Here is a 71,354-nt window from a genome sequence, read left to right as displayed (position 1 = left end):
GTCATATTGTAGGTGGGAGGAAGATCCGAACTCTTGAAGCTTTCAATCCAGGTTCATCTGCTCGTGTAAAATTTAGGGGGGCACTTCCTCAGCACAAAGCTGAGTACAGAGCTGTTATCAAGTATTACCCTCTGCAGCTTTCCACCCCACGAACAGCCAAGGAAGGGAACCCTTCACCCTGGTAGACTTCCCTACATGGAAGGTACAAACCACCTGTATCCTTTTTCTCTGACGTGGTAAATCCCAACTTCCTCATCCTTTTTCATCTCATTCCATAAGATTAAAATAATTTTGTTTAGAGGGCCGTATTCTGTTAAGTGATAAAAGGCATCCTGTGCAACAGCGTGACTCTTTCTCTTCCCGTGTGCCATCATGACAGCTCCTGGGCTCAGGGATGCCCTGGCAGGCGGCCCCTGAGTGAAAGCGTTTCTCAGTCTCCCGTATTTTAAAAAGGGGAGGTGATGCTCCACAGAAAGGAATGCGTTGCTGAGGGTGGAATTTCACGTATCCGCAACGGGGGGAGGACGGGAAGAGGAATCCTGTTCTTGAATCTCTCGACTCAGACATTGGGAAGATGACAGGGGCTCCCACAGACTAGACTCCACGATTGCGCACAGGAGGATGGTGCTCCAAGTTGTAAGTCTGGGCTGGGACCCGCATCTCTTACAAGCTCCCAGGCGATGCTGCAAGGACCAGGCCACAGAGAACCGCTGGGCTGGGCGTGTCTTTGTCCAGTGACCTCAGCAGTTGTAGAAGCTTCTAAACCTGGCTTCCCTCATGTCTCACTGTGTCGTCAAGCACCAGACTGGACCCGTGGTGTGCGCTGCGATCCCCACTCCCGCCTCATATTTTCTGTTTATTGTATTTAAAGTAATTAAACGAAATCATTTAAGGGAAAAAAGCTTTTAAGGTGAAAAAGAGACTGCTTTTGGGTTTGTTTCTAAAGAAAATTCCTGGACTTTGAAACCGCCCCTCTAAGACGGGATAGCATCCATACAGTCCTGCTGGGAATCTCGAGCCACCAAGCAACATGTTCTTTTTCGGTTTCCTAATCTTAAAATTCACATTCCCTAAACGGCCACTGAGCTTATCTTGTCTCTCCAGCCACAGCATTATGTCAGGGCTGTTATTTTCTAAGGCAAGAACACAGGGATATTAATGAGCCCAGTGTAAAAGAGGAAAGAGCTGGCAGACGAGAAATGATTTGAAGTTCTAGCACATTTCTGAGCTGAAGATAAGGCAGTTCCAGACTGCCCCGCTGCCACAAAACTACCTCCTGGCCTCGCCCCACAGCTGCTTTTGGGGAATGAGCCAAAAGAAACATTTCCCCTCCAGTAGTGGTCCTCCTTGTCCCTTTCCTCTGGAAAGTTCTGGAGGTTTCTCATGCAATTACAAAACGTGAAAATGAGACGGAAGCTGCTAATAGAGAAGTCAAAATAAAAACGAAAGAAGGTGGAGGCAGGGACTTGGCTCTCTCAAGACAATGCCACCACCATTCTGTAGGGGAAAATCAATGGTCAAAAACAGCTTTTTATCAGACATAGCCAATTAACGTTTGACCAGCCATCCAGCCAGTGGATGGAGTGCCTGTGCTGGATGTAGGGTGGGACGGGTGGAAACTAGAAGGATCAACACAGGCCTTGCCTTCAGGGTCTCACAGTGCACAGGGAGTCACAGTGCACAGGGAGGGGTGGTAGACAGAAGGATGGCCCCACAAAGATGCTACTGTCCTAATTCCCAGAAGCTGTGAAAATGCTACCTTATATGGCATAAAGTACTTTGCAGATATGATTAAGTTAAGGATCTTGAGATGGGGACATTATCTTGGAATTTTGGGGTGAGCCCAATGTCATCACAAGGGTCCTTCTAAGGGAAAGAGGGAAAGAGAAGGAGATGTGAGGGCAGAGGAAAGCAGAGAGAGATGTGAAGACGGTGTGCTTCTGGCTTTGAAGATGGAGGAAAGAGCCATGAGCCAAGGAAAGCGGGTAGCCTCTAGAAGCTGGCAAAAGCAAGCAAACAGATTCCCCCCGGAGCCTTGAGAAGGAACACAATCCTGCTGACACCTTGACTTTGGTCTATAGGACCCATTTCAGATTTCTCCAGAACTGTGAGATAATAAATCTATGTTGTTTCAAGACCTTAAGTTTGTGCTAACTTGGCTACAGCAGCAAAAGGAAAGCAATACAGAGGGAAAGAGAACTAGAGAGAAACGTGGCACAGCCCGAGTCCTCCACGCCCTGACCCTGATCCAGGCCTGGGCACAGTAATCTGTCCCCACCTGCAGCAGAGGGACACTGACCCGGGTATCCACGTGCAGTGTGAGCAGCCCTGCCCAAGGGCTTTCTTCACCCCAAAATGTGTAGTTGGCCCCTTCACTTCCATCTTTGATCACAAATCTTTAGCGACTCGTAGGGCCTTATGCTAACCTGGTAGACTAAATATTGTAGGAATTCTAGTACAGTGTTTTTCAGACTTTTCTCCCACTATGGAAAAGGGGTCTGAGAAACACCTCCTCCTTCAAGAAGCCACTTAGAATTCTCCATCAGGCTGGGCAAATAGGCCATGTACAGCACCAGCAAGGAGGAATTGGGTTAGGGACAGAAAGATTTATTAACAAGGGACACTTTCCAATAATACTACGAATACTACATGCAGACAAGCCCTATATTAAGCATTCAGAACAGAAGACATTGATTTAAAGCCATTCACTGAATGAGCCAAAAATAACTGCCCAAGAGGTTTGGGATAAAGCCAATGAAAGCACAGAGCAAAGCCCACAACGAGTACGTGAAGCCTAGACAGACATTTGCTTCAAAATGGGGAGCTTACAGACCCATTGAAGTTGGTCCTCCTGTCCCACACCCTATTTAGAAGGTAACCAAAAAGGAGTAATGTACGGTCCCCAAGTGCAGGTCAAGAGGAATAAAGAGCTCCCAGCGGCTTGGCGCGGCCACGGTTCAGCCAGATTCCCGATGTGGCAAAGAGATCTCAGACTTCATTTCCTTTGGAGGCTGCAGTGGGAGGTGTGGCAACAGGAAGGAGGACCAGGTGTCATTGAGTTGAACTCTGCCCATCATTCATCCCACAAGTGTACCAGATGCTACATTGGGCAATGGGGATGCCCAGAAGCATGCAGCAGTTCTGTGCACCCCAGAACGCCACCACATGAGGCGGCGAGGGGGGGAGGGGGGGAGGTAGGGAGTGAAGTAGCTGGAAAGATGCAAGTCATTAATTATAATCTAAAATGTGGAAGAATGACTTGAGGCCCCACAAGGACATACTTGGTGAGCAGTTGGTGGTCTGGTCCTGCACGGCAGATGACCTGGCTGGAGTGTGCAGGCTGACAAAACTTTGAGAGCGGGTTGGGGGAGAGAGTGGCTGGTTAAGCTTAAGAGAAGGTTTGAAGGAAATGGGAGAGAAAGAATAGGGATGAAATAGCTCCTACAGGGAAAAGAATCTTGGAGAAAGAACAGAAACGTTTGAAAGGCGATTTCAGGAATAGACGTGATTTGTGATATAACATCCTTCTCCAGCATTCAGTAAAATCAACACTACTCATCCATGCTTCTGGACTCTGGGGGGAATTTGGGGGTGCAAAGACCTCCAAATGTATCATTAACATTCAATTGGGGCTACATATAACAGAAAAATCCAAAGTAAGAGTGTCTTGAATGACATAGACATGTATTCATCTCTCATGGAGAGGAAGTCCATAGGCGGTCCAAGGCTGGTATGACAGGTCCATAATGACAGGATCCAGGCTCCTTCAAGTGTTCTGCTCCCCTATCCAAGCAGTGGCTTCCATACAGAAGAACACCCTCTGTAGGTGGGCAAAAAGGGTGCACCAAATCTTTTAATAAAATTAGGATTCTGTTATTAAGGAAGAGAATGGCCGTTGAGGCCCACGTGAGTGGTCTCTGACACACTTGGTCTGGCCTGAGGGTGGGAGAGGAGTGAAAGCAAGAAGGGCAGCCCAAGAATCCCCACGTGAGTTACTAACGTGACGAAGCTGCAGCGAGGAGACAGGGAGCTCTGCGAGACCAGAAAGGCAAGTGGGGCTGATTCTGGCTGCTGGGCTCTGAGGGGCTTCCCAGGGGCTCACACTGGAATTGAGTCTTGAAACAGAAACGAGAGTCTGCCAGGTGAACGGGGGCTGCATTCCTGCAGAGAAACAACTAAAGAACACAAACTGGACGATGCTGTCCAGACTCGCACCCTCGGGCTCTGACTCCACGTCTGGCCTCGTCCTCCTTGGTAGATTTCCAAAGGCGAAGCCCACGCAGCCGCCTCTGGGCCAGCCCTGCACCATAGTTCTCGGGGTCTCCTTCTCATCACCCTCGTCCTCCCTGCTCCTGCCCGGCGGGGTCCAGCCCACTCGCGGCCCTGCCCTTCTCTTCCCACCTCCTCTCTTCTTCTGAAGAGGGCGTAATTCACACTTTTTCCTCCCAGCCACATCTGGAAAGGCCACCCCCAAATGATTAACAATTCAAACCAGTCTGCTCTGTGGAACCCACGGACCCTTGCTACCAAAAGACTCACTTCCCAAAATCAGTCTCTGTGTGTGTATGAGTTTTTCTTTCCAAGAAACTATTTTCTAGTTCAAGAAAACAAATCTTTGGGCGGGGGGGATTTTTGGGTTTTTTTGGCACGAGGCCCCAAGACAGTATCTCTGTGCCTCTGAACCAGAGCTGCACAGCCCAGAGCCACAAGCCCAGCCCCAAGACAACCATCCCCAGGAGAAGCCTGTCCAGGGAACACGCGTTGACCCTGAGCTAAATGATGTAGAAATGCTGCATCTCTCTCTCTAGTCAGCCCCTTTTATTGTAGTGAAATGCACGTTACATGCATTTACCCTTTGAACCACTTTAACATGTGTGATTCAGCGGCATTAAGTACATTTGACAACGTTGTGTAGCCATCACCACTATGGAGTTCCAGAACTTTTTCATCACCCCAAAACAAAACTCCATACCCATTCAGTAGTCACTCCCCGTTCTCCTCTCGCCCTAACCACTGACCTGCTTTCTGTCTCTATGGATTTGCTGACTCGGACATATCCTACAGGAGGAATCATACAACATGGGGCCTTTTGTGTCTGGCTTCTTTCACTTAGCATAATGTTTCTGAGGTTCTTCCATGTGGTAGCCTGTGCAGAACATCCTTCCTTTTTATGGCTGAATACTATTCCATTGGATGGATGGGCCACTTTGTGTTCATCTATTCATCCATTGATGGACATTTGGGTTGTGTCTGCCTCATAGCTATTATGAATAATGCTTCCATGAACACCTATGAACAAATATTTGTTTGAATACCTGTTTTCAATTCTTTTCAGTATATATTAAGGAGTGGAACTGCTGGGTCCCATGGCAATTCCCTGTTTGGGTCTTTGAGGAACTCTCAAACCGTTTGCCATGGCAGCTGCAGCATTTACGTTCCCACCAGCAGTGTATGATGGTTCCAAGTTTTCTACATCCTAGCCAACACTTGCTATTTTCCTTTCTTTTTATGACAGCCATCTTAATGCGTGTAAAGTGGTATCTCACTGTCATTTCGATTCGTATTTCCTGTTGACTACTGATGTTAAGCGTCTTTTCATGTGCCTATTGGCCATTAGTATTCTAATCAGCAATTTCTAAAAGTTGCTATTTCATCGTATTCAAAGGTCAACTGAAGGAAAATTAAGTTAATCTGTACCACTTGTTTCCTTTTTGTTTTTCTATTTTGTTTTAAAAGATATGAAGTTAAGTCCTCTTTTCTGAGGACATTTTCTCAAATCAAATGCACATTTATCCTAACCATGAAGGAAACATGAGCGAATGACTTCCACTGAGAAAGAATCAATTTTGCAATAACTCTGGACTTCTTATTACACAAACAACTGCCTAAACATTTTCTCCATTTCCAGGAAAGGAATGGGAAGGCCTCCTTCCATCGGCTTGTCTTCCTGGCTGATTCTCTGGAGCGCCTTCCCCTCAAAGAGGGAGCAATCAGGAGACCCACAAAGCTATAATTAGCGAGCACAGTGTTCATCACGCTCTTTCTAGAAATGCCAGTGTCATTTTCTCTCCAGCTGCTTCACGCCATGCATGCTGTCTTTTTCCCAGGGCAGGTAATAAATATACAACTGTAGCTTAAACAATAACTGGGCAAATCGGGAAGATAGACTACCTAGTTTCACAACACACAGACATCTTTCATGCTGCAAGGGGGAGAGAGAAATTGAAAACAAACCGTGGAGAGATTCAGGCAGGTACCTGAGCACTGGTGGACCACTCCTCATCGCTGCGTACATGGGGCGGTATAAACACAACATGCTCTTTTGCTATCTAGGACTGCTTCATTTTCCTTTGAATGGTATGGATGCAATATCAGTAACGAGAACGTTCTTGCACCGGAGATGAAGAGCTTTCTAACTTGGGATCAAATATCATCCTCACGCTCCCACTCAGGACCTAGGGCCATCATGTGAAGTCCAAGCCCCGGACAACACCACTTGCAGGTGCTCAGGGCAAGACCCAGACCAGGGGCCAGGCCATGAGGGAAGGCACCATCTTGGACATGAATCTTCCCACCTCAGAGAGGAGGGCTGACCTCAAACTCTAACCCACAGAATCTGTGAGCATAAAATAGTGATTAGTTTTTATGCCAGTAAGTTAGTTACACAGCAGTAGCAACTATGAGGGAAAACTGACATACTGATAATATGTCACCAAATTTATGAACTTCTTTGGTCTTTGCACTGAAGCCTCCTTTATGTCCTTTCTTAAAAATGATGTCATTTTCTTCATAAAGGGTGTTCACATCTTCTGTTAGATTTATTGCTAGATACTTTATCTTTTGCTGTTTTCGCTATTATAACTAGCATCTCTATCGATTACATTTTCTAACCATCTCTTTCTTCTGGCAAAATGGGTAAATCTCTTATTAATCATAATTATTTCTTGATTCATACTTTTTATTCTTTAATTAATTCTTTTGAGTTTTCCAAATAAATTCTTTTGGTTTTCTGCATATGCAATCATATGATCTGAAAAATAATGACTGTTGTATTTCTTTCTTGCAATGCTTATAACTTTTATTTCTTTTTCTTGTATTACTGCATTGGCTCAGACCTCCACCCAGTACAGTGTGGATTTCTTTCTGCCATAGCATTTGTATTTTACTTGTCTTGCTTTTTATTTGTCTCCTTTCTTCTTCATTTCTATTTTCTATTGGATTCATCAAATTTTCTTTAGTTTCTCTTTTTTTTCCCTCTCCTGGTTGGGAAGTTACGGTTTCTATTTCTATTCTAACATGCAGTGTTAAATAGCAGATTTTTTTCAAAGCCTCTAAACGTTAACTCCTGATTTGTATGCTCCTCTGGGCAGGCTCAACATTCCAGAATATTCTGCCTGGATTTCTCTGAATCAAACTGCTCTGAACAATAAGGCAATGATGAATTATAAGAGTAGTTTCAGCCTTTTCCAATCCAGACGATTCTGGTTTCTGGGGGTTTTCCAAGCAGTACTGCTGGAGAAGACAAACAAGACATAGGGATATATTGTACGTGATTTATTGTCTAACTCTGATTCCACTAAAGTCATTGATCAGCAGCATCTGGCAGCTGCCTCTCCCTTTCCTACTTCATGGTCTCAGTCTTCATTAAAGTGGTGGGGAGGGATTACTCTCTGATGGGTTGCCTCTGGACTTCCAGTTTCAAACGGCCTCCAGCAAAAAGTCCATGGTACGCTCCCCAGTCTTCCACTAAAACCCTGGGGAGTGTGAGCACGAATGTTGCCATTCTCCTTAACTAAACTCAATAATCGCAACTCACATTCACCTTAAGTTGCATCCAGGTGGCCAGAACCTATTTGAATATTTAGTACCCAAATGGAATACTGGAATTCTAATTTTAATAACAGGATGAAGCTCAGCTCTTCTCCCCACAAAGTTTGGTTGACTTGAATTTCCTAATTTTACACCTCTAAATTTTAGTAGCTAAGCTAAATGCCTTTCTCTCCCTTTGCACAGGTTTCTCCATCAAATCTTCCTGTAATTCATTCTTCCTGCTCAAAATTAAATTTAGTTAAAATCACTACTATTTTCTGGAACAAAACCTCTCCCTTAGAATGCCTTCATTCCCAATTCCTTCCCATTTTCCACGTTATTTTGTGTCTATTATTTTAGTTACACCTTGTTTCTAGGTTTCTCCAAATTCATCATTTTTAACAAATTGAGTTTGTATCATCCATTGTTCTTCAGGGATTCCATTCTCTTCTCACGGGATACACACTTTAGTAATTCTTTCAGATAGGGCTTGACCTGGCAAATATCTTAAACTGAACATGTTGTCATCTCACCCTTATTCTTGAATGATAAGGTAACTGAGTATAGAATTCCACACTAACAATTAATTTTCTTTCAACCTTATTTACTGGTATTTATTATTACTGATGAGAAATCTGTCTTCAGTCGAATTGTCAATCTCTGGTAAGGGATGTATTATTTTTCTCTAAAGTTTGTTTTTCTTTATGTTTGATATTCATAGTTTCTTGATGATGAGTCTAAATGTGGAGTTGTTTTTATTTTTCCTGTTCAGGACATTGTGTGCTTCTTCAACTGGAAGACTTACGTCTTTCTTACATTCTCAAAGTTCTCAGCTTTTATTTCTTCAAATAGTTCACCTTCCCCATTCTCTGCATTCCTTCCTTCTGAAGGAACCTGGGTAGGAGCGATCATTTCTGAGCCAGCAGATGTATCTTGTAGACATGTCTGGAAAGTTTTCATTCTGCCTTCTATTCTGCTTAATATCGCTTTCATGTTTTCCTTCTCTTTAGCTCTTTGTGCACTAAGGTGACTTCTTCAGATTTATCTTCCACTTCATTAATGCTCTCTTCAGTGACATCTAGCTTGTTGTGTGCCCATGTACCAAGTTTTTATTATAATAACTATGTTTATTATTCCTAGAATTTCTACTCATTCCTTTCTAAATCCTCCTGCCCTTGTTTCATTGCCTCTCCTCTCTTTTGAGATTTTGAGCATATTTATGTTGACATCTCTTCCAGATTGCTCTGTCATTGGTGCTTCCTGGGAGGTCCTTTATCCCAGTTGCTGCATCTGATTACTGTCATGTGGCAGTTTGTTTCTTCAAATGACACGTGCTATTTGGCTGTGAAATCAACTTCAGTATGAGCCATTTCCAAATGCAGTCCTGGACCTGCCCTGGGATGTGGGGACATCCCTAGGGGCACTCTGGGTTTCACCATTTCTGGACCACATTCACATGTTAATGTCTCAGCTCAGAGTTTCTGCACCTCGTAGGTGGTGTGATTCAGACCCTACACCTGCAAGTGGCCCAGAACTCTGTTGCCTCTTTTTCCATTCATGATCTGGAGTGAGGAACATGCTGCTGAGCCATGCTCCCAGTCAGATGGGCAAAGTCTTCTTGCCCTTGCTCACAGATGAGGCAGCCTTCCCTGGCTCCCCAACAAATGTCAAATCCCAGCCCTGCACTGAGTGTGGGGATGGGCAAAAGAAAGAAGTCACCTGTGGCCTTATCTCCTTCCTCCTTGCAGGTGGAGGCAGAGTTCTGAGAGCCCCACAGGCCTCTAAGTTTCTCTCTGGGTTCTCAGCTATGGCTTTGAATTCCCTTTTTTTGGCACTGGGGAATTTTCAGCCTGGTCTGAATTTCTAACTGTGTTGTTATTTCATCGAGCATTTTTATGTGTTTGGAGCAGGGCCATCATGTGAGGGGGAGGTCTCCCATATCAGCTCCATCCACCATGTCATGTTGACCAGAAGTCTGAGATCATGGGGCAGAATCGGAATTTTCAATTAATAAAATAATCAAGTCCAGCTTGATACAAAAACCCAAGGATGCTGTCCTAGTGCCAGCAGTTCCCTCTTCAAGCCTGAGAACTGCTATGTCCCCTGCCCTGTAAGGAAGGGGCGGTCTCTGCATCTCCTTTGAGTCCAGTGTCCAGCATGGGCTGGGCCAGCCTGAGTGTTCAAACAATTGGCAGCTGCTCTTTGCTTCTGCTTCACAGATGCCTCCTCCAATTCTCATAACTTCCTGAAGTAGGAGTGTTTTAACCCCTCCGTAAAAAGGCAGGGCCTGGGACCCAGTGAGCTTAAGTCACTCGCCCAGATTCCCTCAGCTAGAAAACCACAAAGCTGCTAATTGTACCTGAGGTCTGTCCAGACTCCATGTTTTTGACCACTGCTGCACTCTGGAGCCTTCTAAACGTTTGCTGAACAAATGAGTGTGGAAGAGGAAGGTGAGATTCTGCTTGGCCTCAGTGGTAAAATGAGATTGGTGGACAGAAGATAAATGGAAACTGATTTTGACTCATGAGAAATTTTTTATCAATTAAAACACAGGCCTGCTTGAATGGCGATCTGTTCCCAGGCGGTAGGAGAGTTCAGACATTGACTGGATAACCTGGCAGGGGTATTGCCAGAGGAAATACCAGCAACTAGCCCAGCTGAGCCATTATACTGGACTACTGTAGGTCCTTTCTGACCCCCAGACTCTGGGAGTCTGGGACTCTGGGACTCCAGCAAAAGCTGTTTTCACATCTATTCAGAGCCTGCCATTCACTGGACTATAATGCCTCGTTTGATCTAATTGATGACCCAAATAGCTTTAAGTAGCTCTCAGCGGGTGGCCCATCCATTGTGCTGGGTATCCAGTTCCCGAGCTGCATACACTGATGTGTTTTCTCTGCACGTTGGGCACTGCCTGGCCTGGGAGTCAGGATAAAGGAGACCTTTGGCAGGAGGGCCCCAGACAGTCCCCACGTGACAGTCTCCTGACCTCGCCAGGCAGGAGAGGGGAGAAGAACTGAGAAGGAGAGGAAGAAAGGAGAGAAGGGGGGCCAGGAAGGAGAGAGAGAACCTTTTAAAAGTTTCCAGCAATTGATTTTAATTACCTTCCACCATCATTATGCATGTGCTGACTCAGGGCCTTGGCGGACAGTATTGACGGCCAATTATCCCCCATCTAAGGAGAGCGATTAGCTCCCTGCTCTGGGGACCACAAGGCCAGACCTGCCAGTCACCCAGGGCAAGTGGGGCAAAGCCCAGGCCTGAATGTCCAGCCGTCTCCTTGATGAGTAGGGTTGCTCATTCCAGCTCCAGCAGTTTCTTTCAGCAGCAGTTGACCGGGCCTCCACCGCGCCCCGTCCTGTGCTGGCTTGGTCTCATCTTGGCTTTCCATGGGTGCCTTCACCCGACAGCCCTGCCTTCCCAGGGGCCCTGGCCTCTGTGCCTCCCCCTCCACCCCAGGGGGCCCCGATGCCAGGAACGCTTTCCTGGTCCCCTCTCAGGACCCCGATCTCAGTGCCCCCACCCCAGTGCTGTGGGCGCACCGAACCCCCCAAGAGGCTGGTGAGTGAATAACAGCAAAAAGCAATAACAACAACTAACAGGTGACAGCACCAAAAGGCTTCACTGATCCCTTCCAGGCCTCTTTTGCTGATATCCGTAAAGGACTTTGAAGGAAAAAAAACCCTAATTATTAATAAATATCTGTTGCTGCTGTGGGGACCTGAAATTGGCCACCGCAAGATATGTCTCTTTGGCATCAGGATTATTTGAGGCTGATTGGTTTTGATAAACTGGGACAGGGAAGGAGGAACAGAACTTGCCCTTTGTTAGGACACCTTTACATTTGTAAGGTAAATCTCTATCTGTAAAAGGTGCCTCCCTCTCTGTACCAGGAAGAAGAAAGGCGATGACCTTCTCTCTAGAAACTCTTAATCAATACCAAAGGCAAGGACTTAAAATCTGCATTTTATTGTGCTTCTCTGGTAACCTCCTGTAGCTGACTTCCCTCCCCCTACCAACTTTGGCATTTCTTTAAGGATTAAGCATCTTTCCTTAGGCTAGGAACTGATTGGTGCGCTCACCTGTGACTGCCCAGCTCCAGACAATAGACTTGCCTCCTGCTACGCCCACCGAGATAGCAGACCACTACCTGCTGTGTCCATCAAGCACTGTGCTGACAGGGCAATCTTGTGACTATTGTGGGAGGGACACTTCAATCACATGTGAAACGCCCTCTTTGGGGGCTATATAACCACTCTGTGCACCCACTTCTTCGGTGCCCTTTCTTCCTTCGGGAAGAAAGGCCCCGGGCCATGGTTCCTCATAAAGCTTTGTTTAATTTTCTCTTGCTATTCTGTCTCACGTGAATTTAATTCGTTCTCCGGCCAGACGAACCCCCATCTGGGGAGAGGAAATGCCCTCCTCCCCTACACTGCTATTGTTTTTACTGTAATCCTCCTCCCCCAGAACAGTTGGAAAGTACCTGCTCTGACCCCAGAACCCCCGGGGAAGCCTGCCCTTGGGAGGCCGCCCGGAGGTCCATGAACACCTGCTCCCCACCCGTCCTTTGGGCACAGATGTGCTTTCAACAGGAAGGCGCACCTGTCGCAAGGGAAGGCGGGCAGCCACGCTGTGGTTCTGTCTTAGGAAGTCTCTCCTTCCTGAAACCAGCCCAGGGACTGAAGCTTTGAGGATTAACGTTTTAAAGAGGATATTGCTACCATCTGAATGTTTGTGTCTCCCCAAAGTCCCTAAGTTGAAACCTAACCCCCAAGGTGGTGGTGTTTGGAGGCAGGTCCTCTGGGAGGCAATTAGTCATGAGGGTGGAGCCCCCGCGAATGGGATTCGTGCCCTTATAAAAGAGTTCCCAGAGAGCTCCCTCACCCCTTCCAACATGTACGGACACAGCCAGAAGATGGCCGTCTGTGAACCAGGAAGTGGGTCTTCATCAGACACCGAATCTGCCTGGATCTTGTGCTTCCAGCCACTGGAACTGTGAGAAGTACTCACCTGTTGTTGACAGGCCCCCAGGCTGTGGTTTTGTTCCAGCAGCCCGAGTGGATGAAGATGGATACAAAGTCCTGACAGAATTTCCTCATCTGATCACCACTCCCTCTCCTGTCTGGGGCGTCCTCCAGAGGCCAGTCTGCAGCGACTTAAATACTGAATAGTTCCTCTCCTCGTGGAGCCTGAGATCTCAGCACTGAAACGGGCTTCTCTGCGTCATCCTGACCCAAGTGCCACACAGACTAGAAAGAAGGAACCGGGCGTGAAGTGGACGCACAGGGTTCTGAAGATGGGCATTCTCATCATCCTTCTGTCTTACACCAAAGCGGCGCATCTGATGGGAGGGGAAGGGCAGAACTGTATCTGGACAGAAATCATTTCTGGGCCACTGGTTCTCCTGAAGAAAGAGGCACCGGTCGCTGGAGGAACACCCGGAGGGCCCGGGGATCAGGCTCAGTGTCCCCTTGGCCTTCTCCAGGGCTGGCGTGGGTCCTGGATGGCGGCGGGCACCCACAGAGCCGTGGCCTCCTGGGCCATGGAGCAGCCAGAGCCATGAGGCCACACGCGTGTTGTCTGGCCCACCTCCTCGTTAGAAGGGCTGGGTTGGTGTTGACATTACTGGAAACTGAGGCTCTGAGCCTTGGCAGGCCATCTGGGGCACAGCCCCTGTCAGTGTGCATCTTCCATGCTGTGTGTGCCGTCAAGAGCATTTCAAAGGGTGCAAGCTCACCACTCTGGGGACCGGGGTGTGTGGATGAAAGTGGGTCACGGACTCTCTCCCTTGCAAAATACATGTTTACTTCTCCCAGGTAGACATGTATCGTGAGCTACTCACATTACAGCTTTGCTGGGCAGAGCCCCACGTCTTCCCCAGTGGGTCTCCTGTAATCCTACGAGGGCCTCACCCCAGCTCTCCTGGCCAATGCTGAGCAGCTGGTATTGATGGAAGCCCCTTGCTAAGGAGGCAACTGGGCGTCCTCTGAGCCCTCCACTCTTTTCTCAGTGGCTCTGATGGCCCGGCGCATTTTTTCTCTTTGGCCCTGAGGCCTGGCCTCGGCTTTCCCTGATTTCTGCCGTTTAACTTGGAGGAGGGCCAGGCGTGACCCCAGAGCCTCTCTCCGATGTTGCCGTTGGTGTCCAGCCATGGAGCCACTCTCTAGATAAAACCTCCGGAGCATGGAGCCAGGACGTGGAAGGAAGGCCCAGATCAGGTCACTTCACACGCGAGCACGAATCTCTGGGCTCCACCAGCCTTGCACCACAGCAGGCCTTCCCCATGCCAAGTTCCCCTCCAAGCCACTCGGCAGGCCAGACCCCAACCAGAACAACAGGTGGGGGGCAAGGAGAGGAAGGGGATCCAGCATCAGTTCCTCAGTTTCAGAGCTGGCATCAGCTGGGGCGGGGGGGGTATCCTGATGATGGCTGCTTAGTTTGGGTTGAAATAACAGTGCTTGTTTTATCGTGTCGTGTAAAGATAATAACGGTCAGCGTAGCCATGAAACAGTTGGAGCTGCCGTTCCTAAATAGGAAAATCAAGCCCTGGGAATGTCAACAGTTATCTGAGCCCCAGTCCTCACACCGTCACCGCCTCTCTATGCATAGAGTGCTTGGGTTTGGAAAACGCTGTCACACAGTCACTGCGTTAACATTCCTTTGAGCGCCACCTCCGTGCCAGGCTCCGAGTAGTGCTGGGGTACAGACAGCCACAAGCTCTGGGGGCCCCGGCTGTGTGACAGGCTCTGTGCCAAGTGCCTCTCAGGGGTGACAGCATCTGATTCCAAACAGGGAAACTGAGGCACACATGCATGAGTGGTGACATGATTTGAACCCACCTGCATACTTCAGCACTATGCTTTACTACCTTCAGACCCCTATGAACTTTGGAGGCACTAGATTCTGCCTCACAGAACAAAAACAGAGCTGCAGAAGAGTCCGCATTTTATTCAAGCCCACGATGGTCTGAGAGGCGGTCTTTAGGGTCCCGGGCTGCGCCCCAACCCATGGCGTTTCTCGCCGCCGCCCAGCCCCCAAGTGGCACGTCAAGCGGTAACAACAATGGAATCTCCTCTATTCGAGCAGGACTGTGCCAGCGGGGGGGACGAGGCCGCCTTCCAGGGGCACAGTTTACGAGTGTCATCACTCCGGCATTTTCCTTCGCGACACAAACATAAGAGGGTTCCTTGAGACCCCGCCCTGCTCTCCAGGGGCCCTGATGGCGGTGGCCTCCCTTGGCTCTCCTCTTGGCTTCAGGCCGGCCCCACAGCTCATTTTCCCTCTGGAAAGCTCGCAGGAGAAAGGACACATTCCCACACCCTCCCACTGGGGTGCACGGATGCTCGTTTTTAAGTCAGTTCCAAGTATTAGCAGCTCAAAGGAGTTTTTATCTTAAATGACTTTGGTGTTAAAGACAAAAACCTTATTATTCACTTATTGCTTTAAGGAAAAGAATGTCTCTTTTTTTTAATACAGTTATTTAAGTTCAGTGACGTTTTATTCAAAATCTTAAGGTAGTTTTAAAAAAATATTCCCTTCCTTTCAACCTCACCCAAAAGACCTTGTGGAAAGGCTCTTGGTGACTTGTGAGCCTCCAGCCCCCATTTTAACATCTGCAGCTGTAACGCTTAGAAACGTTCCGGGGTCGCTCACGTGGGTGAAATCTTGCTTCGCAGGAGAATGAAGCTTCTCAGAGCCATGTGGCTTTGGGTTAAAAAGACAGAATAAACAAAGTGGAGATCATTTCCTTTGGGAACTTGAGAGCTGTGTATAGAACTCATCTCTGTGGACAGGTTGGAGCCGTGATGCTCGTAACTAACATGTCGCTGAATGTCTCTCTTCCCAAAACATTCGTGACCATCCTCTCCCGTGAGCCCTGAGATCACATGCTGCACTAAGCAGAGCAGTGACCTCAGATACAGCCCTGCAGAAGCAGGTGATGTTGGCCTGGCACTTTCCTGTCCTTTTTCTCTGCTGCCTCCCACCCCTGGGCTCGGTTTGCTCCACCGGGAGTCCAGCAGAAGGTGGCAGCCGCAGCCTGCACAGCCTGGTCCTCAGCTCTGGTTCTCTTCCCACCAGACAGGTGCTCATCCCTCCGTGCAGCTGGTTTCAGTTGAATGTAGGCGGTCAGTGCACTTGCCTCAGGCCTGCATTTCCTTCAGACTGGGGTTGGGGTAGGCCGACTTGTGAGCCCCTCCACAGCCTCGTCCTTATCACTGGAACCTGGGAACGCTTCCCTATGTCACAAAAGAAAGGGACTTTGCAGATGTGATCAAATTAAGGGCCCTGAGACGGAGACTGTATCCTGGATTATCCGGTGGCCCTAAAGGGAACCACAGGGGACCTGGTAAGAGGGAGGCAGGAGACTAGACTAGGGAAGAGGAGGTGATGGGACCGCGCAGGTGGGAGTGATGCAGCCGCAAGCCCAGGAAGGTGGCAGCCACCAGAAGCTGGAGGAGGCAGGAAGGGGGTTCTCCCCAGAGCCTCAGTTGGAACCCACCCCACAAACGCTTGACCCCAGCCCAGTGAAACTGATTTGGGCTTCTGGCCTCCAGAACCCTAAGGGGATACGGTTGTGTTCTAAACCACTGGGTTTGTGGTAATCTGGCAGAGCAGCCACAGCACACTAGTGCAGGTGTGTTCCATGAGAGCTTAATCTCCCTGAAATGCGGGATTTGCTTCTGTGGAGGGGAATCTTGGAACTGGGAATTAATCTGCAGATTGCAGAGTATTGAGCAGAATGAAGGGCAGATTTGTAAGCGAGCATCCTTCGCCCACGCCCAGCAGACCCAGCCTCAGCTTCCTGGTGTAAAGGTAGCCCCCTGGCCTCCACAAAGAACTACACCAAAATCACTTTAAACAGATTAGCGTCAGCCAGGGTTTTTTTTTTTTTTTTTTTTTTTTATTTATTTTATTTTTTTATTTTTTTTTTTTTTATTTTTTTATTAAAAGATTTTATTTTTTCCTTTTTCTCCCCAAAGCCCCCCAGTACATAGTTGTGTATTCTTCGTTGTGGGTTCCTCTAGTTGTGTCATGTGGGACGCTGCCTCAGCGTGGTCTGACGAGCAGTGCCATGTCCGTGCCCAGGATTCGAACCGACGAAACACTGGTCCGCCTGCAGCAGAGCGCACGAACTTAACCACTCGGCCACGGGGCCAGCCCCGTCAGCCAGGGTTTTTTGTGTTTTTTTTTTTTTTGAGGAAGATTAGCCCTGAGCTAACATCTGCCACCAATCCTCCTCTTTCTGCTAAGAAGGACTGGCCCAGAGCTGACAGCTATGCCCATCTTCCTCTACTTTATACGTGGGACGCCTCCCACAGCATGGCTTGACAAGTGGTGTGTAGGTCTGCACCCAGGATCTGAACCAGCGAACCCCAGGCCGCCAAAGTGGAACGTGTGAACCTAACCACTGTGCCACTGGGCGGGCCCCATCAGCCAGTTTTTAAAGACGTCCTACCTGATTATTTTTGTCTGCCAACATTTGGCAGACCAACCCAGCTGATCATCAAAATCACATGGGGAGGCTCTGAAAAAAAAAAAAAGCAGATTCCAGAGCCCCCGGAGGTTCTGATTTAGAAAGTTTGGACGGAGCCTGAACATTTGCTGTCTTGGAAAGTCTCAGCCCAGCCCACTCCGAGGAGACACTTCTGTGCCTGCTCGGCGTCTATCCACTTCTGAGAGCATCGCCTCACTCTGTTTTCACAGCTAACTGTACATCTGCTCCTTTCCTAGATCAGATAATGTTTAAGAAACCATTTATTCGCTTCTGAACACCCTGCATTTCTAGCACTCAAGAAATGTGTGCTGAATTGCGCCCACCTCCAGAGGCCGGATCCCTTCCAGAGTCAGGGTCTGGTGATCAGTCCCAGAGGCTGACAATCGAGCAGGGAGATCCTTCCTCATGTTCAACTTGAATTCCTATTCTCCAGGTTAGGTCTGGCTCATTTGCTCAACAGGTATTTACTGAGCACCAATTACACACCAGGCACTGGGACTGTAAAAGTGAGCCAAACAGATAAAAACTCTTCCCTTTGGAATCTAAATGTGATCATCCATCCCGTCACCCACCAATCTGAACAGCCCCCTAAAGGAGCTGACCATCGCGTCTCAGACTGCTCCTCTCAAGGACGAGGAAACCTAGTCCACCCTTGCCCTCCTCGGTCATCTTCCAGCCCATCCTTAACCTGGCCCATGTTCCCCTCACTTCCTACACTAGGGCAGTGAAACTACTCCATATGATCCTATAATAGCGGACACGTGTAGTCATACACTTGTCAAAGCCCATAGAGTAAACCCTATGGAAACCACAGACCTTGATAAGGATGTGTCAGTGCCGGTTCATCAATTACAACCGCCATGCCACTCTGGTGGGGAAGGTGCTGGAGGCGGAGACTGTGTACACGTGGAGGAAGGGAATACATGGGAACTGTTGGTACTTTCTGCTCTCTCTCTCTCTCTTACTTTTTGCTGTGAACTTAAAACTGCTCTAAAAAATAAAGTCTATTTTGATTTTAATGGCACGGCTTGATGTAGAGCTTGGATGATTCAATTCAACACAGACTGGCTCTTAAAAGCTCACACTAACTCATGATAGCCCAGCCGGCGTTGGACTTTTTCTCAAGGCAATGGGGACTTTAAGGCAGAAAAGTGGTGAGGTCATCAGCGGGTTTTAGGAAGATGGTTGCATGGGGATTAACTGAGCTAGCATGGAATCGGGGCACCTACCAGCGCTGCGTGGAGACAGCCCCCTCCTGCCTCACTGCTCCCAAATCACCTACCTTAGCAAAATGCGGGACCGGCAGAACTCCTTCACAGACCCAAGGAAAGCTCCAGTCTACTTCTCGTATCACTCAAGTTTGCCATGACAGATCCTAGGCATCCTGCTTTCCAGCTGGAGGAAGCAGCTTCCCAGAGCTGGGTTATTAACATAGATGAGTTCCACCCGTGAGTTAGTGAGCTCCAACAAGAGGTCTTCATGTCAGAGCTGACGTGCATGACAGCAGCACCCATTCTTGACTGTTGGTTACTTACCATCCCCTTATGAAGGAGTGACAGACCCCAATCACGTTTCATTAGGCATCCAAAATGGCCTCGTACCACTGTTGGTCTTTCTCATGGCACACACTGGCCCGCTCCAAGCTCTGTCTCCACCATTTTTCATTTACTTTTTAAGTTTTTCCTTCCCAACCAATTTCTTTGTTTAGGCCCCAGTGAATCTTCTTTTAATTGATTCTCATTTATTTCTTCCTTGGAATTAGAAGGCTAATGTCAATTTCAATTTCCAAAGCTGGTAGCAATTGAGAAAAGTGCTTTCTTCAGATCAATACTTCCTCCTGACTTGACATTGAACTATTAATAATTACTTGGTGTATGATTTCACTGGAAAAAAAATAGGAGCCAATAGAGCTATAATACATGGATACAAAAGTAGCCGGGTTTCTGTGAGACAGGTTTTATGGAGAGGTCACAAATGCTCGCAAGAACCAGAAACACACTCTAGTTCACTGAATCTCCATTATCCACTAAGCTTATTTAGACCCATTTGACAAGAATCCCTTCAATGACTTGTTCTGCAACTACTTATGAGCACCTCATTTTCCTCTCGGTGATTCAAATGGATGACTTTGTGGGCCACTTCAGCAATTTACTCAGCATTATAAGTTATTTACAGTCGCTAATTGACTTGTTGGAATCCCCTTTTAGTAGGCCAAAAAGGTTTTCAGGTGATTCCACTCTAAATGTGAAATTTTGCTATTCCACCAGTGGTTGCCCTCGGTCCTTCTAGAGTTGAGCCTCTGTTGGTACCCCTCCCTTCTCAGGTTTGTCCCCAGAAACCCCATCCTAACCTTGGCGACACCACACAGTCCTCTCCCAGGCAAAGCAGAGGGTAAGAATGGCCTGTTCCTCTGCCTCCCACTCCAGCCCTCTGCTGTCTACACCACTGCCACATGAAGTTGAAGAAGATTCTCCCCAAGGGTTTAGAACAACGACTAAAGGGAATTACAAGGTAGAAGAGGGGGATTTCTCAACAGTACAAGATGGCACCACCCCCATAGGTCCCAGGGGAAGACCACCCAAAGAAGGCCGAGATCTTCGCAGGCTTCAGCCCTTTCCTCATGCACAGAGCTGTCCCGGCAGCATCCGATTCTTACCCCAGCAGTACCTGTCCCTCTGCTAGCTTGCCTTCAGAATATGTCCTAAGGGTGACAGAATAGGGGGCTAGGCTGTATGGGCTCCCCTCAGCAGCCCCCTCAAGGTCTCCGCATCCTTTGCTTCCAAACATCGAGCTGGTACCAACTTGTGTGACACACACACGTGCAGACATGCACACACATACACAAAATACACACCATGCACATGCAGAAGCATGCATGCATGAACATGAATGCACATGCACACACGCTCCCGAGTTCAACTTCAGTGAGGACCAACAGAGTCAAATCTAAATGGAGGAAGGCAAACATTTCCCTAAGAACTCCACAGTTTGCAAGGTCACGATGCCCACGAAGGAGTGCGTGCTCTACCGCATCTCAGGCTGAGTGCATTTGCTCTCCCCACCACCTCAGACCTTCTCAGATTATGCCTCCTTGGCCTGCTGAGAATGAGAAATGAACCCGTTTCTGAGACATCCCCCTCTTAAGGGCTGCTGCCCTGACCTCACAGAGACCCAGGTACAGCTGTCAGACACCCACTTACAAAGGCCTGGGAGGCTGGACCATCCTCTTCAGCTGGGCGCGTGGGGAGAGAAGCAGGAAACTGGGGGAAACGTGATTCACTTATACAGGAGGGTGTGCATTTTAAAAGGAAGCTTCCGTGATGGGGAGAGGGGTCAGGGAGGGCTTCACCCCTATTCCCCTGACCCCTCACTGTCTCTCCTCCCAGGAACACTGAGTGCTCTGCAAGCTTTTTGGCTAATCAGCTCCACCAGTGTGTTTATGAAGACTTGGCACGGAAACTGTGAAAGGTTTCCAATTCCTGTGCTAATCCATGTCATTTATACTTTCAGAGTCTCAGTGGATGTCATGTCCCCCAAATAGTACCATCTCACTTAATATTTTCTTTTCAACTTCTGTGCAAACTGTTTCTTTTTTTAAGGGAATACTATCATAAGATAAATTGGTAGATAGACAGATAGATAGACAGGCAGAAGAATAGATAGATATAGATGATGAATGGATGGATGGGTGGATGGATAGGTGGATGGGTGGATGGATCTATGGATCAATGGATAGCTAAGATAATAGCTTTTCTCTCCAAACCTGGCACATTCCAGCTATTTCCCTGGAGCAGGCTCCCAAACCTTCTGGCTATTTATTAGTTGGAAATGAGCCTCCTGTTTTAATCTTCAGATTCAGCTGTTCAGTCAAGCTGGGGAGGAGATGCTGCATTGACAACTTCATCAGGGATCTCAGGCCTACACGTTCCAAAGAAAACCCACGTTGGAATTTATTATGAGCCTGAGTGGACCCTGAGATGCAGCGGCAGGAACAGCTGTCTTCTGAGGCCCTGGCCGATGGACCTGAAAATTAGTTGCACCATTGAGCTCAAGTAGAGCGTTCTTCACCCACCCTGCCATGAACTTTCCAAGACACTACATGGCGCTTCCTGTCCTCCCGTGCGCCTCTCCCGTTATGGCCCCCCTGTGGGGAGACTACAGTCCCGGGAAGCTTTGGAGAACAGAGTGCAAAGATGGATCCAAGAACAAAGGTATGGCCAAGACGCAGCTGTGCTCAAGCTCGTTTCCAACAGACTCCTGCTCACCAGCTAATGTTGGACCCACACAGATGTGCTTAGTCACCCCTCTCCTCCGTCCAAAAAGGGTTTCAGAGAAATCGCTACAGAACAGCCTTTGCTCGTGGTTAGGAGGAAAAATATTTTCTCAAGAATCCTCCAGCAGGAAAATCAAAAACCAAGCCAAAACAAAATAAAGTATCAAAGACCCCAACGATACTTGTGGTGAATTCCCTTCAAGTTTTACAAACCTACTTTCTTTGTCCATCATGTCTGTTTTTTTCTACCTGTATTTTGAAAGTCTTAAGAAAAGCTTCACACCTCCGACGTCCTTGATCAATGATGCTGTAGCAGCAACCAGAAACTTGCCCCTTCTTTCAGAGACAGAAAGGGATGTTAAAGACACGCCATCTGTCTCTACTTATATTTCGGGCTATAGGCTACTTATCATAAAAAAAATAAGATGGGAGATAAATTACTTCAGAAAACTGCGAAACATAAAAAAAGGGAATATCAGAAGTAAAGTCAAATTCCATCCAGTCAACATATTTGAGTAAATAGTGCCTTGAATTTTAAGGCATTTCAAGAATGAGCAGCAGATTCAGATAATGTTGTTTTCTCCCAGAATGAGCATACTTATCATAGAAACTGTGTTTATGTAGGTTCATATTCTCAAATATAGATTCTAAGTTCCAGAAAACATGAAATCAAGCCCTCACGTGAAAACAAATATCAGTGTACGTCCGATGTTATCCAAAGATAGGTAGACATATTTTGAGTGTGAGAGTGGAATCGCTCTGCTTTCTAACTCACGGAATCATTCTGTACCAAGGATTTGAGTAAAAATAACCTTGATTTTTATAGGCTTGTATTTTTTTCCAAGGCCTTGGCCCATAATCTTATTAAATTTAACAGTTCAAAATAAGTTTCCCTGGGAAACTTTGAAAAGTGACTTTTGGAAAATTTTGAAACACTGACATTTAAAATATATATGGTTATTAATATTCAGTTTCCAAAATTGTTATTACCAAAAAATCAGAAATATACAATGGAGAAGAATATAATTTATGAAGTAAATATCCATTCTTCCCACTGTCTCAGGGATAATCATGATAGGTTATGTGTATACTTTCAGAGTTTTAAATATATATTTGTGTGTGTGTTTGTGTGTGTGTGTGTATATGCATACACATGTATATATTTATATATATACAGATGTGATTTTTTTTCTTTAAAAAAACTGAATTGTATGCTAAGAGACTAGATCTTAATGGTTCCCACCACAGGAAAGAAATGATAATTATGTAATGTGATAGAGTGTTACATAACAGTATGATAATAATCATGTTGCAATATATAAATGTATCATGTCAACATGTTGTATACCTTAAACTTACACAACGTCATATGCCAATTTTACTTCAATTTTAAAAAATGAAAAAAAATTGAATTGTAATATACCTCTGTTCTGCAGCTTGCTGTTTACATTAAGGATTTATCAAGGCCGTCTTTCCTGGGTGGTGGAGGGCAGGATGATGGTGCTGGGGCAGGAAACAGAGCCGGTGGGAGACCAGAGGCCTCTGCTGCAGACGCTGGCCTGAGGATACGCTTCACAGAAATGCTTCTGGAAGTGATTATGCCCCAGTCCAGCCCAGGCCCTGTTGTCCCCACAGCAGATCACGCAGAGGGAGAAAACCTCCCCAGGGAGCCCAGGAGAACAGGCCTGCTCCCGGATACCAGTGGAATCAAGCCAGAAGGTACACACTCTTGCCTTTAGCAAACTGGATTGTAAATACCCACAACGATGGAGACTACTCCACTTTTAAAGTTATGCATTGTTACACTATTAAAGAAGAGAATTTGGCCATTTTCCACCCAAGAGGTTGCATAAATTACTTTATTATGGAAAGCAGAACATTGCAATTTGTTTTCCAGGCCACAAACTGTTTTTAGTGGAGATGCTGCATTTGTAACATGCTCCTGTCTGCTGGGGTTTCCCAGCCACCACCGTGGATTAACAAATTGTCCGAAGCTCTTGCGACTCAGGTAAACGCTGCTTCAGGTTTTTATAAATAATTTCGCCTCTTTGCCCTCTCACGGCCATCTGCAGGAGCTAAAGCCTCCTGCTCTAAATGATTGTGATGGCCCTCACTAATGAGCTAGAGGGTATTGATTGTTCCTGCAAAGAAAGCACCTCCTCCAGAATCAGACGGACCCTCACCTGTGCACAGCGCCCTCTCCCCTGTTTCTCTCAGACTCTTCCAAACAAAGCCTGGGGAGATGTGGGCCCATCAAGATGGTAGGGGGCCTCCACGGTGTACCCCGCAGTCCCGCACACAAGTACCCCCTGGCCGTGCTCCTGTTCCCGCCTACCCTCTTTCAGTGTCTTACAAAACCCTCGGAGTGATGATGCTTTTCCATCCCAGCAGGACAACGGCCCCCCTCACCCCGACCCCTGCCGACCCCAATGCCAACACCACCTTTTCATGCTCTCAACTTGCGGGGGCATGTCCCATCTTAGCCCTGGGCACCTTGCGCTACAGCTCCGGGCTGTGTGCTCTGTGCTGCACAGTGAGCTCCCAGGGCCACAGCCAGGGCTTGCTGGTCTGCTCCCTGGACCACAGCGCGTAACTGTGTCCTGTCCGATGTGTTAGATGGCAGGGCCAGCTGAAGACACAGGTGATGAGAGGGGCTGTGGTGGGCGGCTACAGCGAGAGAACTTCCAGCCTTCGAGAGGGCCTGGGGAGGCACCTAGAACCCCGACATCCGCGGGAGGGAACTCAGAACCAATATCCCCTAAAGCAATTGAGACGGTTATCACACGGCCCATTTCATTCCTGCCAGCTGAGACTGGGGAGCACAGCACAAGACAGTGTTCTCAGCCTTTGCGGCTCTGCGATGATTCCCTGCCATGTGGCAGTCACACTGGGGGCCTATCATTCCTTTGTTTTCTAATGAGAAGTTTGAACCCATCATCTCAGGAGCAGCGTATGGCGATTATTGCTACTCAGTCTCTAAAAGCTTTGGAGCCAGACAGGCTGGGGCTGGCACCAACGCATCATCTCCGAGTTGGGTGAGATCAGGCAAGTTATTGGCCTTTCTATGCCCTAGACTGCAACTCTGGGTTATGAGCCTGTTAGAATCGTGACACTTAAGTGACATAATACACATGAGGTGTTTACTTAATGCCTGACCCATAGTTAGAGTTCAACAGTGATCTGTTACTTCTATAACATTTTATTTCCGTCGAAGAACCCACCGTGCTGTGAGCAAGATGCCCAGATAAAAAGAGCATGATTTTGCAAGGTCCCACATGGTCCTCCTAAGCACACCAAGGCTGTGAGGGAGCGCCAAGGCAGGCCAGCAGCCCACAGACACACACCTTGGCCATGCGTGTCACCTGGGTCATCCGTGCTGGGCTGCTCCAAGGTCTTTATTCTTTGCCAGCCCCATCCTCCCAGCACAGCCTGGTGGCTCAGCTCCGAGCTTGCATCCTGGACCTCCTAGGAGTCCAGATTCATTGCAGTCCTCCAAATGCACTGTGAGTCAGAATATCCTGGAACCCACAGAGGGAGATTACTGTGGGACTCCCCTGCTGTAAGAGAGGCCCCCTGAGGGAAGCATTTATGAGCAGTCAGCTCGGAGGCCCCCGGAGCTCTCTGAAGTTCTGGAATTGTGGCCACAGTTCGCCCCACACATGACGCGTAGGTGGACCTGATGAAGCATTTCATCTCTATCCAGTGGAGGCGAAGGTCAAAGCTGGGTTTGAGAATCCAGCAGCCCAGGGTTTGCTACCTCCGACGGACGATTTGACCTGACGTGTTGTTTTCTCATCTCCAGCATGGGCTAGTTCCCATCTCAAAGCGCTGTGACGAGCAGGAAGCCAAGGTTGCAAAGCATCCCCACTCCGAATGATCCTGCACTACGGTAGGCACTCAGGAGGTGACGGCTGCTGTCACTTTTGGGTGTGGAACACCCACCGTGCTGGGCTCTGCACTTACTCAGCCCAACAATTCCCAGAGCAGGCACAACCCTCAATTTGCAAACAAGCAAACTGGGAGGTGGAGGGGCCAGTAGGTGACAGACCTGGATGCGTGGACACGGCCCTTCTCTTCACAGCCATGCCGTCAGGGTGACTCAGACCCTTGTTCAGTGTCATCCTTGTCGCTTGGCTCTCAGAGAAAAGCAACTTGAGGGGAAGAAAGACTTGGGGTTTTTGTTTTTGGTTTCCTGTTTTACTAAGCTACTAATTGTATGTGTTTGAAAATAAAATAAACACATAGGCACAAATTAAGTAGTGTACTGTTGCTAATTCAACCTAAGTGGCCGTGGGACTGAGTCGTGACTGTGGAGGAGTGGGGGGCACAGGCCTGTGAGGTCCACCCTGACCTTGTCCCAATTTTGGCTGTTACTAGCTCTGAGCTTCGAGCAAGTTCCTTTGCCTCGTGGACCTTTGCTGTTCTCACCTATAAAGTGGAGAGAATACAGAACACGCCTCCTGAACTGCTTAATTCTTGTGAAGTTTGCACGGCATCAGCATCTAGTCCAGTTCATCCCAGACAGTAATGGCCAATTTCTTTGTTCCTCTTTCTCTTTCTAGTCTCAGGAGACATTCTCTCCACCCTATACCTGTGTGTGTGTGTGTGCATGCGCGCGCACGCACGAGCACACAAAGCAGGTCTTTGGTCTGCCTTCTGCCCACTGTTTTTGACAGACCCTCGTGGCTTGGCTCTTAAGTCTTTCCGGTACTTTCTGTCACTGCCTGAGATAACTGACAGTCGGGGATGCAGCTTCTCACGATGGTGCTGAGTCTCACTGACTAAAGTTCCCCTCCCGTGAGAGAGCTGCCTTACTAACCCCAAGGAAGGCTCCCTGTTCATCCTAATCCCCCGTCTTTCCTTTCCTCGGGGAAAACTAGAAAGCTCCTGCTGTATTTCTTTTGCCTTTTGTGCACGGTTGAAGTCCACTCTACCCAGATTCGCACAGCCCTTCAAGCTCAGCGGATCAGAACCGGACGTCATTCCAGGCCCTCGGGTACCACCACCAGCTGTTCCTGTTTCTCATGCTCCTTCTCTCATTTATGAGCCACAGCACCCCCGCCCAGTTGTGTGTAGGGGTCCCCAAATACTGCCCCAGCCCCAACCAAATTGGCCACCAAATCCCGTCCATTTTCTGTTCAGTGTGGCTCGGCACCTGCTTCTTCCTCCACCTGCAGAGCCGCACCAAGGTCCGGGCCCTCAGGGCTCTCCCATGCCCCTCGTCTTCCTCACAGTCAGACCCGGGGATGTCCCTCAACCTTGTCAGCCCTCAGGCCCTGGACACCTTTGGTCCTCTGGCCCAGGGTCGGCGCCTCCTCCAGCCCCCACCCTGCCTCATCATCCCACCAGCCTTGCTGGGCTCACCCAGAATGCCAGGGAGGAAGAAGCGTTGTGTATCTCTATAAAGAGGGAATCAGAGCTTATAAAGAGCTTTCCCATACATCATCTCATTTCACCTCAGGGCTGAGGAAAGTGGGGAAAACCAGGATGAATGTTTGGGCTTGGGGTTCTGAAGAGGCCCTGGGAAAACCCTGTGTGAAGATTTATCATGAGTCCACCCTTACTAGAAGGCCCTGTGGCCTGATGCTGACCTGGAATTATCCTAGGTGGATGGGGTGGTTCAGGGACGTGCCCCTGCTCGCATGCAGCCAGCCCATGGTGGACTCGGACTCCAACTCGGGTATTTGATCCCAAGATGACATGAAGTGAGCTAGAACCAGATTGAAACTCAAAAACCCATAGGGTAGTGGTATATCCATACAAGGGAAAGCTATTCCGCCACAAAGAGAAAGGAAGTTCTGACACATGCCGCAACATGGCTGAACCTTGAGGACATTATGTTGAGTGAAATAAGTCAGACACAAAAGGACAAATGCCGTAGGATTCCATCTATACGAGGTTCCCAGAGTCATCGGATTCATACAGACAGAAAGTAGAATGGCGGGTGCCCGAGGGTAGGGGAGGGCATATGGGGAGTTATTGTTTAATACACCCAGAGATTCAGTTTGGGATGACGAAAAAGATCTGGAAATGGATAGTGGTGATGGTCATACAATATTGCGAATGTGCATAATGCCACTGAATTGTGCACTTAAAAATGGTAAATTTTGTGTTATGTGTATTTTACCAGAAGAAAAAAAAACATGGAGCGCATTGACTTTACTCTTCAAGTACATTTCTTCCTGCTCTTTGCCTCTTTTTTTCTCAATCGCTGCTGTAGAAATTGGCCCCTTTAGAAAGCCACGTGGGCGTGGGGCACGGTCCCAGGTGCAACGAGCTGTGCAAACCGAGTGTTAAAGAAACACAGTAAATCAGAATTGCTTTTCAAAGCTTCGTAGTTTGCCTTCCTGGAGCTTAAAGCCTGCATTCACACACTCGGAACAAGATGCTCCACGAGGCAGGAGGGACCCTGGAGGCTCATCACCCCCTCAGCTGCTGCAGGCCGTTGTGATTTCATGAAGGACGGTCTGCTCTGGAGGGAGTCACCCTCCACGCCTGGGAAACACCACCTCCCGCCCACACAGAGAGGCTCTCCCGTAGGCTGGCAGCCTGAGCATCCCGGCCCCTGCAAACTCCAAGGGAGACTCACTCCCGGATCTCTGGGAGAGAGCGCAGCCTGGGTAAGAAGTGCCTGGAGTCCAGGTGGGATTTGGAGAAGGCTCAGCTTGCAGGTGTTTCAGCCAAATATTTCAGAGAAAACAGCAAAATTTAAAATGTGGCAGGAGAAGAAGTTAAGCAAGAATTTATACAGCGAGTAGAAGCATTGACTGAAAGCCCTAATTTGGAGAGTTTTGTAGCTTTCCCAGAATTACGCAACTCCTTATTAGATTGCACTCTCCAGTTTCCTCTGCCTACCTTCAAAGGCCTGCCGGGAGCCTGGAGAGGATAAAAGGAAAAGCGATTAAAGAGCAGGGAAGTGGTAGCAAGGAAGGAAGTTTTGAAACGCTGAGAGAGTCTGAAGAGAGGCGAGCTGGGGACTCGGGTCAATGAGCTGCAGGAGCTGCAGCGCGTTGGATGGATGGAGCCTGGTGAGCTCCTCCAGGGTCTCGGTTGAGCAGGAAGACTAAGCCTGGAAGACACAGTCTTAAGGCAGGTGAGATCACGGGCTGGATACCAGCCAGGTCCTGTCCTGATAGGCAAATATTCCTAGAACACCCAGAGGTGTGCCCTGCTCTGAAGCAGAAACAGACAAAAGGGCATGAGTGGCTCTGAGTTTCTCATCATCGCCACTGAAAGACCGGATGAAAACACCAACAGTCTTGAGCACTGTGAGGGATGAGACGTGGGTCACGCTAATAAGAAGGGGAGCGAAAGCATCCACGGGTAAGCCCCTCTATAGCTATTGAAAATGGGCACGCAGTTCACGAGATGTGTTTCTAAATGTGGTGGCTGGTAAATGTCCCAGAATTCTGCCTGCCCTGGACCAGAGGTTTCTTTCACGGTACATTAAGCTTTGGCAACAAAGGTGAAGTGAGAGAGAGTAATGAGTTAGAATGATCTTAATGGAGTTGTGGGTAACATTTCCCCATTAAAAAGCACACACTAGGTGGGTGACTGCTTGTTTCCTGTCCTCACCATGAGCTAAGGGAATTCTCTTTAGACGTGCGTGGGAGGACAAGGAGCTGTCAGACGGGGCGCTTCCCAACTGACTGGGACAACATGGCACTGTCTCTGCTTAGACAGGCAGCTGAAGGTTCAGAGCAGCCACACTACCCGACCACCAGTCAGGATTCGATAAATGGGGGCTCCTGACAGTTGACCTTAAGTAATAGAAGGAGTAGAAGTGGTAAGAACAGAAGTCATACCACCATGTCTGTGACGCAAAAGTGGTTGCTCAAGAGGCCATTACTTTATTTAAAGATGATCTTTCATAGAAAAACTCCCTGCAACTCATGGGAGCACACTGGGGGAAAGACCAGCTGTAGGTGTCACACCCCAGCCTAAGACCCTCCTCCTGCCACCTGTAACGACCTTCACAATTATAGACATAGAATGAAGAAGGACTTAGCCAGACCTAGAGAGCAGCTGTTCTCTAACTTTTGGCGTTGTGGAAATTAACTAAAGAGACCTTAACAAAATTGGAGTCAGAAGGGCTGTAGGGGAAGCTCTCACGACCTATCTTACATCATCAATTATATCACATAGGAAGAGACCAACCTTGCATCTTCCACAGGAAGTAGAACTGCTTTACTGATGGAGGAAGATTTCTTTCCCCACCCGGCAACAGCTCTGCCAATGAGAAGCCGCTGCCGCCCTGAACTGTCACCTCCCCCCAATGGACTTTCTTTAGAACAGCCCCTCTCTACTCCCCCTTTTTCTCTTTAAAAGCAGCTCCCTTCTTTGTTTGCCGGATTTGCCTTTGGTTTGCCATAGCATGTGCTTCCCAAGTTGTGATTCTTTTGACTGTTCCCGAATAAATTCATTTTGAGATAAAATAACTGGTAAATTTGCTTTTTAAGTTGACAGGGAGCATTAGGAATCACAGGAGGGCAGCCTGAGACCCTGATTCCAGATCCAGGAGTTTGCATTCTGAACAAGGCTCCAGATGGTTCGGAAGCTGGGCTCTGGGATCGCTCGTGGAGAAACCCCTCTCCATGGTTTTCTATGTCAACCGGTCTCGTTCAGGGGGAGCTGCCGTGATGGCCGTGTTGGCATGTCAGATCTGCCAGCTCTCAAGTTTGTTACCGAGACCCCGCTTTGTGCCAGACTGCATCCAAAGTAGCATTGTTCCCTTTAGGACTGTGTCTGGGCCAATTCTCAAGAGTAGTTATAGTACATATTGCTTTTTTAGAAGTTGTAATAATAATCATAAATATAATCCTAAATAGCTAAACTTTTCAGTGTGTTTTCTAGGGGCTAGACATTGTTCTTGACACTAGAGAAAGTGTTCTTTCAGTTGTAGACTGAAAAGATGAGAGAAAAACTGCCTTTCAAGAGTTAAAAAGAAAAAGGGCCGGTCCCATGGCTGAGTGGTTAAGTTCACACGCTCCACTTTGGTGGCCCAGGGTTTTGCCGGTTCAGATCCTGAGAGTGGACATGGCACCGCTCATCAGGCCATGCTGAGGTGGCGTCCCACATGCTACAATTGGAAGGACCCATAACTAAAATATACAACTATGTACTGGGGGGATTTGGGGAGAAAAGTAGGGGAAGAAAAAGAAGAAGATTGGCAACAGTTGTTAGCTCAGGTGCCAATCTGAAAAAAGGGTTAAAACACTAACAAGTAGAGATGCTTTCTATGCCTATCAACGAAAGCCTCTCCCAACTCTGCTCTAGCCAGCCCCATAAAGGGCCACATCCAGCAGACCCCCAGGCCCCCAGACTTTCTGCTCTGTTCCTGCTCTCCGGGGAGCCCCCCTTGGCAGCGTGGGCCAGAAGGGGGCTGACTTACATGTTAATGTGGATTAAAATGCATGTACTTTAGAGGGAAACGTTTGCATCTGTGCATTAATCTCCTGCCAAGATCCCAGACTATTTCACCTACTTTATCTCATTCAGTTCCCTGAAGAACATTTATACCACATTTTGCAGGTGAGAAAAACGAGGCAGAAGGTAATTGCCTCATCTAAAGTTACACAACTAGCTACCTGAGAACCAGAACCTTAACCAGAAGAGCTTCTGGCTCCAAGTTCAGGAGCCTTCCATAAGCACCCAGCTGACTTAAATTCAAATGCCAGGTCAGGTTGTGTGTCCTGACACACAGCTATAAAATAAAGTTGGGACTAAAGAGGGAAAATAATTAAAGTGAAAAAGTTCAAACCTCCTGTGAAAATCTACCCATTTGGTAGATTTGGAACCACATAAAAATGAAGACTGGGGTGTTTCTTATGGTGCTTTTCCCCAGAAAGTTCTCTAAATGTGTTTTTATTTCATTGTTATCCAGCAGTGTGCTGACCAGTCACCTTGCATTTGTCAAGGCAGTTGGAATTCCCAGTAAGTGTATTCCTTTCCATAAAATGACTCTGTGAATGCTTTGATTGTGTACTTTTCGTGTTAATACATTTTAAAAATCAGAACTGATCATTTGTCCTGACTCTTGCTTGAGAACTACAGTGTGCAGCATTCTGCTCCCCTCAGGTCTGTATTAGGGGAAAATAAAGGCAAAGAAACCCAGGGTGGGGGTCTAGCCAGCCCAAATGCCCCAACCGAGGTTCTTAACCACAGCTACGTGCCGGGAGCATCTCCCTGACCCCTGCCCACGGCCCTGGCTGAAATGGCTTTTTGTAGCTCTAACAAGCTCAATGCATCCAGAGCAATGGCTGTTCCAGGAGCGCAGCGTCCCAGGAAGCACAGACACCCGGACCTGTGCAGGGTCAGAGCCTCCCCACCCGCAGCGGTGTGGACGATAACAGGGAGTCGCACGCCGTCTTCCTGGGGAAACACAGGATGCGGGGCCAACGAGGTGATGGGGAGAACACCCCTGCAGGCAAACCCTGCCTCTGCACTCAGATTTCCTGGGAGCAGCCGGCTGTTTTCTTCACGGCCAGTGACATTTACAGCAAGCAAGTCGCTGCCGCCTCTGCTCAGGAGGCACATCGTCGGCTGCTCTGGGTTCACTGGGAGTCGGTGACTCTGGCGGCTCCAGCCTTGCTGCGTTCACCCCTGGGGGCCCTCTGCCATGCGCACCTGCACTGCTGAGCCCACAGCTCTTGGGCACGGAAGCCTCCTAGTCGGCTCGGGCGGCTATAACCTAATACCAGACAGGGTGGCTTACGAACCATAGACACTTCCTTCTCACAGTTCTGGAGGCTAAAGGTCAAGGTCAAGGTGCCACCCAGTTTGGTTCCTGGGGAGGGCTTTCCTCTTAGTTTGCACGGAGGGACACAAGAGACAGGAGAGAGGGGGCGGGGCACTGGCCCTCTGTGTCTGTTCTTATCAGGCACTAATCCCACGATTTAGGCCCCACCTTCCCGACCTAACCACCTCTCAAAGGCCACACCTCCTAAGACCATCAGCCTGGGGGTTACAGTTTCGACCAGGAGTTCTGGGGGGACACAAACATGCAGCCTCTAACAGGAGCTCTCGACCGGCTTCCAGACCTGTGATGAGCATCAGAAGCCCCCGTGGAACTTTACAAAGAGCCACACACCTGGGCCCTGTGGTTCTGCCTCCGCTGGACGCGGGTGGGTCCAGGACCCCGGCTGAGCAGCCCTGTGTCAGGATTCACCCTCGTGACATGGCCCCAGGTGGGACGGGGCTGGGGACTGCCGTCACAGCGTTAGATCACTAGGCAAAGTGGGAAGGAGCCTATGCTGAGAAGGAGTTTGGGGGCAGTGGGGAGGGGAAGAGAAGCCGCAGAGATGATCCCCTGGCCACACAGCCAGCCTGGGGCTTGAAGCCGCCCACGTCACACAGCCAAAGAGCCCTCGCGGGCCCCAGACTTCCACGCACTGCCCCATCTAATCCTCACCAGGACCCCTGAGAGAAGGAATTACAAGCATAGATGCTTTTACAGATGGGGAAACCAAGGCACGGAAGGGTTAAGTGACGCGCCCCCTGTGACAAAACCAATAAATGGTGTTAGCGAGATGGAACTTCAGACGTCTGATCTCAGATTCGGGCCTGGAGCCCCCGGACCAGGGGAAGCACAGCGGACGCTGGTGGCTTTGGGAAAGGCTGAGCCTGGCGCACCTTGAGGAAGAGCACAGAGAAGGCGGGGTGTGTTTCTGAAGCCTGGAGACTCCTCCCAAAGACAGGAGGTAAAACTAGACCTCCCACCACAGCGGTGGCCCACCAGGAAACTCCGAGTGGGCCCGGCAGACACGTTTGCTCTGCTCTTAACGTGCTTCCGTAGGACTGCCCATGAGGCTCAGCCTCAGCAATTTCTACAAGGAATGAGACACACTCCACTGCAAAAGCACAAGGAGCAGGATTGAGGCCATGTTGGGTACCAGAGGCTTCAACACAGGTTTCAGAACCCAAAATGTAGGACAAATTGCACATGTTACGAGCCAGATGGCACTTGTTTACCAACTGCAGAGCGGCAGCACAGTAACCATCATGGTTTATATGGCCATTGGTTTCAGAAATTTCCAGCTAAACTCCCCCACCCACAGCTGCTCAAAGAACAGTTTCCAAATCAAGTTTTAAAAATAGCTGCTCTTCCAATAACTTAACATCCTGGGCCTCCATTCTGAGCATCCCCAGATGGCTGGGCAGGCTGGTGCTGAGCATGGGGCAGCACCCATGGGAGGCAAGCCTAGAGGACTTCTTGGAGGAGGTGCATCTGTAAACTACTTACTACTCATTTCCTATGAAGAGGTGAGAATGGAGAGTTTAGAAACATTTGCAGCCATGTGACATTGCCGGGACGTCCAACTCCTGGCTGACCAGTTCCAGTATCCCATGGCCATTAGCACACGGCCTGAGCCGCCTAAAATTTCTGTGTAGTTGACGTTTGTCAACTGTAATCCAAAACGGCAGAAATCTGGAATTGTCTCCTCAAAACATAATTTTAACTATAATTTATCACGATCGATTGTGAAGATTGACTTCTGATGAGGGATTGGAGAGGAATGAAGCATGGCTTGCTTCAACTTGGACAAAACTTAAAGACCAGCCTGCGCTTGCTGAGTCGACTTCACAGGCTCCTCCCGGATCCCCGTCCACACGTCTCTGCGGTGTTTGCCTAGCACGAGTGTTCTTACAACGAAACACACAAATCATTTAGGTAGACACGTCTCCCTACGGGGAGGGTGGTTACTCAATCAGACAAGGAAGAAATAATCTCACTTGTCACATTAAAAATGTCAAATACTGAATCAACAGTGTTCATTTATTGTATTATATGAAAGTATTATTTTGTGAGACTTTGAAAATTTCAAAAAAACAAAGACTGAACTTTACCACAGATAGTTTGAGAGACATGGCCCTAAAGGGAACTCTCGTGGCAGGATGGGAAAGCGGCGAGTGTGTGTGTGTGTATGACGGGGTGGTCAAACACAAGGGCAGAGGGATAAAACCGCTCCTTTTCAGCAATAGAAACACTCCTGCGTTGGGTAATCACATACTGCATAGTCTCTATGATAAACAAAAACATTTGTTTCCATTCTGGTGGAAACGAAAATAGACCTCTTCCCTTTCCGGAGCCAGCTCTGCGACAGGCTAGGCAGCGCAGGGCCAACATCACGGAGGGCTGCAATCTCGGGGTCGACCCGCGGGGATCCGATATGCCCTCACGATGCAAAAGCCAACTGTTCTGGAGGTACAAGCCACAAAGGCCCTGCCGCCCGGCCCCTCCACCCTCCCTTGCCCCCTGTCTCACCCCGGTCTTTGCGGAAACCTGACCGGAGGGTCCTGAGCTTCAGTGAGACCCTCGCCACGGCAGAAAACGACAGGGCCTCCGCCAGTAAACAGAAGCCAACTCTCTTTTCTTTTAGAATCTAGAAGTCCAGGGCCGGTCCCGTGGCCGAGTGGTTAAGTTTGAGCGCTCCACCTTCGGCAGCCCAGGGTTTCTCTGGTTCGGATCCTGGGCGAGGACATGGCACTGCTCATCAGGCCATGTTGAGGTGGCGTCCCACATGCCACAACTAGGAGGACCCACAACTAAAAGTATACAACCATGTACTGGGGGGGTTGGGGGAGAAAAAAAGTGGGGCAGGGGGAGAAGAAACAGCAATAGCTTGCCAATGACATTCTGGTCATGTCCTGGATATGTCATTTGTTTCTTCAGTTTAAAAAAAAAAAAAAAGAATCCAGAAGTCCGAGGCCAGCGCACCGAACTTTAGTTTTAATTTACTTCTACCACAAGAGTGACTGACGTGGATTTTTTTTCTTCCTGCCAAAGAACACAAATGCAAAGTGAGTGGTTCATATATATGATTAGAGGGGCCCCTTTGGGAAACTCAGAGTCCTGTGGAAAAATGCCAGCGGTGATGAGTGAAGGGGTGGGAAGAGCAGGCCGCTGTGGGCCTTCAAACGACAGTGCTCAGGAGTCACAGAATTGAGATCATTCTGTCCCTCACCGTGCTCCCTCAGCATGAGCCGAGGGCAGACCCCCTGCGAGGCCTGGAGAAATGCAGCCAAACGAACTTAAGAAGGCAGCTCCCCTTGTCTGGATCAGAAGGGGGTTGGGCAAGAAAAGAGAAATTGCTTGGAATTTGTCGATTTGTGATTTTTTAAAACTTCAGACTAACTTGTCTTCTCCGATCTGTAAACTATCAACGTCATGTCCTCAGCCTCTCTCGGCATCCTTCTTTCTCTCCCCTTGAGTGTGATTCTGAAAAGGTGGCCGTGGTGATCCCGTGAGCACTCACTGTGTCCCAGAGGTGGAGCAGAGGTGACTTGCCTCCAAGGGGACGCCTGGTGGGCGCGGTTTCACCTGCCTGTCCGGGGCCACGAGAAGGTCATTTCCTTCGGGATTCGTCCCTTGCAGAAAGGCTTCCTCGGGAACTCCACTGATACGCCAATCTGCCCAAGTGACTGGGTCTTCACTCAGTGACAGAGGCACCAGCCTCCGATCCTGCCTGTATCACTGCCGACCTCGGCGCTTGCTCGACTTTGAATCCTTCAGTGGCAAGACGACCCGGCGGTGCCAAACCGACAATTTCCCGCTGGAAGGAAGATGTGCCATGGTAAGTGGTGACGTGCGCCTAGAGCACAATCCATCCAATCAACGGGTTCCTCAAAATGAAAAACCCTACGAGCTGTCCTTACAGGTGCTCTCGGGTAAAAATTATACTCCCGAAAGACGCAACTTTCCTTTTTTCTTGTATTCAACTCCAAAAGAAAGGGAACTCCTCTTGGCTGGCTAGGCCAGGCTGGAAAATCCACCTTCCCCCACCCCGAGCACATGCACGCCTCACACACTCTCTCGCTCACACCCACAGGCTCACTTAGGCATGCATGCTCACACACGCACAACTCTCAGTCTTGCATACAGTCTCTTGTGTGCACACTCAGTCATGGGCACACACTCAATCACACATGTGAGCAGACACACTCACTCATGTGCACACACTCACAGGCACATTCTTTAACGTGGTAACGATTTGCAGGGAGAACTGGAACTTTCTTATCTGACAGGCGAGCACACACGCTTTCTTCAGAGAGTAACTGCATGTTGGGATTTGTGCTGTTCACTGACGGAGGGTCCCCAAAAGTAAAACGCTCTGTACCCCCTCCCTTGTGTCATTTTAAAAGGGGTGACAGGTCAGAGGCCACGATGGTATCTTCAAACCAGAACGAATCACACCGGAAGGGGAGAGAGGGAGGCTCGCCATCAAGGATCCCACACTCAGGAGACCCTAAGTCTCAGTGATCGGTCCTGAGCACCGTGAACACATCTCTGCTGTAAAACGCTGAGGGGGAAATTGATCCAGGTCGCTTCTCCCTGCCAGCATTTGGCAGGCCAGGAGCAGCTACTTCCCCGCCTCCTGCAGTTCCCTCAGTGAGGCCTGGAGGAGGCGCTGAAGCTTCCAGAACACCTTGGGGGCCGCTCTCTGGGGGTCCCCAGCTGGGCCCCCCGGGTCTGCGCATTCCCGCACCGCCTCCCGCAGCTGCCACTGAAGCTGGAAGGAAATGGCAGAGCTCTTGAGGGTCGAGGAAAACCAATGGCGGAATATTTTGTCACAGACGACCTGAGGGGAAGGAAGGTGAGTGGTTAGTGCAGGGCAGCAGATCATCCTGGAAAGCTTCCGGAGCAACAGGGTCTTACACAGACCCTCGTGCTTCTCCCACGGCCCTGGGTTCCTGCAGGGGGGAACCACAGAGCTCCTTTGGTTCTAAAAGGCGCCTTCCCTTCTGGACCTAAACTGCTCAGCACCATGAATAAACCGCCTCAGAGAGGAGAAGGCCACCTCCGTATGAGGTAGAAAATTCCATTTCTAGCCTCAGAGCATATGGGGAAAGTGCTGGGTGACATTTCAGAAAGGACTGAAGACGTTTCTGAAGAGAAAAGGGAGCAGAAAGTCACAGGCAGCCGCGGCTGCATAAGGAGTGGGCCCCTGGGCAGGCCTGAGGGCAGCCAGCCTGGCTCTGCCACCACACTGCTGAGGCCGGGCTTTCCTACCCATCCACTGGTCACAGTGACAGTGACAGCCGCCTGACAGGGGTGTCCTGAGGGTCAAAGGATGCTGTGGTGAGAAGCAGTATGCAAACGTGACAGCACTTTGGGGTCAGGAGAAAGGGATATTGGAAGGGAAAGGCTCTGTTAAGGAGCCTTTGAAATGTTGTATTTTAGGAGCAGAAGTAAAAATTAAGCCACGATCTCACAGCCTTTAATTCTAATAAGGTATGAAATTCACTAATGGTGAAAATCTCCTTAAACGCTCAGTTTAAACATGTTGTTTGTTTTATATCTTTCATAGTTTCCCCCCTGTTGAGAGAATTGTACTGGGAGCTGCATAATTAAAGAGCTTCATTTTTCTGCATCCCACTTTATATTAGACTCATTTAGCAAACGCCTCCGTTCTCAGAGCCACTGTTTCATAGAGGACACATAACTTTAATTTCCATTTCCCAGTCCCCGCAAAGGCGAGGATTCTTTTGAAAAACAAATTCTCTTATTTCTTTTTTGAATTGATAATGTATTTTCACGTGCAAAAATTTAAAATATCCGGAAAGACAGACGGTAATCTTAGTCTCTACCCCACTCCTGACAGGCAGACACTCAGCTCCCAGCTCTGAGAGGCAACCGCTTCCTTGCATATCTTTCTAGGGAGAGTCTACCCGCACAAGAGCCTACGTGCACATTTCCTTTTCCTTTTACGTTACACAAATGGCAGCGTATCACACACACTGGTCCAGGGCTGCTGTTCCCTTTTAACCAAACATCAGGCAGAGCCTTCCACACCAGTTGGTACAAGGATACTCCATTTGTTTTCATGACTGCACCTCAAAGGCGTGAAGTTATCATAAGTCATTTAACTAGTTTCCTACTGATGGAAATTTAGGTTCTTTACTAACTTTTGCTATTATGAACAATGCTACAGTAAATATTTTGCATATGGGGCTGGCCCCATGGCCAAGTGGTTAAGTTCTCGTGCTCTGCTTTGGGGTCCCGGGGCTCACCCATTTGGATCCTGGATGTGGACCTACATACCACTCATCAAGCCATGCTGTGGTGGCATCCCACACAGGAGAACTAGAGTGACCGACAACTAGGATATACAACTATGTACTGGGGCTTTGGGGAGAAAAAAAGAAAGAAAGAGGAAGATTGGCAACAGATGTTAGCTCAGGGCCAATCTTCCTCACCAAAAATAATAATAATAATTAATTAACAAATAAATATTTACGTATAATGTCATTTTTATTTTGCACGTGTGACTAAATTTCCAGAAATGGAAGTTCTGGGCCAACAGGTTTGCGTCTTTTTTGTTTTGATAGATATTGCCAAATTCACCCCATAAAAGTGGTACTGAGTTACACCTTCCTGGCAACGTTCAACAAGAATGTTTATTTCCCCCATGCCCTCACCAACTTGAGTTCTCTTTCATTTTTGCCAACCGATGGGTAAAAATGGTTTAATTTGCATTTTTCTTCTCATCAGTCAGGTTGAAAGCTATTTGTGCTTCTTTTTCAGTGAATGGTCAAGTTCACATCCTTTGCCCATATTTCTATCAGATTGTCAGCCTTTTGCATATTAATTTGTAGATGCTCTTTATATCTTAAGGATGTTAGCCCCTTGCTTAGGTTGGTTTCCTGGGGAGCAGACTCTAAGATGGTGGTTTGCATGCAGGATTTATTGAGGGAGGTTCTGGAGGACCACACCTCCGTGGAACTTCAGGAGAAGGCAAACTTCTGGTGCTGGGATGGCCTACAGAGCTGTTCCTCATTGAGGCCAGTGGGCTGGGCTTTGCATATCCCCCACTCCCACTGACCAATCACTAGATGCTGCCCCTGGGATGAGGGGTAACCATGGTGAAGAAGCTCTGGTGGGCCCAGGACAATCCTGGGGGACCCTCTCTGAGCCTCAGCCTCTGGAGGTAAGGGCCCCCTCTGTCCTCTACTCTCCTGGTCTGTAAGAGCAACTGCAAATATTTTGCCAATTTTCTCATTTAACTTTTTAAAATTTTCTCATATTTTTGGTAATTTTGTTTTAGCCATGTGGATTTTTTTAAGGTAATTAAATTTGTCATTTGTTCCTCTTATGGCCTCTGAGCTTCATTCCATACCTAGAAAGACCTTTCTCACTCTGGGATAGTTTAGATTCTCCCAGGTTTTTTCTGGTACGTTAAGGGTTTCATTTTTCACGTATTTGAGCCACCTGGAATTTAGTTTGATGTAAGGAGTGAAACAGGAGTTAACTTGATCATTTGTGCCTGGCTACCCAGTTTACAAGCACCATCCACTATATAACCCAGCTTTCCCCTCACTGGTCTGAATGCAACTCTGTCACATACTAAATGTCCATATGTCATTAGATCTATTTCTGAAATTTTAAAAATTCTATTCCTTTGATCTGTCAGTTAGTTTATGAAGGCAGGGACTTTGTTTGAGTAGAATTTTAAGTTAGAAAAGTAATATATAACCACTGTAGAAAATTTACAAAATATAGAAAAGATGAAGAAAATAAAAATTATCTGTAATCCTATCACCCATAAATAATTGCTTTGGACATTTTGTCGTCTATCTTTCCAATTACATACTCTTTAACAAAAATGGAATCATATGGTAAATACTGATTTGAAACCTGCATTTTTTCACTAAATGAATGTTTCATATTTTCTCATATCCTTAAAGAAAGTATAATTTCATTTCTAGGGCTTTATTCAAAGGCAATAATCAAAATATGCACAAATGAAATTGCTCAGCTAAACAGCGTGAATATTTCTGAGTCACACTCCAGAGAAATGCAGAAATTTACAATCACGGTAACAATATGGACTCATCTACTTCCCTGAGGCCTCATCTGTTAATTAATAGCATTTTAACAACTATTCCCAATAGTCAAAAATGAAAAACTATTATCATTGGGTTTTAATTTGCATGTCTTTTAATAGTAAGATTAAATAATTTTGCAGGTTCTTTGGTCACTGGATTTCATCTCTTGTGTATTCGTTATACATTCTTGTCTTGCCAATTTTGTGTGAGTGGCCCCCTGGCCTCTTAACGGATCTGTAAGAGCCCTTTATATATTGAGGATAGTAACCTCAGTCTCTCATTATGCTGCAAAGGGCAGGTGTTAGTGCTTCCCCCTTGTGGGATGAGGTCACAAGGTGGGCGATGCTCTAGTGAAAAAAATCACCTTGTTCCCACAGCTGAAAAAGAATGATTTTATTGCAGACCCACCGAGGGTGGGATCTCCCTAACTCTAGACTCAGCCTGAAAGCCTGGACCCAGGATCCATTCCTATTTGTCGCTGATCTCCTGGACTCGTGACACATGTTTCCTTCTCCCTCTATTAACCACCCACTGGCCCCACCCCTCCCTGCCTCAGCTGTAGTATCTGTGCAGCCTCTCTAGTTTGGCCAGTTTCTCAGGACTGCTTTGCACTCCTTTCAGTCTTATCCTTGATGGATAGGCCTCTGGGTGCTCATTCTTTGTGTGCGTGTGTGTGTGTGTAGACGCGGAGACTAGACCCAGAGAGAACAGCTATCCACGCCCCCATAGCTGGGGGGAAGCCCAAGAATGGGCTTTGCTGGGATCTCCAGCCATTAGACCCCGTAGGGTCACTTGGCCAATAACCTCATGGGGTTGACAACGAAGAACAAATGCCCACCCCATCTGCACCGTCCCTGACCTTACTGAGCACATGGAGCCCAGGTGACACAGAAGGGGTGACCTTCAGGTACATTAACAGGACGCTACAGGGCTAGCAGGCAGAGGCAGCCAGAGGGAACATGGTCCGCCCCAGCCCGTGCAGCCGCTGTTACTCACCTGCAGGTTGCTGTTGACTCGCTGTGCTCCGCACTTGTTGACTCGCAAATCACACTTTGAAAAACAGTCAAAGAAATTGCAGTCTTCATCTCCTGTGCAATTCTGCTCAAGAATTTCCCTCATTTTAGGTTCAAAAAACGCCATGTCCACATCAATAGCCACCACCTGTAGCCAAAACAGCAGAGGGTTATCCAAAGGACACCCTGGGTGCTTAGCACAGAGGGAGCCTGTGCAGACCCTGGGTTCCCATGTGGGGGTGCAGGGGGTACAGACTGCGGGCACCCCAGAGCTCTGCCAGCAGGAGAAGGAGTCCAGGCCATGTGGGGAGCTGCTTGTTTCATCTACACAAGCAACTGACATAAATTCTATTGCAAGAGTTTAACTGAAAAAAGGACCTTTGCTGTCACTAGTGAAAGCCTAGGATTTGGGACTATAACTAGAAGTGTTACTTTTCATTTTAAACCTTTTCTCGGCTTTAAAAGTAGAATCTCTGAAATGTCTTAAAAATGAATTAATTCCCCCTCCATTGCTTTACCACTGTGGTCTCTTGACCTTCAAGAGTCAGGAATATAAAAGCTGTGAGATACAGAGAATCTACCCCCATGACTATAGGCAACGAAAGGAAACGACACTCAAGGGGGCAGCTGTGTGGGCATGATGGTGAGGATGAGGTGGATGGCACCTAAGTTGTCTGTTTATAGCATGTCTGTTTCCTGAGTCAACTGACTTCCAACCCACTGGTTAGATTGAAACGTGGGGGTAAATGGCAGTGTCCAAGTTCTCAAATTAGGGTTGAGAACATGGGGACCCTGATCCAACAGCATCAGATACTAAATCCCATCGTCAGCATGAGAATACGATGGCCCCAGGGAATCGCAGATTTATCTTCGTGGCTTCAAACCAACTAAGCTTCAAAACCAGAAAAAGAATAACATCTAAATTATGCAGATATTCCTCCACCACCTGAATAAAAAAAAAAAAAAGAGCTCAAACCTGAGAAAACCTGGAGTCTGCCCAAATCAAGCAGTTGTAGCTTCGAGCTATTAAAAAGCTACTAGAAGTTTTGATGAATCTGGTGGCGACGGAGGCATTACACAAGCCTTCACAGGTCAGTCTCAAAATATCAGCCCTCCCTTCTCCCTTTGGTAGCATCTCAAAAGAGGGTTCGTTTGTCTGTGTCCATTTCCTCCTCAGTTCTATGCGATGTTGGGAGGCACGTTCCTGGGTTTGGGTTTTTGTTTTTCATTCAGGATTGATGCTGGAAGGCAGTAAATTTTCTTGGGGATTAGTCAGGACAACAGAGGAGGGAAAATAATTTATTTCAGAATATGCGGAGAATAATGAAAATAAAGAAAGGGGAAGTTTTCCCGATTTTAAGAGCTTTGCCTAATTACTAATTCAGGCAGAGCAAACAGAAATTATCCTTTTAATCAATTTTCCTAACTCATTCTTTAGCCATAAGCAATAGCTCATTTCATTATTTACACTGGTTAATGCAGTAAAAATGTGTGAAGCTATGCTAATGAATCTATTGTCTTTACAATTTATTATTGGGGCCACAAGACCCGTCTGGTCTTTCTATAGTTTCTGGCAATCTCCCCAGCTTCCCCTAGGCCCATAGATGGAATTGCAGCTCCTTGCAACTTCTCTCTCCCATTTCTGATGGTTCCCTTCTCATTTCCCAGGGAAAGTCAGATTTATCTTTTAATTTTTCACGTATGGCACAGAATGGCTGCAGCTATTGTAAGCCTGACTTTCTGCACCTGAAATAAGAACAGTAACAACACAGACAGAAATCCCGCATGAGGCTTCTTAAATAGTATCAGCAGAATCGTAACATTCTTCCTGTGTGAAATTACCTAACTTGCATCGTCTTCTTCAAATTTCATCCTGGCATCAGACTACAAAGGATGGATGAGCATTATTTCATTCTCCACTGAAAAGTGTGGCTCTAGAGTAGGAAACACGGCATCTATCTGGAAGGAGTACTACTGGCAATAGTTTGGGAGCACGAAGTAATGATGTTTCCTAGTGGTTCGTTTGCAACCACTGGATAAATTGTCAAGACCTGCAGTGGGGACCTGGAGAAAGCGAATGGCTTTGCATCATCAATTCTTCCATGTCATCTGAGGGACACCACCTGCTTCCACCCGGGCAACACCACCACAGGGGCGAAAGAGAGGACCCACCTGCTGGTCCCTTAGCTCCCTAGGGCTCAAACTTGACCACGAATCAGAATCACCTGGAGGCTTGTTCCTAAAACAGTAGGTCTGTAGGTCTGGGGTGGAATCGGAGAATTCGAATTTCTAACAAGGCCTCAGGTGATGCTGATACTGCTGGTTTTCACTTAAGAGTTGCAAACTCATAAACTTCTTGAACCTCAGTGTCTGTAAGGAAGGCTTAGCCAAGAGGAATTCTCCGTCCTCCCTTCCGACTCTCACCCGAGTAAGTGCTCAGGCAGAGGTAAGGCCTGTGTGCTCTGGCGCCGGTCCACAGGACAGAGTTTGGGTCTAGGTCAAAGAGTGTGGTCATGATTTCATTGAACAAATATTTCGTGCCTATCGTGCGAAAGATGCTGGAAAGCACAACTCAGATAGACCACACAAGCCAGGAGCATCCCACACTGCCCACTCCCCAGGGAAGACCCACCAGCCCCACCTCCCCCATAAAGCCTTTCTTTCCCGGGAGCCCAGCCCATAACTCCCTCAACTTTGGTGGCACCTGTTGAGTTCCCTCATTGACACTTCCTAATGTTTGCTGGATGGAAAAACAAGTGATCCAACGATGAGAAGAGCTGGCCCCGAAACTGCCCAAAGCCAGCAGTTGTGTGTGGACGCTCCACATCTCCTCTCCCAAGGCCTCAGGGTGGCTGCATCCCTGGGACTTCTCTGAGGAGCATAACAATGGGCCCTCATGTCCATTACATAATCTTCCTGCTCATGAAGCTGGGAAGCCTGGCTCAGGAGCTCAGCTCTAAGAAGGAAGCTGGATTAATCTGGGATGTCCCTCCCCTTCACAACTCGTCTAGAGGGGTCTCCTGGAGCTCAGGGTCTTGCAGACAGGGATGAGCTCCTCCAGAGCCCACTGCCCAGTGTGCAGATCCTCCTAGAACTTCCCAGAACCTGCTGGAACCTCTCAGCTCTTTCCCTTCCACACTTCAAGCCACCCCTGGCTTATCAGCCCCTCTGGGGCGGCCAGGGCATTAGGACAAAGTTTAGGCAAGATGCTACCACACCCTTCACAGTGACAAAAACTTGATTGGAAAAGGGATTTATACTGTTGACAAATTTAGTTTTCTAGATTTCAGGCTGTTTTAAGAAGGCATTCCTATGCCACCCGCCATGGAGGCCCATGGCTGGCAGTAGTAGTACCTTCTTTTTGTCCCTTTATGTTTTTAACCCAGATGAAGAGCATTGTTCCACCATGAGCTGGCCCCTACAATGACCAGCCCCCTGAGGTGGCCAGAGTTAAGCTGGCCTGGCCGTTCACCTGCTAGCATTTGCAGTGTAACAGCAAACTCCTTGCGGCAGGAGGAGTGACCCCAGACAATGACACAGTCACACCTGCGGCACCCCAGATCATTGCGGCATTAATCTGACACTGGGGTCTAGCGTAGCTGGGAGGGAGCGGAAGGAGGTTATCTTATAATAAAACACAGGAGCCCCTCCTGCTGCTGCCTCTCCACCTCATGTAGCTCTTGTACACCTGCACTGCCCAGAGAGGGAGGGAAAATTCACCTGCCCTCTACAGAGCGGTGCAGAGGCAGATATTTCCACCTGGCAGGATTTTCCCTTGCAGATGGCACCAAAACTCCAGTGGACGTTCCAGAAGTCTTACCCACAGAAGGGAAAGTAACAAGAACCTCTCCAGGAAGAAAGTACTAGAAAGAGTTGCACATTATCATAGAGCATGGGCAGTTTGAAAACAGCGTCCCCCACCTGGGACATTGTACAAATGCCCCCCAAAGGTCATCGCTCCTCATCACCCCCCCGGCTCGTCATCTCCTGAAGATTGTTTCTGTGCTCAGCAAACGCCTGCTTCCAAATAAGCTCTAAGAGGCTTCAGAGCAACCAGAACAGCCCTAAGGGAGAACACATCTCCCCTTGCTGGCCTTCTACCTCCGGCCCTAGAGGCTGTCCCTTACAGCGCCCACTCCTGTAGGGCATAAGGTGCACTTGTTCTGCAAGTTCTCGCATTAAAACCCCGAAAGGAGGTGCTGCGGCAGGTCGGGGTTGTCCAGGCTAGAAGGTTGCATAACGTTACAATGTTTTCCTGGGATTCCAGAAATCCTCTCATCTACAACCACCTAGACCCAAAAGTTCTGTCCTCCCCGGCAGAAATACAGCCCCCCAGAGCCACTCACCGTGAAGTCACTCCTGATGGCAAAGTTTTCCGGCTTGACGTCGCAAAGGTGGAGGCGGTGGGAGAAGTCGTTGTCAAAATGGCTCACCATGTCCAAGAAGCTGAGCGCCATGTCGCTGATGGCCTTGGCCTGGCCCCGGCCACCCGGGGAGCCACCCGCGGCCCCGTCAAGCGGGAAGAGGGCCCTGTGGCGGGGGCTGCCGGCCGCCAGGTACTCCACGGCGTAGAAGTGGCCGCAGGAGCCCAGCACAGGCAGGGCGTGCCGGCTGAGGTCCCGCAGCAGGCTCAGGAGGACGAACTCCTCCTGCTGCAGCAGGGCCCACAGGCTGGCGAGCTGGCGGCGCCAGCGCGGGCCACGGCCCCGCGGCCACAGCGCGCCCAGGCGGCTGCGGGACAGCTCCAGGCCCAGGGCGCTCCTGACCTCCCCGGCCACCAGCAGGAGCAGCTCGGCCTCCAGGACGTCCTGGCCGCCCTCCTCGGCCGGGCCCTCCAGCAGGCTGAGCGGCGGGAAGCTGGCGAAGTCCTCCTCCTTGGACTTGAGGATGACGGGCCGGCCGCGCCAGTCGGCCTGCAGCACCTTCTTGCCCCTCTCGTAGTACAGGCAGCGCCGGTACCGCAGGCGGCCCGCCGCGCACAGGTCCTCGCAGAGGTCCCCCGCCAGCGCGCCGCCCTCGTAGTCCTGGCACTGGAAGGAAGGGGACAGAGGGTCACAACCCGCGAGGGGTGGAGGAGAGGGATGGAGCTGGTCCCTGCGCTCAGGACGCTTCTAATCAGCTGTTGAGAGAAACCTCACGAATGTGACCCCCACAGGCTTTCAGGTCAGTGAGTAACGCAGTGAAAGACTTAAAGGAGAGTCTCAGATTTATGATGTTACTCCAGCGGGCCCAGGGCCAGGTCTCCAGAATCAGGACATCCGGAGGCCAGCAGGTCTGCCAACGGCCGCTGTGTGATGCTGGGAAGAGGCTTTCTGCCACCTCAGCTTCAGTGTCTTCAACTGGCAGTGAAAGGGCAGGGCCAGGCCAGCAGTTCTCAACTCCGGCCACTCCTTAGGGTCACCGGAGAGCTTTAACCCCATCCAAGAACAGCTGAGTGGGACCTCGGGAGGTGGGGCCGTGGCGACCACAGTAAGGACCCTTCCTGCAGCAACGTTCGCTGAGCCCGCTGCTTTCCCGCTGCTGTAAGGCCAGCAGCCTCTGGGAGGATTAGGGGGTTCCCAGAAGCCCCTGCAGGGAACAGGGTTTGATACAGGCCTGGGGGCTGGTAGCATCAGTGGGACTAGAGGCGGAGGGCCCCAGGGACGCCTGTCAGAACAAAGGATCCGCACGGATAGATTCTGGGAGTGTAGGGGCATCTGGTGCCTGGCGGAGGTGAGGAACCCTCACGTGGGGGCGTTTCTCCTATATGTCAGGGGCTCTTGGAACGGGTGCCACATGAGGGGACCCAGTGACCCCACCACCACACTACAAACATCTCTAAGAAGACGGTCCAGCCAGACCCTGCCCGAAGGACCTGCTAGAGGGGGTTATAGGGAGGCTGGTGTGGAACAGGGGGAAATTGAGGATTCTTATTCTTTCTCTTTCATTTTTTAGGAAACCTAAACCTCTAGACTCAGCGTATTTTCTAACTCCGCCTGTTTCCCCCACAGATGAATCTTCCCCCCACATCAGCAGATGCAGGCCTCTAGAACTCCTGCAGCACATGAGACAAGAGCATCACCCTAGCTCCATAAGGTAATGAGACACGTGGAAAACCACAACGTGTTTTTTCACTCTACTTCGTTTATTCCAAAGTGCCTTGAATGGCCAGCTGGGGCAATGCTCAGGACACTGTGTGCAGAGAAGAAAGGATTGCACTGAGAGCCAGAAGGCCAGGATCTGGCCCTGGCTGTGCTGTGACATCCTGAGCAGGCCACCTGACCCCTCTGAGTCACAAAATTCCTCCCCTGTGTCACACCTAATTGGCCTCCTTTGCACAGTTTTTGGACAGGCTGAGTGAGAAAAGTGTGTGGAAGCCATTGACTTTACTCAAGTGCAAGGCATCGTGAGTGCCCTTGCATAACCCAGGCGTGTAACTCTATGCTGTTCAGAGACTCTGGTTGTTTCATGCTGGTCAGCTTCATTAAGCCCAAGTACATTATAAGCAGCTCCTTAAAGTCAGACTATGTACCTCCAATGCCTGGACATATGAATAATTCCAAAATCCACAAAACTCTGAAAACTGCAAGTTTTTCATGACTTATTTGGCCTCGTGTGGAGTCAAACCCAACTGAAAGGATGTGAGGCTATTTATAGTCGGAATGTATTCAACTTGGTGTAAATTTGCATACATTTTGCTGCAAAATTATTAATTTGTTTGATAGTGGTGCTGCCTCATACGAAAAATATAAGGCATATGCTCCATATTATCTAACACCCAAAAAACTGTGAATTCTAAAACACGCCTGGCCCCAAAGTGCTAGATAAGCAATTGTGGGTCTTTATAGATACTGGAGGCTAATTGTTGAAATTCTATTACCAAAGTGCTTATTGGAAAGATATACTTCCAGTCTTAAAACAAGTATCCTGGATTTTCAGGGCCATTTCGGGCAGTAGCTGGACAACACCCCCAAAAACCCAAGCCATCTGACCTGACCCCTCGGGCCTCCTGCTGAGGGGTCTCCTAAAAGCCCCTTCTCCTTTGGGGGCTTTCGATCTCAGTATATTGTATTAGGGGGAGGGGTCACGCTGGCCAAGCACAAAGGCACAAGCGACGGAGACCTGTAGATAAAGTCAAGAACTGGATCCTGGGACTTGGGAATGCCACCCTGTCTGCTGGGGCTGGCTTTTTTTTTGGAAAAATACAGCCATAATGAAGCTATATTAAACACGCACGAACTGTTCTAAATACACTTCATCGTACAATTTAACTTAGCAAAATTTTGGTAAAATGCGATCATTTTACTTTTAATCCTGGGACCTCTTTCCAAGGCTGGGAGTCATGAAATGAACGTCCAAAGGATCAGGACCCTGTAAGTCGCTCTCTCTTTGCCTAGAACTGCTTCCATATTGTTGCTCGTAAGAAAGTAGCAGCTGATTCGAGCTCCTTTGAGACCTTTCAGGATAATCTTGGAGGTAAAGGGGGGATGAAGGGGTTAAGTGGCTGATACAACCAGGAGTAAAGAGACGTGAATGATAGAAATAATATGGGGTGTTCATTTTATGTGTTACCTTTTTTCCTACTTTATCTGGTATTTACATAGCCTCACACCTCTATAATAAAACTCATAAGAAAATGCAACAATTTTTTCTTGATTTCCTTATAAAGCCCAAAACCCTTCTAAGTATGATGTCCAAAATGGTTTGATTCAATTCCATAAACATTTTTAGAGTGTTGTCACATTTGTAATTTAATCAAAAGTGCTTTTGTATGAAGTATAGAACAGAACTGAAACACAGAGACAAGCAGGTGATAGGACCTCGCCGAACGGGAGGAGGCAGGCCCCAAGCTGAGAGCTGCAGAGCCCAGCCCTGAGGAGAGAAAGGGAATGGCACCCGAGAGGGGAGGCCAGGAGAGCAGTGCAGAAGGCAAGACAGGAGCCGTGGGCCCGGGCCTGTCCGCTGCACGGAGCGGGGGCAGAGAGGGCACCAACTGTGACTGCCCAGGGCCTTTACTCTCCTCATCTGGAACTGCAGCTGAAATGGCCGCTGGCCAGGAGTGACACCTGCGGGCCAAGAAGCCCACTCCATTCCACCAGGACGGAGAATGGCCATGGGCAAGGCCTTGCTTCAGCCACACCGGGCCATCATCAAATTAACAATGTCACTTTCTGAACTTAACTCAGCTGTGTGTGAGCTGAGCCACAATCCAACTACAGATACCAGGAGTTCACAGAAACGGCTGCCTTGGAAATGACAGCAGGGTGTGACATGGGCAAGACAGGAACACAGCCAGGCTTGGCCTCGGGGAAGACTGGGTCTGCCTCCGGGCTCTGCCCCTCACTAGCTGTGTGGCTTGTTTCCAAGTCTGTAACACTGGCTGAGGATATCGTGTCACAGGAGACCTGTGAAGGTCAACCAAGGTCACAGGTGAGGAGGCCCTGTGTGTCTCAGTGAACGCTCCTTCCCCCCACCCTCGTCAGCCCTGGTCATCAGGAGGCGGGAGGTGAGGGGAGCTTCTTCCCTCTTCCTGGAGAGATGCGTCTGAGCTCAATTTTGAAAGACAAATTGCAGGTCTGCCTAGCAGACAAGAAGGGAGAAGGCAATTCTGTCGCAGAGAATAACCTGCGCAAAGACCCAGAGTTGCAAAGTAGCGCGGTGTGTTCAGAGAACCAGACACGGTTCAGGGGAGTGGAGACCAACTGAGGGCTAGCAGCAGGGTGAGACGGTTGGGGGTATCCTATGGAAAATGCCATTTCCTGGGTCTCCACCTGAAAAAAGTGCTCCCTACCCTCAAGGGTCAAGTCAGCCTTCCCCTGGGGCAGCCCAGCCTGCTGGTGGGGATCCTTGTCTCCCTCCTGCGCCCTCGACTCTCTCTAAACAATCCACGTGAGTCACCTGTGCATTCCCCTCCCGGTGGCTCCCACAATAGTATTTTCTACAAAACTGTGTCATTGAAATCTATATGAGACTTGCCTCTGCAAATTTGAAAGGCAGTTCCAAGCAGGAGTTCCAAGACATTTTGAACAATGGTATAATCATCAAATTTGGCATATAACCTATTGATTTTGGAGGGCTACATTAATTTTGGCTGTTTTTCTGGAGATCAGCACCCTGAGGTATAAGAGTGCCTCCACTTGCTGGCAGCCTGCGGGATGCAGTGTTTCACACCGGAAAAAGCAGGGAGTGGAGCCAGCCGCCCAGAACCCCGGCCGGGCCTGCCAGCTGCCACAGGGGAGTCAGGTTTATGACCTCATGTTCAGTGCCCCCATTACCTCGCCTGTCACAGGAGACAGTTTACATTAAGCTATATTTAGTGCGCTAAAAAAGACGTACAAGTGTAGTTCTTACAGACCTGCTCTTTGTTATCATCCTTTATGATGAAGTATTTTTGGCATTTGGGTCCATCTCTTCTTATGTAGAAGGTAAATCCATCCACTGTGGCTATTCTGGTCACCAGTGTGAGATGGGTCTGCAGGGTCTTTTTAGTAATCTAAAGTCTTTTAGTTGATCTTTTTGGTTAGTAGTCTGTGCCTACTAAACATAGAGAAACACTTAATCTAGCGTTTAAAAAAAATGAAGTTAAAGTACAAATTACCAGTTTACAAGCTAATTAAAAACTGTCGTCATGTTAGACACAATAGTGAAACTATTTTATTAGGTGCGTGTCCCATTAAAATAGCTATTTTTTTAGCTCCATAAAAGCGATTTATTTACTTTAACTCTGTTTTTAAAATCAGACTTTAGCAGACTTTTCTCTGAATATGGGGAGGACCTACCTGCCAGCTTGAAGACAGGTACATTTCTGTACCCAAATGTACGTGCACACAAAATCTACAGGTATCAGGTTTTAAAATAAACTGAAAAACACACAAGTTAATCAAGTCTCATTGTAGTTAACTGGCATTTTTTAATCAATTACCGTCACAGCCGCCTCATGTTTCTTATAGATTGTGTACCCACGTGGAAACACACATTGTCAGCCTCCCCAGTTCTCGTAGGAAGCCTTCCTAGAGGTTACTTAGAATCTCTCCAGTTTGTCTCATGGTTCTCAGGCAAAAACAAAACCTGTCCACTCTAGTCTGGGAAACTGTTGACGGGGTCTCAGGGGTCATGCCTAAGGGCTGGGTTTTCCTTTGTGTGTTCGTTTTCGTTTTTAAGGAGCATTAAGCTCCTATGCAGTTAGCAACATTCATATCACACGATGGAATGCCTTTCCCGAGCAGTTACCCTGTGTCCTGTGGAATCTCAGACCGATTAGCCAGCCCACCATGCAGACCCTCTTGACCCCTGGATGGCTTAGAAGATACACATTCCAAACACAGCGGAAGCACTCAGGAACAGAGAGTCATTCACTGCTGTAAAATCTTTCTGGGTATGTGCCCTGGATGCTGTGGTCCCATTAAGGCCTTGGGTTTCTACCACAGCAAAGAAAGATAAGCCTGCCCTATTAAAAATGAATCCCTAATGTAGGCAACTGAATTAAATCTCATCAAGACCTAACTAGCCAAAAGGGAATTAAGGCTTCTGAACAACAGGGTCTGTGGGAATGTTTTTGAGATGCTTTGAACACGATACACTATGGAAGGGTTAAGTAGAATGAGTTGTTACTTACGGTTTTCAACATTGAAAAAACCACTTACTGTCAGGGTCTCTACTATCAGAGCGCACAGGGTCACATCCTGACCCCACAACACACTAACTGTGTGAATCAGGGCAAGTTACTTGACTTCTCTGGGGCTCCCTTTTGTCATCTGCAAATTGGGGCAAGTAAAAGCACACACCTCATAGAGGTCATTGAGGGGATTAAGCGAAATGACAGGTGTAAACTCGGGAGCACTGTGCCTGCCCACAGTGAGCATCAACAGGCGCCCAGAGCGCACATCTCTGCCACTGCGTGAAGTGCTCTGCCTGCAGAACAGACGCCAGGCTTATAAATTATGAAGCGCAGAGTCACCTCGTCAGCCTGGCACAGCCTCCTGACACAGTTCCCTGGAAAAGTAAGGCTCCAGAAACCTCATAGAGAAGCCGAGCAGGGCGTTCGGATGTCTTGATTACGGGATGTCCTGAAAAGCCACAGCAAAACCCTAAGCTCAAAGACCCAGGGCTTGACTCTTTGCAACAATTCCAGTTGGCTCCTCCAGGGTCGCGGAGTGTGGCGGCCTCCCTCAGGAGGTGGGGTGGAGCCTGGGCGGACCAGCAGGCCTGACTCCCAGCTCCTAACCTGCTCCCCAGCTTTCTCCACAGGCTCCCCCACAGGCCAGCGATGCCACCTGCCATGCTGGGGGGTCTGGGAACACAGGCAGGCGTTCACCACCCCTCGGTAGGCTCTGCCAGGGAGAAAGAGGGCTCCCTTTGGCTCAGCTGCAGTCCTCCTTTTGTGCTCTGGCGTTGAGACTGAAAGCTAATGAGAGTCTGGAGGCCAGTCAGAAAAATAACAGCCCGTTTTATTATTAAGGATAAAAGCCAGGCAGAATGAATTGAAAGTGTTTGGGGAGCCGAGAGACAGAGGCGCAATTGAGCCAGTGTCCTGGGAGGCCACAATGCCGGCCTCTCGTGGCAGCCAGGGCCCAGCAGAGTCTGGGCTGCCGAGACTGGGGTCGTGTTCAAAGCTCGTTCTAGCTGAGAGCGTCCTGGGTGAAAGTGAGCCAGGGGGCTGCGTGGGATTCACATCAACACATCCAGAATGGAGAGGGTAGCAGGGGTGACAAGGCCAGTCCTGAGCACTTGCGAGAAATGATGGCTCCCAACAGAGCGTCCGAATGATGCTCCTCAAAAATCAGTTCATCAGTTCAGTGAGACCACGTCAGAGAACTTTAGGGAGACAGACAGACGTGGTATTTCAAACCGTCCTCCTGGCAGTGGGAAAGGCTGAGAGCCATACTGTCGCTTCAGCCTCACATCAGACTGAAACCAACCCCACAGGGCTGCCAAGGAGATTTACTGGTAGGGCCTCTAATCAGAATTGGTTTTAATTTATGAGGCGGAATGCTGGGAAAGTTGTGATTGGCAATTACTTAAATTATATTAGGCTATTTGATTTCCATTAGGCCTTTTCCCACTTAACCAAAGATAAATAAATGAAAAGTGGCATTAGTTTTTCATTTTAATCTAAAAGATTATTACGTTATTTTTGTAAACAGGTATTTTATCCTGGCCATTCTATTAATTTTTGTTCACTGTAATTAGTCAGTCAGCCCCTGCAAAACAGAGGGGAAAAAATCTTTATAAGTGAAAGGAATTTTTAGACGGGTTACTGAGAAAATCAGCGAGCTCTTGCAACTTAATGAAAACTTGGCAGAACTTCATAGTAACCGTGGGTAGATGATAGATAGATAGATAGATAAATGATTGAGCAGTAGTAAGGAGGGGATCAAGGATGTGTGTCTCACCTGCATTATGATCAATTCATGATGTCACAAGTCAGACAATTAAGGAATATGATTTTGTTTTAGCTTGTATGCTTCACTCATTATTTCTTTAATTTTTCCAATCTCACTCTTTTTTTCAAAAAAATCATTTACTTTAAAACTTGTAGGGGCTGCCCCATGGCAAGTGGTTAAGCTGGCGTGCTCTGCTTCGGCAGCCCAGGGTTCAGATCCTGGGCGCAGACATGGCACCACTGGTTAGGCCATGTTGAGGTGGCGTCCCACATGACGCAACTAGAAGGACCCACAACTAGAATATACAACTATGTACGGGGGGGGGGGGGGTTGGGGAGAAAAAAGCAGGAAAAGGAAAAGAAAAAAAGATTGGCAACAGTTGTTAGCTCAGCTGCCAATCTTTAGGAAAAAAAAAACTTGTATGCTATCACGTTTTGAAAACATACAATCTCAAAAGGCCCACCCATACGTAAGCAGTTAGAATGAAAACTTCCCATAGGTTCCTTGAAGATTTCTTAGAAAATAGATCACTTTTCACAACAAATGCTTAGATGGTCCCTGTTTTAGGAAGTGAATAATCAGTCCATGTTACAGTAGTTGCCGCTATCTTCCCTGTCGTCTTGGCTTTCCTTTGGGGCATTCCTGCCTTTATTCAAGTCTCCTGATGCACATAATTTCCCGAACCAACCCGAGAGACTAAGGAGCAGCCACGTTTGGAATCAACTAATGAGCATCTGGGCCCAGGGCGCGCAGCAGCCCGCAAGCCCAGGCGTTTCTCTCCCTACCTGCCCGGCCCAGCTAGGAGCACTCAGGCCCTCCCCTGTTGGGACACTGCTGACATCACGCCAGGACAGGGGTCCTCCGAGGTCCGAGCCGCCTCCGCGGCAAACTCCGCTCCCCTGAGCGCGCTCTGCCTTGGGTCCCGCAGACCGCGCCCGCGGGGAGAGCCGCAGTTTGGGGGCGCAGAGAAGCAGGGGCCCGACTAGCCCTCTGCATCGGGCTCAGCGAGGTGTAGCCCAGGCTGGAATCACAGAACCGCGACCCGAGAGGCAAAGGCATGGCCCCCGCCAGCCCGGAGACCCGCGCCCGCCCGCGCCCTGGCCAGCGCCCCAAGCCCCGCCGCCGGACACGAGACGCGGGCACCGAGGGGCTGCCCGGCTACTCGGAGCAGACCTGCAAAGTTTCTTTAGGAGCGCGGGCTCAGGGGGTGGTGGGAGGGCAGTCAGGCAGGAAGACTGTCTTGGGACAAAGGACCAATTTTGGAGAAGCGGGGAGAGACACTGCTGCGCGCCCTCAGGGAACTCCCGGGCAAAGTCCGCATTCGCGAGACTGGGTCTTGCGCGTCGGGCATTCCACGCAGCACCTCGGGACCCCTCCCCCCGTGGGAGCCACGTCCGCGCCCGAGTCCCGAGCTCCCCGGGCCCGCGGAGGGTGTCCCATCCCATGTGCCCCGGGGCGCGCGGCGCGGGGCGGTGCGGCGGCGGGACCTACCAACGCAGCCAGGATGCGCCGGCTCTTCTCGTCTGTGCAGCGCTCGGAGAGGACGCCTGGGTGCGCGCGGAGCAGCAGCGCGGCCGCCAGCACCCAGCCCGCGGTCCAGGCGGCGCAGGCCAGCAACGCACCCCGCCCGCACCTCCCGCACCGCCCGCGCCACCGGGTCCTGCCCCGCGCGCCCGCCGCCCGCGCCATGGCCAGCCCGGCAGTACCCCGACCCGCCGCCGCGCCCCGCGCTCGCCTCGCGGCTCCGCGCTCTGCCCGGCTCGGCGGGGGAGGGGCAGCGCGAGGGGAGCGCAGGCTCGGCGCGGGATCGCGGGCGCCCGGCGGGTCCTGGGGGTGGAGGGTGTCGGCGGCCGCATCCGGCGCGCCAGCCCGAGCACCCGGGGAAGAGGGTGTGGGCTCGCCGCTCCCGGGTACCCCCGCTGGACGCCCTGCTCCCCACGCCGCACCCGCCACCTTTTCCACTTTTTCTTCTTTTGCACCTTTTTCCCAAGAAGACCAGCTCCCCTCTTAAGCAATCCGCGTGGATTCAAACTCCCCCGGGTTTAGACTCCTGGCTCCTCTGCCAACACATCTTTAATTGAGACAGGATCTCACCCCTTCTCTGGGCGGCGCTCAGTGCCCCGCACTCGATCTTTTCACAGAGCGTCCCCCTCCATTAGACCTCTGGTTACTCTCGGCGCAGCTCCGGCCCCCCCACCCCACATTTACCTCTCTACCACATGCCCCTCCCCTCCTCTGGGTCTGCCCGGACCTGAGTTTCCTCCTGGCCCGCCCCAGGGTGAGATCCCGAGCGTGCGTGGAGTCGGGGATCCGGAACAGTCTGCGGGCGTCGTGGCGACCCCTGGCCGCCGTTCCCAGGAAGCCTCCTGAATCCACCTGGTCTTTGGCTCCCAGGTTGGCAAAATCTCCAGGGCGTCCTTTTCAGGGGTAAAAAACGCCGCACTCTTTAAACATTTCCGCTTACCCCTGGCCAGGAGAAAGCGCTCGCTAGATGTGTCTCAATCTGTGTTTATGTGTATTTGTACCATCATCTGGGGGAGCACGCTTCAATGTTCAAATCGCAGCCCTCATAAAAAACGGGCGGGCGCCTGGGCCCACAGTGCTGTCCTGGTTCTTGCCAACTCTCCCCTCCCCACCCTGGCTGCTCCTCCGCTCCCTAAAAGCCTTTCTGCCTTGGAGAGTCCTCGGTGGGTGGTACGCCAAGAGGGGAACTGTCACAGCTGAACGCCTCTGAAAGCTCCCCGCCCTGGTGGCTCATGCATTCACTCTTCGAAAGCTTATTCAACTGCTGTTTCGTGCCAGCCGGTCGGGGCTTGTGCTCCCGCCTGCGCTGCGCCTGAATTTCACACATGCGTCCCGAGAGCAGGGATAACAGGAGATACCCCCGCCCTGATAATGGCTCGGTAGTTATCCCTCAGGAGCTAGCGTTTTAACCTTGTCTCTTCTGCAACTCGCCGGTTAACGGTCCATGGCTCAGTGGTAGAAGTCTCCAGGGATTATAAAACACCCGATTAACAAATGGCCACCCCTAGGGAGCCCTTTGGGTGCACCGCAGATATCCCCTAATGCAATAAGGATTGGGACCCTCGGGATCTGGGGTCACTCAGTCGACAGCAATAACGCCTGTTGGAGTTCCTTCTGTCTCACCAGCTCCCCCCCTCACCCGACCCCCCAGGGCACGCCAGCCAGAAGCACTACTGGGAATGTTTCCCAGGCTGGCTGTATCGAAACTTGGTCGTCTCATTACAAAATAGTTGTGAAGCACAGAGACATCCTAGGACGCTGCTGTAAAATCTTGACTTGGTGCAAAGTTGATTCCCTTTCCCCAGAATTTTTTGGGTGTGGGGGAGTGGGGTCGTCCGCAGGATAGGCAGGAATAGGAAGGAGAATGAGATAAAAGAAGTGTGAACATAGTCATGTAAAACCTAGGGATGAAAACTGCAGGGGGAAAGCAGAACTTAAAATCAAGATGAACAACACTAGGATTTGCAAAGTAGCTTTTACTTTTGTAAGTTTTAAAAATATGTTGATAATCACACTTCTTTTGGCATTTCATAAAGAAAAGTATACAGAAGAAAAAATATTATAATCCCACAGTAAAGAAGTCCTTTAAACATTCAGCATTGCTTTAATACAGAAGTTATAGTACTCTCTGGAGCCAAAACGAAATCCTTAGAATGCAGGGCTGCCATCCCATGGTGTGGCTGGCACGGCAGCACAAAGCCCTGGAGAGGCGATGGGGCTGAAGTCCACCAGCTCTCCACCCACCAAGCCCTTTTCCATCGGGGGGAACGCCTTTTGAGATTACCTGTCCACAGGGGCCTTTTCTGGGTGTTCACATGAAGGTGCCTTACAGGCCAGCTGGATGGCTAAAGATACTCCTCTAGAGCAGCAAAAAAATAACAAATAAATAATTACATTAACAACAAAATGTGAAGCTTTGGCTTGACGACCAAGAAGAAATGAGTTTGGTCTCATCTCCCAGGGATCCTGCTTGCTGCACATTGCTGCCACCAGCACAATTCTGCGATTCTGCTGTGTAATTCCGAATGACTGGCAGCCTTCATGGGGCCCCGCAGGTCAGGAGCAGGGGAATGGGCAGAGCTGGGGGAGTGGCGTGGCCCTGTGCCAGCTTCGTGTCCTGATTTGAACAGGTGTGACTCCTTAAAAGAATTGTATGAAATCCAGTAACTCTTTTCTCTCCTTCTTTTCCCAAACTATGAAAACTGAAGTGGTAATATTAGAAATGGCTGAGTACAGTGATCCCTCCAATCATACTTAATTTACACAGAAGTTCACCAGGAAGTTTTCCTTTGTCTTGAAGGAGACGGAAATTTAGCTCTGTATAACCACATGGCGCAGAAATCCTGGCAGCAGATGAAAGGCACCGGTGTTCTAGAGTCCAGGACCAGTGCCCCATGCCAGGGCTCAGGCACCCCCCACATCAGAGCAGAGGGAACATCGATGTAATCAAGTTTGTATGTTTCATTAAGCACTCAGACCAGACTGTGCCTCTTCATTTATTTTTTCCGTCAGACTAGAGGCTGTGTGAGGGCAAGGACCGTGTCTTATTTTCTGTTGTAATCCCAGCATCTAATCTGGCACCTACTACGAAGGACGTCCTTAAATATCTGCTGAAGAAATGGGTGGAATACATATTTCTAGCACATCCTCTAAAAGATCAGAAAACTTTGAGCACCCTGTGGAATTTTTCTTATGAAAGTGCTTTTATAAGATAAATATTTCTTTCTGATTTCCTGAGGCAAATTGAACAATCCGGACACATCGCAGAGTTAAGAATACGTTTGAACATATCCTTTGGGTTCTGAACTCATCTATTGGCAGTTGAACTTGTCACTGAGAACAGAATATGAATATTTTGCTTATAGGCCTTTATTGGAATAAAAAGTAAAATTCTATAGTTTTTATTCTGACTATACCGGACAACTAGGGTTATTAGTGCTCAATTCTGCTACATTTTTACATACATAGAGCTTATAAAAATATTTTTCTTCCTAAAAGGACTTTAACAACAATAAATATACCTATGTTCGTGTCGTTCTTGATATATTCCTGTACATTATCCCAGAGACCTGGCAGGGCAGATTGAACGAATGTCACCAGCTAATACTTCACGGCCAAGGGCATGGCCTTTTTATATACTCTGTTAGTGGGAGTGACAGGGTGAGAGGCCCACTCGCCTGCTTCTAGATTTGATATTCTAATTCTTATTTCGACGTTGGAATTGCTCGCTCTATAAGTGAGACTGTAAAATGTTTTATCCATGTCACAACCATTTACTGAAGTATCCTGCCCCATGCCAAGAAAGTTTCAAACATTCGTCAGCTTTACCAGCCATTTGCAAAAGTTATCATCAGAACAAGATTTTAACTCACGCTTAGCTTTGTTACAATCTCTCTTGCCCATCCGGCGGTGGCCACCACGTTTGTGCAATGGCGAAAGTCCAGAAAAGGGGAGGCTGCCTTTCAGAAGTGGGCAGGTTTCTGATCACCTGTGGGGTTATGGGTGAGGGAGGGCAAGCCTGAAGAAAACAAGTGGTAGCCAAACTCCCCTCCCCACTCAAAAAAAGTCACTGCTCAAACACATGCCACCTTTCTGAAGAAAGGTCAACTACACCATCATTTGGGGTTACTTTATCCAGATCCTTCTCTTACTTTTCTCTTACGTGAGATTAGCCCCATTTTCTTTTTTTTTTTTTTTTTTTTGAGGAAGGTTAGCCCTGAGCTAACTGCTGCCAATCCTCCTCTTTTTGCTGAGGAAGACTGACCCTGAGCTAGCATCCATGCCCATCTTCCTCTACTTTATACGTGGGATGCTTACCACAGCACGGCGTGCCAAGCGGTGTCCAGTCTGCACCCGGGATCCGAACCGGTGAACCCCGGGCCGCCGAAGCAGAACGTGTGAACTTAACCACTGTGCCACCGGGCCGGCCCCAGCCCTATTTTTAAATGAGAGTTTTGTTTGGAGTGGAAGGAGAAGTTATTTCACAGTTTGGTTCTACGCTGGGTGGGGGATCCGGGTATGGGTCTCTCTGGGAGTCCTTTACAATCAGAGACCGGAGTTCCAAGAGGTGAGGAGACAGGAGCTTAGAACGGTGAAAGAAAGCATGGCTTCTAGCACAATTTTACTGAGAGTCCCAAAATCATCTAGTTTATAAAGCTCAATAACTGTTTTACCCTGATTCAGGAGAATTAAGGATTCTTGAAGGACACAGGCAAAGATGTAGTGTCAGGATACTCTTTACAACACAGTTTATAACAGCAACAAGTTGGAATTAACCTAAATGTGTGTAATAGGGATTGGTTCAATAAACTTCAGTCATCCACACATGGAAAAATGTATACTGTCACCAAAAATTGTGACATGAAGTCTACGTTGATAGGAATGGGATCATAGGAGAAGTTGTCATTACTCTTTGCCCTGCACCCTTCCCTTCTCATGGCACACCCCATGTTTCCTTGGGGAATCACATCCTTTCATGCTCAGTCCCTGTGGCTTGTCCCCATCAGCAGTGGGGGTGGGCTTGTGAGACAGCCTGTTGAGGAGAGTGTCAATTTTCCCAGCCCTGGGGCTGGTTAGGGGCCAACCAAGCTCCAGGGGGCCAATGGGACAACGAGAGCCAAAAGGACTCAGTTCTCAGCCTGTGTTGGAACAACTGAGAAAGAGAAGACTTCTTTGCCCTGCGGCTGCCAGGGTCTGCAGATGTGGTGCCAGGGGCCACAACAGGGAGAGTCTGCTGGAGAGTAAGACCAGCCTCCAGGAGGGAGGGGGATGGAGAGCGGGATTCCTGAGGACTTCATTGGAGCGCTGACTTTTCAGTTACCCAATGGATAAATTCCCTGTGTGGCTAAGCCAGTTTGGGCTGGGTTTCTGTCATTTACAGTAGAAAGAGTCTTGACCAGTTCTGACATTCATGACATGGCAATGGGTGAAAAAGCAGGTTTCAAAACATAATATTCCACCTTAGTTTTTTTTATGTGTATCATATATTTATGTATATACACAAAAAATTCTCGAAAGAGACATCAAAATGTTTATAGCGTTAACCTGTAGGTGGAGGAATGACAGGCGATTTTTATTTTATTCTTAAGACAAGCATGAATTATTTGTGTAATGAAAAACCATTGTTATTTACAGAGATGAATTACTGGAAGAGAAGCGGACATCAGAGCTCTGGCATCGGTAGCTTCTGGTCTCAAGAGCTGCTGTGACACCGGATGTCCGAGAGATGCAGCCCTTGGCCATCCTGAACCACTTCGAACGTGCTCTTGCCTCGTCTTCTGTGGTCTCCCAGCCTCGTTCATTTTTCGTAATAATACTTAACATGGTAGGAGTTCATTCATTCTATAAAGATGTAGAGATGAATGAAGCAGGGTCTCAGCCCTCCTTTAGTGGGAACAGATACTCTACAATTTGGAATTCTCTGTAGAAGGATATGCTGTATCTCCTTTCCTCTCTGTTCTCTCCTGTGACCCCTGCCCCCCGAGGGACCCTGCGAAAAGACAGGTCTGCAGCTGCTGCTGCCAAACCTGTGCTGGTCCCAGGACCACCTGCTAGGTCTTGCACGCCAAACGTACACAGGGATCCCAAATGGACTCCAGTGGGGGACATTATAGTGGAAGGGTTGTGGGCCAAGCCATAGGATTATATAATTTTTCCTCCCTTTCATCTTTATCATCTTCTAAGGGCCAGAGAAAGCCTCTCGTCATCTGCCCAGAAACTCGGGACAATGGCTCTTGCCTCTCACAACTCTTGCATGGCAAACGAACACAATTTCCTCCTTTCTAAGGACAAGTGGCCTCCTTGATCAGAGATCCTCCACACTGTGGGTTCTCAGATTGCTGGGTTATAGTCATCATCATTATTTTTTAAACAGATTTATTGAAGTATAATTTACATACCCTAAAATTTTCTCTATTTTAAGTACATAATTCAGTGATGTTTAGTAAATTTACAGAGTTGTGCAACCATTACCACCATCCAGTTTGGGAACATTTCTATCACCCCATAAAGATCTCTCTTGTCCATTTGCATTCACTTCCTGTTCCTACGCTCAGCCCCAGGCAGCCACTAATCTGTCTCTATAGATTTGCTCTTTTCTGGACATTGCATATAAATAGAATCATATAATAGGTGTTTTTTGCACCTAGCTACTTTCACTTAATATTTTTGAGGTTCATCTAAGTTGTAAATGTATCAATACTTCATTCCTCTCATATTATTGGACAGTAATCCATTGTATAGATATGTGACATCTATTCAGTTGATGGACATTTGAGTTGTTTCTACTTTTTGGCTATTGTGAATAATGCTGTTATGAATATTTATGCACATGTCTTTATGTGGACATATGTTTTTATTTTTCTTGAATTCCTAGGAACGGAATTGCTGGGTCTTACAGTAAATTTATGTTTAGCTTAAGAAACCGCCAAACTGTTTTCCAAAGTGGTTGGACCATTTTACATTCTCAATAGCAATGTACAAGGATTCCAGTTTCTCTACATCCTCTCCAACACTCGTTGTATTGCTTATAGCCATTGCAGTGGATGTAAAGTGGCATTTCGTTGTGATTTTAAAGTGCATTTCCCTAATGAAGAGCCACCATTTTTATTTTCAATGGCTCCACAAGTCATGTAATCCTTCTTTTGTTGTCTTGAGATCAGGTCCTTTTATGGTGGAACCACATTTTAGGACCGTTAGTCCAGGTTCTGTCCCCTTTGTGGCACTGCTTGGTTTGAGAAAGTGAAGGAGCTTGCGTGAGAAATAAGGAAACCATGGCTTGTCATGGATCTGTCAGTGGAGCTGAAACTCAAGAAAGTAGAGCGCCTGTTTCCTTTGTGGGTACTATGGAAACTCAGCTCACAGAACACACACGAGCAGTGTTTTCCTTTGATCTTAGAACACCAGCGATATTGGTTAAGGGCTGTGATTGAAATCCTGCAGGCACTCAACGTTATTTCCCATACTGTTTTGGATGTAGTACATCCAGAACCACCCACTGCAGTCTTTGCTGTGCTGTTCTGCTGATGCCTTTGTTGTTTCTTGAAGTTTGCCAGAAATCTTCGCACAAAATGAATCACTGTGTTCCTCACAGGGCTCGCCTTGGACTTATAAGCGTCTGAGGTTTCCTAACCACCCACAGTTGTACCACATTGTTTGAGACAAACTTTAGGAAATGTCTAGCCTTTTTTGGCCTCCCTTCTCATATTTTCATTTCCACTCAAGACACAGCTGCTTGTTGGGATTTCCCTCCAGTGCAAGAGGAGAGATGGGAGTAACCACGCTGATGCTAATCCTTCTCGCTCTCACCCTGAATCCTTTTTCCAGCCCACACTTTACACACAGTGCTGTCTTCATGTGAGCACATGTGAAAGATCCGTATCACACCCATACCATTCACGTGAAAGCACCTCACAGGGAAAAAAACGCATCATGCCACTTGGCCTTGAGATGCCTACACAAGGGTCTTTAGGAAAGGACGACTTCCCAGAATTTGTTATTTCCTTTTTGGCAAATAACATGCAACGCTGCACAGTAAAGCATGCCTGAAATGGTCCGCAGCTGTAACTGCTCACCTAACGCCGAACTGGGTCCAATGAAGTGGATCTTTTTCACCAGCAAATCAAAGGCCCTCAGCTCGCTGATGGGTCTAAGCTGTTAGCATCGGAAAAGACTAAATGCCTTGGCTGCAGCTACTTTGCCATATAAACATCCTGAAGATACTAATCATTCTGGAATTAGATTCTACTTACCAAGGAATTAGGTGGTTATTAAATGTCAGCGTATGAGAAGCCATAGTGTCAAATCACCCCCACACTCCCTCAGCCCTGTTAATCTTGGCTCTCCAAACATTGTTGAGAGACAGCAGTGGCTTTGTTAATGACGAGATTGTATTATTACATAGAAGAGGTTGTGCCACCTCAACCCTGCTTCCCAGAATGCGCGTCTTGACCTTCTTTAGCCTCAGATGTCTTTCACCTTTTCTGCTCAAATACACTCCTTCTGAGAGCCCTTAAACCCACCAATGACGTCATCATTCACCTAGCAACCTCCTAGGCCAGAAACCCAGGATGATCCTTGGTCCTACCCCTCTCTCACACCCAACACTAGACTTTATTAACTAGACTTTATTTTCCAGTTTTAGGTTCACAGCAAAATTGAGCAGAAAGTACAGAGATTTCCCCAGCTCCCACATGTACACAGACTCCCCACTATCAACATCCCCCACAAAGTGGTACATTAGTTATAATTGATAAACCTACATTGACATGTCGTTATCACCCAGAGTTCACAGTTTATATTAGGACCCACTCTTGGTGTTGTACATTCTATGGGTTTGGAAAAATTTATAATGACATCTGTCCACCATTATAGCATCACACAAAGCCGTTCCAATGCCCTAAAAACCCTCTGCGCTCCACTTATTCTTCCCTCGCTCTCTCTCACCCCTGGCGACCACTGCTCTTTTACTGTCTCCGTAGTTTCGCCTTTTCCAGAACGTCATGTAGTTGGAATCATATAGTATGCAGCGTTTTCAGATTGGCTTCTTTCACTTAATAACTTGCATTTAAGCTCCCTCCATGTCTTCTCATGGTTTGATACTCGTGTTTTTTTGGTTTGATAGCTCATTTCTTTTTTGTCGATAGCTCATTCCTTTTTTGCACTGAACACTACTCCACTGTCTGGCTGAACCACAGTTTATTTATCCACTCACCTACTGAAGGACATCTTAGCGGCTTCTAAGTGTTGGCAATCATGAACGAAGCTGCTATAAACATCCATGTGAGGATTTTTGTGTGGACACAACTCCTTCGGGTAAGTACCAAGGAGCACTACTGCCGGATCACATGGTAAGAGTACGTTTAGTTTTGCAAGAAACTGCCAGCTGTCTGGCAACATGGCTGTACCATCTTGCCTTCCCATCAGCAATGGACGAGAGTTCTTGTTGCTCCACATTCTTGCCAGCATTTGGTGTCGCCAGTGTTTTAGATTTTGGCCATTCCGGTAGGTGCGTAGTGGTGTTTCGTTGTTGTTTTAATTTGCATTTCCCTGATGACATATGAGTGGATTTTTACAGTGGGGATTGTAAGCACATGCTTAGGGCACAAGAGCAGCACAAAACCTCAAAATACTTGCTGAAAGGACTTAATTTTATTTTGGATATATGATGCAAAGCAAAGAAATAATTATCATGGGGAAAGCTAACTCTGTTAGACTTCTATGCATTCAATTTACATTTGAGAGTTATTTTTATGCTGACTTAGTTATGGGGGAGTGCCAAAATCCTTTCAGTGCTTTGGGCCACTAACGGTCTTAACCAGCCCCTCAGCCCTCACATTCAGTCAAAAGTCCTGTCCAGGCCTCCACGACGACATCCCGTCCCCTCCTGAGCTATGAGTTATTTTCCTGGACAAGGAAGCTGACTTCCATGCTCCAGCTCAAGGGTCACTTGAATGCTCTGTGAAATGATCCCTGCTCGTGCCATTCCCGCCCTCTCCTGCACAAGCGGCTCGCTGTGGAGCCCCTGGGTCCTCCTTCATTCCTGGTGGCCCCTGCTCATCCCTCAAGACCCCCCTCCAATCCCACATCCTCAGGGTCTCACCTGACCCCCCTCCCCTCTCCCCACCCCATCACTGTTTAAACACCCTCCCACAGTGCTTACCTGATTGTGTATGTGTGTTACAAATCTAGCTCTCCCACTGAACGGGGGACATCTTGGGAGAAAAGCAGGGTCTCACTCATCGTGAATTCCTCGGCGTCCAGCCCCCTGTTCTGCCAGCCCTTCTCATTTCCCCCAGCCTTGAGATTCAGAATCAGTAGAAAGTCCTTCGGAATACTTTACAGACAGGAAACTTGGGGCAGACAGCATCCCAAAAGATGATAAAAGGAAATGAAGCAGCTTGGGGAGAAGTTGGCTAAAGAATTACCACATTGTTTCTACAACGTCTCCATGGCTACTTCTGCTGCAAACACACAGAAACGAGAAACATTCTCATTTCTTAAGGCCTCCTCTTCAGATCCCACCACCAGCTATGACTTTTACAGAACTAAATGGAACTTCACACAGAGCAGGAAAGGGAGTCACAGGATGACTTCCTAAATCATTATGCACTTTGATAAGTTTTCTAGAGAATTTTGGCACTGAAACAATGAGCAAAGGACAAAGATAGTTAAGGATAAACTATGAAAGTGGTCCATAAATAGATTAATGGTATTATATATTTTTCTTTGTTGATACTAATTTTTAATAATAAAACAAGTGGCTGAAAGATATATAATTTCCCATTAGAAAACATGATTTTTTAAAAATTGTGGTAAAATATACATAACATAAAATTTACCATTTTAACCATTTAATACCTTTTTACCTAGTGGTATTAATTACATTCACAATGTGATGCAACCATCACCACTACCCATCTTCATAACTTTTTATCCTAAACTGAAACTCTGTACCTATTAAACAGTAAAAACGATCAAACACTCAACTTCCCATTCCTCCCTCCTACCAGCCCCTGGCAACCACCGTTGTGCATTCTGTCTCTCTGAGTGTGACTACTCCAGGTACCTCACACGTGGAGTCATACAGTATTCATCTTTTTGTATCTAGCTTATTTCACTTAGCATAATGTCCTGAAGGTTCACCAATATTGTAGCATGTGTCAGAATTTCCTGCCTTTTTAGGGCTGAATAATATTCTGTTGTATGGATATACCACATTTTGCTTATCCACCAATCTGTCAACAGACGTTTGGGTTGGTTTCACCTTTTGGCTATTGTGAATAATGCTACTATGAACATGGATGTACAAAAATCTGTTTGAGTCCCAGCTAGAAAACATGATTTTTTTTTTAAGGAAGATTAGCCCTGGGCTAACATGTGCTGCCAATCCTCTTCTTTTTTGCTGAGGAAGATTGGCCCTGAGCTAACATCTGTGCCCATCTTCCTCTACTTTATATGTGGGATGCCTGCCACAGCATAGCTTGCCAAGTGGTGCCATGTCCACATCCAGGATCCGAACCAGTGAACCTCAGATTGCCCAAGCAGAACGTGCATACTTAACCACTGCACCACTGGGCTGGCCCCAATTTTTTTTTTTTAAGGTATGCTTTTTCGTGAGGAATATTGGCCCTGAGCTAACATCTGTTGCCAATCTTCCTCTTTTTTTTTTTTTTCTCTTTCTCCCCAAAGCCCAAGTACATAGCTGTATATCCCAGTTGTAAGTCATTCTAGTTCTCCTATGTGGGATGCCGCCACAGCATGGCTTGATGATTGTTACATAGCTCCACACCCAGGATCCGAACCAGTTAACCCCAGGCCACTGAAGTGGAGCCTGCAAACTTAACCACTCGGCCACGGGGCTGGCCCCCATGATGGTTAATAAAGGAAAATATCAAGTGAGAATGAAAGTGAGCCCTCTGATAAAGCGTTGTTGCCTCTGTGAAATCAGAAAACAGATTCTCTGTGAAGCACTGATTATAGCTGTTCTGATTACAACTAACCTATGCCAGCAATGTTTTTAAAAAGTTACAAAAACTATATTCTATGTGCTTGCCAAGGTACAGGATTACTCAGGAAGAAAATCCCATACAACGAATGCCAGTCAATGCAGGTAATCAAGTAACGCTAGCCAAAAATCAAACAAACAAAAAGTTGCCGTTCATCTGTGCAGACCCATACACTCAACCCTTCTTTACTTAATTCCCCACTGCCAGCCTTCCCCAGCACTCAGTGTCTCCAGTCTCACTGCCAAGTTCTTTTCATCTTATCGTGTAATTTTTTCCCTTCTTCACTCACTCCTTCTGCCAAATGCACACCCTTTTCTTTTCCAGATTGCTGTTTTAATGGGAAAGATTTGCTGAGTTGTCTACAAGCGGTGCACGCCCCTTCCCATCATCCTTGTCTTGGATTGTAAATCCCAGGAGGGCAAGGAAGGTACCAGTTTTACTTACTTTGAGTTGGGAAGTTTTCCTGCTCCTCCCAGCATGAGTGGGTGTGTGGGCGTGGCGAAGGGAGCCAGGGTGAGGGTCTCTGACCTGGGCCTGATCTCCATGGGTTTGTTGCTTCTACTCCATCAGAGAGTAAACATCTCTTCAGCGTAGTGAATTAGCTTGTCTGGCTATGGTGCAATCAGAAAGCAGATTTCCGGGTGTTTTTTTTTTTTTTTTTCCCACAACATATAGTGTTTTCAGTATTCCTGGCGCCTGACATTTTTGGCAACTCTCCCAGCTTAGTCACTTTCAGTGCTAAACAATAGCCTCTTTTCTAGGTAGTAAAGGGGCTAGTCCGGTTAAACATTAGAGACCCAGAGTTCATTTACAAGTTCTCTCCTTTCCTGGCCCAGGTCAGCCTCAGACCAGAAGATCTGCGCTGGCGAGCGGGTGCATCTCTTTTCTCTTCATTCTTAGACCCCTCCTCCCTGCTTGCAAGCAGTAATGGTTAGATTTCCTCCCTTCCAGTCCTCATGTCTTTATTTTTTTGAACCTAAAGTCCATGTTGTTTAGAAGTAGTAGTAGTAGGCATCCAGGTCTTCTTCCTATAGTATTTTTTTCCTGTGACTAAAATATTTTATTTGTGTAACTGAAGAAGTACGCAACTGGTGTTGGGAGCTTTAAGAATTTCTGCCATAATACAGGCCTTGCTGACACCCATCGTTTAAAGCGCATGATAATAATTCAAGTGCCAAAGAAGGAGTGTATTTGAACATCAGGAAGACAAAAATCATGACTACAGAAAAACTACACAACTTTAGTGTAGACAATGAAGACATTGAAATTTTTACAGATTTTGTTTACCTTGGTTCAGTCATCAGTTTAGACAGAGACCACAGCCAAAAAGTCAAGAGAAGACTGAGACTCAGAAGGGCAGCAATGAAAGAATTAGGAAAGATTGTCAAGTGTAAGGAAGCGTCATTAGAGACCAAGGCCAAGATTATCCACACCCTCGAATTCCCAATTACTATGTACAGGTACAAAAGCTGGACAGTGAAGAAGGCTGACAGAAAAAAAATGGACTCATCTGAAATATGGCGGTGGAGGAGAGCTCTGTGGATGCCCTGGGCTGCCAGAGAGAAGAATAAGTGGGTCCTGGGGCAAATTAAGGCTCAGCTATTGATGGAGGCAAAAATGATAAAACTGAGGCTGTCCTACTTTGGACACATCCCGAGAGGGCAAGATTCTTTGGAAAAGGCAATAATGGCTGGGAGAAGTAGAAAGCAGCAGGAAAGGAGGAGGACCAAATGAGTCTACAGGAGTTACACAGGGCTGTTGAGGGCTGGACCTTGTGGACATCGCTCACTCATAGGATCACCAGGAGTCAGAGCTGACTTCATGGTACGTAACAAGACAACAAACTCTAGCTGGTATTAGTTTATAGAGTCTTATTTTTAGTTTAACATACAGTAGAATTGACTTGTGTGTGAATAAGTGTACCAATCTGTGAATTTTGACACGTATACATTCATGTAACCACCATCACAATCAGGTACAGAATAGTTCCATCGTCCAAAAGTCTCCCTCATGCTGCCCTTTTATATTCACTCTCCCTCCACCGGTATCCGCAGCTAATCACAGACATGCTGCCAATCACTAGAGTTTTGTCCTTTGGAGAATGTCATAGAGATGGAGTCATACGTTTTTGAGACTAGCTTCTTTCACTCAGTGTAATGGTTTCGAGATTCATGAAAGTTATTAGATGTATCAATAATTCCTTCCTTTATATTATTGAGTCATATTCCATTGTGTGGATGAACCACAGTTTGTTTATCCATTCATTTGAGTCATTTCCAGTCTTGGGTGAATATGAATAGAGCTGCTGTGGCTATTCATTTGCAGATTTTGAGTGAACGTTCATTTTAATTTCTCTAGGAATTTTACACCTAGGAGCGGGATTGTTTAACTTTATAAGAAAATGCCAGCCTGTCTTCCAAAGTGGCTGCACCATTTTATGTCCCCACCAGCAGTGTTGAGAGTTCCAGTGGCTCTGCATCTTCACGAGGACTTCTCTTGGAAGTATTCTTTTGTTCTAGACACTCTAACAGGGGTTAAATTCCCTGACCTCTTGAAATTTACATCTAAGACAACACTGATGTGAAGGAACACATAAGGCTTACCGACAGCACATTGTGGTTTTAATTTGCATTTCCCTAACATCTAACGATGAACATCTTTTTAAGTATTTATTTGCCATCCATCCATCCTCTTTAGTGAAGTGTCTGTTCAATTCGTTCGCCCATTTTTTAATTGAGTTTTCTTACTGTTGAAGTTGAGAGTTCTTTATATATTCTGGATAAAAGTCCAGATATGTGGTGTGTAAATATTTTCTCCCAGTAAGGGACTTATCTTCTCATTCTCCAACAACTGATTTCACTCTTTGAGTTAATTTGTTAATAAAGCCAGAGAATGAGGCTTTTTCTGCATATGGACATCCAATTGTTCTAACACCATTTGTTAAAAAGAAAATCCTGTTTCTATTGAATTGCTTTTCTACCATTGTCACAAATTCATTCGGACCATATTACATGGGTCTATTTCTAGACTCTATCCTGCTCCATTGGTCTGTACACCTGTCCGTGTGCCAGCATACACTGCTCTTATTACTGTCGTCTTAGTAAGCCATGAAGTAGGGCTGTGTGATTCCTCCAGCTTTATTCTTCTTTTTCAAAATTGTCTTGACTGTTCTAATTCTTTTGCCTTTCCATATAAATTTTAAAATTAGATTGTCTATATCTGCAAAATAATCCTGCTGGGATCTTGTTTGGAATTGCATTAAATCTGCAGATCATTTTGGGAAGAATTGACCCCTTTACTATTTTGAGTCTGCCAATCCATGACCACAAGTATGTTTCACCATTTATTTACGCATTCTTTGATTTCTTTCATCACATTTTTAGTTTTCAGCATACAGATTCTGTGTTTTCAGCACACAGATCCTGTTGTTTCTACCTTTAAAAGGAATAATTCTATTCATTTCCCATTTACGATGATATATCTTATAAATTTTTTATAGATATCCTTTATCAAGTGCTTTTCTTTTTAATCGTGAATGGATGTTGCATTTTATCAAACGCTTTTTTCTGCATCTATTGATATGATCTTTTAGTTTATCTCATTTGTTCTCTAAATGTAGTAAATCAAATGTATAGATATGCAAATATTAAAGAATCTTTGAACTTCTGTGAATTCAACTTGCTCACAGCCTATAATCTTTTTTATACACAGGTTGATTCAGTTTGTTAATATTTTATAATTTTTCATCTATATTCACGAGTAAAATAGGACTCTAATTTCCCTTTTGTATACTGCTTTTATCTAATATTGGTATCAGAAGCATACTGGCCTGTTAGGAGAACTTGGAGAGCACTTCCTCTGGAAGAGGCTGTGCAAGAGTGGAATGCGCTGCTTCTTGGGAATTTGGGAGAAGTCTTCTGCACAGTCTCTTGAACCGGGTGCTCTCTCGTGGGGAGATTTTTAATTACTCCTGCATCTCCGTGATAGTTACGAGACTCCTTGGGCTTTCTGTTTCTTCTTGAGCCGTATGTGCTAAGCTACAGTTTC

At 47.9% G+C, this 71,354-nt stretch overlaps 1 protein-coding gene and 1 long non-coding RNA gene across 2 annotated transcripts; both read right to left on the bottom strand.

Annotated features, from left to right (window-relative positions):
• Nucleotides 1-34,327: 34,327 nt before the first annotated feature.
• On the bottom strand, nucleotides 34,328-55,742 carry DIPK1C (divergent protein kinase domain 1C). The gene is made up of 4 exons (XM_044774922.2): nucleotides 55,270-55,742; nucleotides 45,763-46,446; nucleotides 41,400-41,564; nucleotides 34,328-37,156 (listed from the first exon to the last, which is right to left on the bottom strand). Exons 1-4 carry the CDS (start codon nucleotides 55,465-55,467, stop codon nucleotides 36,938-36,940), a joined length of 1,266 nt encoding a protein of 421 aa, XP_044630857.2. The 5' UTR covers nucleotides 55,468-55,742; the 3' UTR covers nucleotides 34,328-36,937.
• A 1,178-nt stretch (nucleotides 55,743-56,920) lies between these two features.
• LOC139045630 (uncharacterized) lies at nucleotides 56,921-67,900 on the bottom strand. Its single transcript, XR_011504357.1, has 3 exons — nucleotides 65,462-67,900; nucleotides 59,620-61,143; nucleotides 56,921-59,290 (listed from the first exon to the last, which is right to left on the bottom strand). It is a non-coding gene; the product is annotated as an uncharacterized lncRNA (long non-coding RNA).
• Between the last annotated feature and the right edge of the window lie 3,454 nt (nucleotides 67,901-71,354).

The sequence above is a fragment of the Equus asinus genome, chromosome 7 (genome assembly GCF_041296235.1).
Source record: "Equus asinus isolate D_3611 breed Donkey chromosome 7, EquAss-T2T_v2, whole genome shotgun sequence".
NCBI lineage: Eukaryota > Metazoa > Chordata > Mammalia > Perissodactyla > Equidae > Equus > Equus asinus.
This window is presented reverse-complemented; position numbering and strand designations above follow the sequence as displayed.

What these genes read in the sequence shown, in the direction of transcription:
- DIPK1C (XM_044774922.2), bottom strand. Translation starts at nt 55,467, where the DNA reads ATGGCGCGGGCGGCGGGCGCGCGGGGCAGGACCCGGTGGCGCGGGCGG. An exon ending in GGCGCATCCTGGCTGCGTTG is followed by an intron (nt 46,447 to 55,269) that starts GTAGGTCCCGCC and finishes CCTTCCTTCCAG; the next exon opens with TGCCAGGACTACGAGGGCGG. An exon ending in GAGTCAACAGCAACCTGCAG is followed by an intron (nt 37,157 to 41,399) that starts GTGAGTAACAGC and finishes CCTTCCCCTCAG; the next exon opens with GTCGTCTGTGACAAAATATT.